The sequence below is a fragment of the Miscanthus floridulus genome, chromosome 10, assembly GCF_019320115.1.
Source record: "Miscanthus floridulus cultivar M001 chromosome 10, ASM1932011v1, whole genome shotgun sequence".
Classification (NCBI taxonomy): Eukaryota; Viridiplantae; Streptophyta; class Magnoliopsida; order Poales; family Poaceae; genus Miscanthus; species Miscanthus floridulus.
In genome coordinates, this window is record NC_089589.1 from 36,611,486 (window position 1) to 36,683,574 (window position 72,089).

Sequence of the window (72,089 nt, forward strand, 5' to 3'; positions counted from 1 at the left end):
AAAAAAAAAAAAAAAAAAAAACCGTCCCTGTCGGCATCGTAGCCACCGTAGGCGACAGAGCATCTGCAAAAAAAAAAAAAAAAAAAAAAAAAAAAAAAAAAAAAAAAAAGAGTAAGATACCGCTGTGTCTGTGTGTGCAACCAGTGCGACTCCAGGGTGCGTTTGTACTGATGATACTTTTTTTTTTTGAGACATAACTGATGATACTGACCTTTGTTGAAGTTATAATCGACACAGCCACCTTGGACGTCGGGTTGACCGTAAGTTCCTTGCGGGCACCAGCAATAGTATGACCCGATCGTGTTGGTGCATACACCGAAGCACACTCTGTCTTCACCAAGTAACTTGCACTCGTCGACATCTAGAGCCAGTTAACCCACCAATTCACACACGGTGGAAATAAATAAGACTAATAATCCATCTTCTTGCTTTTGCAAGGACCCGTAATATTAAGCGATATAAATGTTAAATGCACTAGTCCATCAACATGTGCTCTCACACGTGTTAAAATCTTATGATATATAATCGTTAGGTATTACTATATTCAATCATTCCTATCACTAATATAAATTACTTATATTAATTTTTAGGCTTTGTCTCCATGCTACTTTGTGTAGTCACAGTTCAGTTGCGATCTTACACTACTATAGAACTTGTTGCCGGACTATCACTGTCGGTTGCATTAGAGGCGGCAGTGAAAAGGTTTATCATTGTGGGTTTGTGGCTTCAACCATGAGTGATAGTATAACCGCTAGTGATACATGTATTATCACTGTCGGTTCGTGGTTTTAACTGGCAATGATAGAAATGGTAATCACTGCCGGTTGAAGAGTGATAGACATGGTAATCACTGTAGGTTGAAGTCACGATCCGACTGTAATAGTCCACCTATCATAGCCGGTTCGTGGCTTGAATTAGCAGTGATAGCTATTTTGCACAAAAAAATCATAACTTTTTCATATGAGATCGAATTAAGATAAACTTTTATATCAAAATTGTAGAGATTAAGGAGATCTAAAACTTTGTAGTTGAAACTTTTAAATTTGAGATGATTTACGAGACCAAATATGAGATCATACTTGACATGATTAGCAATGTCAAATGTAGACAAAGTTAACATCGAAATTGTCATACTCGACGAGATCTACAACTTCATAATTAACAACTTTTTTCATTTGAGATTATTTTGAGTGTCCAGTATATAATATAAGATTAAAAATGTGTAGTTAAAACAATAGTTTTAGCTATATAGTCATATGTGTCATGTAGCTTAGCTAGTACATGTGCTTGAGGAAACATGAACGTTGAGGTTTCGAGTTAGAATCCTAAAAAACACATATTTTTCTATTTTGGGTAGTGTTATAGACTACTAGACTACTAATCTATATATTTTGACATCTATCCATATGTTTTTCTTTGCAAGGCGTCTCCATGTCTGGTTAATATATAGCCAAAACCTTAACTTAAACTATATTTTATGATGCCATGGATCTAGATTTAAATTTTAAAATTTGAGTCTTATTACTATAGATTTTTTATCCGAAAGAGTTGATAAAACTTTTGTACTTACTGTATAATTTACTAAATCTTCTTTTTTGTATTATTGACAATAAAGATTTTATGCCATAAATTATAGTACTAAAATTGCATACTAGTTAATTAAAACATGCGCCATATCGCTTAAGATTAGCGGTCAAGCTTGAAGTGAGATATAAGATAAGATAGCAATGATAACATCAGGAGGATGGTATTATTTATTGGAAATAAATCTCAAATACAAGCTATTGCAAGCACCTTTAGTGTATATTAACCTCCACAACTTTTCATGATGTTTGAATTTTCTTATTACAAAATTATATGCATAATAATGTTTCTTTATTATTAAAAGAGTTCTTATGATTACACTTATCAATATAGATGTGTAAAATATTTTAGTTAAATGTATACACAAATACAAAATATGTTTTTTATAAATTATATGTCACAATTATTAATATAATTTTAAATGATTTGTTAGTATCATTAGTAAATGAGTTGAAGTATGTTTCATGAAGCTAAAACATAACATGTATATTCAACGCTCATGCATGCGTGTGTATTTGATCTGCATTTTGGCACATGTAAATATATTAATATTAATATAGAAGTGGGTGATATAGAAACACTGTGGTTACTTAAACATTTTTGGTAATAAAAGATGTTGGTAATTTCTATGTAGATTTGAGAGGATATTTTAGTTTTTTAATAATGAAATAAATTGTAATTAAGATGCAAATTTAAGAGGTTAAGTAGATTATCTATCAATGGCAGGCTGGTAATTATAGGAAAATTTAGGGTTACCTTAAATCATATTTTATAATGGCATAGGTGGGTAATTTACATACATATTCAAAGATTACTTTGTCTTTTTTTTGCAATTATTAATGTGAGTAATTATTTAGGAAAAACAGATCCAACGGTTATTATTATCAATGATGATTAGAGTCTACAAATTGATGTCCATATGATTGTGGTTTTGATGAGAATTTATAAGATTTATATTTGTCTAGCATTTCTTGAGATCACAATTTAATAAGTGATTGGCAAAAATAAACAGTTCTCGACTTTCATATAAACACGAAAGCATATGCTTCCTCTATTTTTTATATCATATTAAGCTCGTTCTAAGTTAAACATTTTTAACTTTGACCATTAATTTTTTTAAAAAAAATACGTGTAGTTAACAACATGTGAACTATATATTATAAACGCATTTCTTATATTGAATTTAAAAGTATAAATCTTACGTTGTTAACTTATAAATTATTTAAATTAGTATTAAAAATAAAAATATTTGACTTAGAATAAAAACTACTCCTAATATGCAGGCTGTGTGGATGGACGACAGGGCGGGCGACAGTAGGGTCTTGGAATTTTTGGAGCGCTAAATTTGTGTAGCCCATCAGTATAGTCCAGAAATCGCTGTGGTGCTGCGGCGGTGTATTCGTTCCTGTTTGGCTGCCCCGTGTGTTCGACTCCACAAGCCTATAGGCCCCATCAAACTCGTCGCCTCGTCGTCCCTGGGAACCGGAAGTTCCCATGTTGCACTTTCTGGGTTAAGGTTCCGGGAACGTTCCGTTTCCGCATTATAAAATGATACCCTAATTCCATGGAACGAGAACATGGCTGCTGCTCTCCGTGAATCATTGAATCCTCGATCAAACTCCAACCGTGTAGTAAATCTCCACTATTCCACACCACCACAATTCGCAGTTCCGTCGGACTAGCATCTCCTGATCAGGCTAGGCCAGCCTGGCGAGGAAATCTCGAGTATACATTCTGCTAGTTTGCGAACTGGTGAACTGCCATAGAGGGCTGCGCCGTCCGCGCAGTGTCCCAAAATGTTTGGAAATGCTGTTGTAATTATTTATTTTGGTTATTAATTGCTTATGAAATGCTAAACTTTGGCCAGTTCCTGTAGAACTTCAGCGCTGAATTATTTCTTAAGATTAATTGCTTACTAAATCCAACAAGACAATTTGTTTTTCTTTATTCACAATTATGTTAAATAAATCACATGAGCTAGGACTAGTACAGAACTCAAAATCACTGTCGGTTCAAAATGGCCATCAGTGCCGGTTTTTTAACCAGCACTGATCAGGAGGCTCATTAGTGCCGGTTTTAAAAAAAACCGGTAGTGATGGGGTTTCTAGAAAACCCAAAAAATTGGCTGAAAAATATGAATATTTTTTTATACTAGGAGAGACCCTACTGGGTAGCCACACAATCGAACCCTAGACCTCCTACTTCGCGTGTTCGTCCCCTAACCACTCCACCTATAAGACGCTTGTGTCCATTTGGGATATTTGTTCTCCCCATTTTATATCACTCTGGTTTTAAAATCAATATTTGGGATCCTAAATGAATTCAAATGAAAAAGTTATCAACCACAAAGTTTTATAACTTTTTGAGATCTACAACTTTGGTTTTCATTTCTTCATCCGAGGTCATTTGAAGAATTTGAATTTCAAATTTGAGAAAATTTGACCGTAATTTTTTTTGGATAGATGAATTCAAATGAAAAAGTTATCAACTACCAAAGTTGCACAACTTTTCGAGATCTACAACTTTTGATTGGTCATTTTTTCATCCAAGATCGTTTGAAAATTTTGAATTTTAAATTTGAGAAATCAAATGTAATTTTCGTTAGATAGATGATTTCAAATGAAAAGGTTATCAACTACAAAGTTGCATAGCTTTTTAAGATCTACAACTTTTGTTTTGATCGCTTCTCCATCTCCATCCGAGATTCTTAAATATCACTACACATTCACTTATGACTATGGAACATACAGCTTTAGTTGGTATTAACTATATGAAATCATGCCAATCAAATAGAGGGACATCATAATGAATTTAAATAAGAAACTTGTGAACTACAAAGTTACATAACTTTTCGAGATCTATACTTTTTTTGGTCGCTTCTCCATTCGAGATTCTTAACCACCACTACACACTCACTTGTGACTGTAAAACATATGGACTCCCTTTGGTATTAACTCTATAAAATCTTGTGCTGTATATTTTGACATCCAAATGATGTCAAATCAAAAATGTTTTAAGTACAAAGTTGCAGATCTCGTCGAGTACTACAACTTTGGTACAAAGCTCGTCTTCATCAAACATCATATGAGAAGTTTATAAAGTTTTTGGTGCAGCATATGTCACTGCCGATTCGTGTCTTGAACCGACAGTGATGAAAATATTATTGTCGGTTCTTAGCTAAAACCAGCAGTGATAAGAAATGACACCCGAATATCAGTGTTGATTGGTCCTATCACTGTCGGTTTTAGCCACTATCACTACCGGTTTTTAAGAAAAATGATAGCGATGGTGCCGGCAGTGAATGTCAAATCTGTAGTAATGTTGAACCACCAGTGTACTAGCTTGTTCATTCTCTATCGTTTTAATTTTATTCATTTTGCCTTCTGTATATATGTGCATGAATTGGTGTAGAAGATTAATTACGAATATATCCTTGACTTTTAAAGAGCACTAAGAGAATGATGTTCTTCAAGTATAAAGATTATGTAACAAAAGTTAAATTGGTACGGTTCTTGGTTTATGTCATTGCGAGATATATATATATATATATATATATATATATATATATATATATATATATATATATATATATATATATATGCTTAAAAAGGTACATTTTAGCATATACGTGCATTATTTTCATTCTATTTTCTAGAGTTTGTAACAAGGCTCCCCCATTTTTCGGGTACTAATATGCCAGTTAAAAAACAGCAGGAGTATAATAATATTTTTGTACTTCCAATTGGGCCAGACTTTTGGAACAAAGTATTGGAGAGGTACTAACAGTATGCAATATGGTAACTAACCTTGGCACCCGCCGACGAGGTAAGGGTTGCCGTCGTAACCCTCGTCGCAGCTGCATGTGTAGCCTTGGTCCATGGCATGGCAAGAGCTGTGTTCACTCTTGCAGACCATGCGGTGTACGTCTTGTGGGCAATCAACGCTGCTGCGGTTTTCTGGCAAGTTCTGCTTGACCCCAAAATCGAGGAGAAGGGGGACCTCCTTGAATCCGTCCAACCAGTGTGCCGAGTCGTCGATCCACCCCCGCGGCGTGACGAGCACGGTTACAGGCTCAATAGTCTGCTCCAAGGTGTGGTTGCCACTGTAGAGCCACCTGGCCTGTACTCCATTGGGCACGGGCACGCCGCTGGAAATGAGGGGCGCCCGGCAGCAGCCCGACGTGCCGGTGCAGAACTTGTCTGCGACCTCGAAGTTGTTCTCTATGAAGGGGTCGCCGCGGTCGCTGAAGAGGCAGAAGGAGGCACAGCCGCTGACGATCTTGGTGGTTTCTTCCCCAACGATGTCCGCGGAAAGCGTCGCCATCACGTTGCATCCGAAGACGACGAGCTCGTTTTCGGCCGACAGCAGGTAGCCGTGCTCCCTGAAGTCGCGGCCGAAATCGAGCGAGGCGTTCCAGCCGTCAGAGGTGAATAAGTCGCCTCTTGTTTTTATGATGATGGGGTCTGTGCGGACCACGCGCACCGTGCTGTTGCCGAGGAATATGGCGGTGACCCGGGTGCCGTCGCCGAGCAGCAGCCGCGGGGGGTGGTGGCTGGTGTCGCAGGTGAGGTTGAGCCCCGGCCAGTAGCAGCGGGAGGGCCCATAGCCGAACGGGTACGGCACGCTCACGTCGCCGCAGGTGGTGTTGCAGCCGGGCTGCCCGATCGGCGCCGTGGCTGCTGCGGCCGACAGTTGTAACGCCATCGCCATCAGCGCCACCGCCGCAGCTGGTAATACCACAGCTGCAGAGGCCAGCGCCATTATGGGCAACTTGTACACTGCTTGTTCTTACTATACTTATAGCTACTACGTCGTTTTTCTACGGCGGCAGCAAGACACGCGCGGCTGGTGATGAACTGCAGCGTGCTGTGCCTACCCAGCGATGCAATCTAATTACTGCTGCTGTGCTGCCATTGTGCTACAATAGAGATCTTTGCATAGAGAGCTTAGGCCGCGTTTAGTTCATCAGCCGATTCGGCGCCGCCCAAAACACAGGTGCACTGTTGCTACCGTACCATTTTGTTTTTATTTGGTAATAATTGTCCAATCGTTAACTAATTAGGCTCAAAACGTTCGTCTCGCAGAGTACAACCAAACTGTGTAATTAGTTTTTGATTTCGTCAACATTTAGTACTCTATGCATGTACCGCAAGTTTGATGTGACGGGGAATCTTCTTTTTGCATAGTGCCAAATTCTGGAAATGGGGGAACTAAACATGGCCTTAGGGCCGGAGGACCTAGTTATATACCTCGCGGGTTCCCGGAAATGGGCGAACGTGTGTTCGCATCGATCGAGGATAGATCTGTCACCGACCACGCTCGCGTGAAGCACGCGGCTAGCTGCCTCTGTCCTGCATCGCCATTTGAGCTTAGGGCATGTTTAGTTGCATCTAAATTCCAGAATTTGGCACTATGCAAAAAGAAGATTCTCCGTCACATTAAACTTGCGGTACATGCATAGAGTACTAAATATTGACGAAATTAAAAACTAATTGCACAGTTTGGTTGTACTTTACGAGATGAACGTTTTGAGCCTAATTAGTCAACGATGGGACAATTATTACCAAATAAAAACAAAACGTTACTGTAGCCTACAGTGTTGGTACAGGAATTCGGACGGCGCTGAATCGGTGAAACTAAACGAGGCCTTAACTATTTACTGCTCGGGTGTCCTGACTACTCCATTGGCACACCCTGACGACGCTGGTATATTATTGGCTGGGCATGCCATCTGCGGTGATTACATTCCCGGATAATACAAGGGAACAGTCCAGAACATTAGCGCGTTAGGCATGCATGTGAAGGTGACCACGAGAAGACCTCGGTTGGAGGCACTGCCGTCTGGTCGTCCTAATTAATTAACCTAGACATCCTCGCACCCTCTACCGTGATACGTCCCTCCATATAACAAGCCGCATGTCATTTCGTTAGCCAAGAGGCCATTCTATTTATTATACTCCCCTTGGTCCCTAAATAAATCGATTTCTGGACTGGGTGGGCACAATTATGCAGTGTGTAACTACGGTCACAAACTGAGTTAAAGTAAATGGAATATGATAGGCTTTGTTGCAGTACACCTAAATAACTGTGAGCCATTAATTGGTTTCGATCGGATGGTTACGATCATCTATTACCTTTTAGGAGGTAATATATTTATTGAATTTTTCATTTTATAAAAAAAAACTAAATAAGGAATATTTGGTAACATAGTCACTTTACATGCTCAATATATGTAACAGCTATATAGTTTATTAGAAAGGTACTCGATTATGGCCCTGTTCGGCTTGCTGAATTGTGACTAAAACTGGCTGAAAACACTGTTTTGGATGAATTTTTTTGAGAGAAAAACATTGTTCCGGCTGAAAAAACAAGCTAAATAGTACCGTTTTCTGGGTAAGCCGAATGGGGCCTATGTAATATAGTTTCAATCGTGTTTGTATTTTGTAACATATTTTTTAGACGCTAAAGTTCACGGATCAATTAATATATATTTTGGTTATTGATTTATTTCATACATGTATCTTATTTTATACACTAAATATGTAACGTATTTTTCATGCAAAGGGGCAAAGGGAACGATGCCCACAGAAAAGGAAGGGACCGTGTGCAAAGGGGACCCTTTATGGCCGTACTTGTTTTTTATCTGCACGGAAGGATTCATGGCCTTGATACACAGAGCAGAGTAGTAGGGCAAGATAGGAGAAATAGGGTGTGTATGGTTCATGTTTAAGAGCTAGCCTTGCTAGCCAACTAAACCTGGGCAACTAAAGCGTGGCTTGGATAATGCAACATACGTTTGTTTGGTTGCAATGGCTAGCTTAGCCTGACTTTTCCTGGGATGTGTTTGGTTGGGTATTTTGTTAGGCTGTGTTTAGTTGGGTAAAATTTAGGAATTTGGCTACTGTAGCACTTTCGTTTTTATTTGGCAATTAGTATTCAATCATGGACTAATTAGGCTCAAAACGTTCGTCTCGCGATTTCCAACCAAACCGTGCAATTAGTTTTTTCCGTCTACATTTAATGCCTCATGCACATATCGTAAGATTCGATGTGATAAATACTGTAGCACTTTTTAGGAAAACTTTTTGGAACTAAACAAGGCCAGCTCGCTATGCAAAGATCTCTATTGTAGCTCGCTGGGTAAACTTTTTGGAACTAAACTGTTTGGTTGGGTATTTTTTGGAAAACTTTTTAGGAAAATTTCTGGGTGTCGCATCGAATTTGGAAGGATGTCGGAAGGTGTTTTTAGATACTAATAAAAAAAACAAATTACAGAACCCATCAGGAAACTGCGAGACGAATCTAATGATACTAATTAATCGATCAATAGCACATGTAGGTACTGTAGCACTTAAGGTTTTTCATGGACTGATTAAGCTTAAAAGATTTATCTCACGATTTCACCGAGAACTGTGCAATTAGTTTTTTTTCGTCTACATTGAGTACTCCATGTATATGTCCAAACATGCTCTTTTACTGTAGGAAGAAAAAAAAATTTGAAACTAAATAGGGCCTTATCCATACGAAATGGGCCTGTGCAAGCCTGGCTAGCAGGCCTTACAGGGAACTAAACAGGTCCAAATTGTATTATGTAAGTCTGGTTAGAGGCTAAGTCAGGAACCAAACACAATAATAAATGTCTAATGTATAAAAAGTTCTTTGAAAGATTTATATACAGTTGGAGAATAAAAGTTAACCTGTATCAAGAGGGAGGAAAGAAGATGACTCATCCGGATTTTTTTTTGAATGCTCTCATCCACGTTCCTGAGATACAGTGCATCGGTTGGCGCTGGCGCTTGGCGGGCTTGCGGAGTGGTCCGGTGGATCCCATTAACGAAGGAGAGAGGAGTGATGGGACCGAGAGTGATGATTGAGTGCCTCTCCAAACGTCAACTCTGCAGAGCTGCAACTCGGCCAGGCCATCGTGCCGGCCGGTGTGGACATGGCCACGGCGTTCTACAGTACGCAGCAGGGCGGGAGGAGCAGGGGCGCGTCTGCGGCAAGACTGGAGGCAGGCACGCGCTTGGCGTCCACGGCGACTTTGACTGGGGCACAAGGTCGCGCAGGGGTGCACGCAGCGTGGTGCAGGGGCGGAGCTGGGGCCGGGGCGGCCGTGTCGCACGCGGCCACTGCGGCAGGGCGACAAGCGCGGTATGTCGCCACCGCGGCGGGCAGCGCTTGACAAATGCCGCAGTGCGATGCGATGCGGAGGGGATGGTGGAGCAGGCAGACGTCCTTCGCGCAAGCAGCCGAGGGAAGTCAGCGGATTAGTGCCGTGCGTGGCCGCTGGTGACGTGAACGCGGGACCCAGTGCGCCTACGGCCAAAGTGAGGCAGGACAAGGCTCGGTGGAGCATGGTCGGCGGCCTGGGCGCAGCGCATCAGCCGACGAGGTGACCCGCGTGCCAGCGTGTGCAGTAGGCGGCCAAGGCAGCAGCGCAGGACCCGCATCGCGTCGCAACATGGCGGCATGAGCAGCAACTGAGGCCTTGGCCAGCAGCGGAGCAGCGGAGGCAGACGAGCAGCGATGGTGACCACAGTTAGCGCGGTGGCGGGCGGTCATGACCCGCAGCGCACGGTCGGCGAGTGCGCACACGTGTAGGCGCGGCAGCGAGACGCGACCGGCGCGACAGGGGGCGAGGCTCGCGCGGCAGTGGGCGCTGGCAAGCTAGCAGCGGTGGTGACCCCACCCAGGGCGATGGCCTGTGTCATGCACGCTTTTTAAAGTGGCCCGAAAACTCATACTCAAAGCTCCGAACACCAAACTAATTGCTCGACGCGTAAGAGGGTACATCTAGCTATCTACCATAGTTGAGACATCGCGCTGCCTCCTAAACCAATCGCTCCACACAGCTTGCCAAAAGTGGCTTCGTCGATCACTTCCGAAACTTACGCGAACGACGTCGAATCGAACGATTCCGCGTCGAAATCCAATTCCGACCTACGGGATGTACTAACTAGCCACCCACGTCCTCGACCTCATATATGTCATCGCCATTCACAACAACGTTCTATAACATCTTCGTTCGACAAAAATTCGGCTAAGTGACCCGGAACGTAACATTGATTCCTGTTTCATATAAATGTTTCAAGGACCGAACATTGCTTTATCATTCATGTTATACACATATGCACAAAACCATGATGCTCATGCAATGTTTAGCAAAACAGTGCAATGCAACAACGAGGGTGTTACATGTCCACCTGTGTTGGTCCCTCCTCAGCAAGGTAAGCCGTTTAAGTTGTACATATCGGCTGATGACAAGACAGTTGGATCGGCCTTGGTGCAAGAATTTGAAGGAAAAGAGAGAGTTGTTTTCTATCTGAATAGAAGACTACTAGATCCAGCGACGATATATTCTCCCACCGAAAAGTTATGCTTGTGCTTATATTTCTCTTGCACTAAATTACGACACTACTTATTATCGGCCGAGTGTACAGTTGTTTCCAAGGCTGATGCGGTTAAACACATGTTATCAATGCCAATACTGAATGGAAGAGTGGGAAAATAGATTCTTGCGTTATCAGAATTTGACTTGAAGTATGAATCGGCTAAAGCAGTCAAAGGACAGGTAATGGCTGATTTTGTCACCCAGCATCATAAGCTAAGCATTGGTTATGTAGAACCGATACCTTGGACGTTATTCTTTGATGGGTCATCATGCAAGCAGGGTGGTGGCATTGGTATTGTTATTATTTCGCCTCAGAGGTAAGTTTTGAGTTTGCTTTTTCAACTGAGCCAATGATTATTAACAATCAGGCGGAGTACGAAGCTATTCTCAAAAGGCTTCAACTTCTTCATGAAGTAAAGGCCGAAGCAATTGAAGTGTTTGGAGATTCACAGTTAATTATTAATCAGTTGATCAGCCTATATGAGTGCAAAGAAGAGACTTTAAAATGATACTATGATGAGTGCCAAAAGTTGCTCAAGGAGTTTCTTCATATCTCTTTCCACCATATTCTAAGAGCACAAAACCAAGAGGCTAATCGTCTAGCTCAAAGTGCATCAGGATATCGAATGTTTCAAGAAGTCTTGAGTAGTGAAACCTCAAGTGATGATTGGAGAGTTGAAATAGCCGATTACCTTAGAGATTCGTCTCAGAAAGTTACCAAAAAGCTAAGGTATAAATCGGCTAAGTATGTTTTGTTAGATGATCAGTTATATTATAAAACAGTCGATGAGGTGTTCCTCAAATGCTTGAACCAAGAAAAAGCTAAGGTGTTGATGGGTGAGGTGCATGAAGGGATATGTGGAGCGCATCAATTGACTTATAAGATGAAATGGATTATTCGTAGAACTGAATATTTCTGACCAACGATACTGGAAGATTGTTTTGAATATTACAAGGGGTGCCAGGACTGTCAACATTTTGGTAATGTCCAGAGATCGCCTGCATCGGCCAAGAATCCAATAATCAAACCATGGCTATTTCGAGGTTAGAAAATTGATTTAATTGGTCAGATTTTTCCGCCATCAAGTAAAGGACATAAGTTCATATTGGTAGCAACAGATTACTTCACTAAATGGGTCGAGGCAATTCGTTTAAAGACGGTAACCTCAAAGAACATGATTGATTTTGTCAGGGAACACATTGTGTATCGTTTTGGCAATCCTCAAACTATAACTACCGATTAAGGGACAATGTTCACATCAGAAGAGTTCGGGGATTTCGTTGCCAGTATGGGAATCAAGCTATTGAGTTCCTCTCCTTACTATGCTCAGGCTAATGGCCAGGCGGAGGCATCTAACCAGATTATGATTAAGCTGGTCAAGAAAAAGATTGAGGAACAGCCAAGGAAGTGGCATTCGACGCTAAATGAGGCACTGTGAGACTATAGGATGGTCTATCATGGATCAATTAAAACGTCGCCATATGAACTTGTGTATGGCCATAATGCAGTTCTCCCTTGGGAATTTTGGACTGGATCGAGGCATGTTACAATGCAGAATGATTTGTCAGCCAATGTATACAAGAATCTTATGATTGACAATTTGGAGGACTTGAGTTGCCTTCGGCTGCGTGGTCTTGAAAATATCGAGGCCAATAAACTAAGGGTTGCAAAATGTTACAATAAAAAGGTCGAGATTAAGTAATTCCCTGAAGGAGACTTGGTCTAGAAAGTGAAATTGCCGATCGGGTCGAAGGACAATAAATTCAGAAAATGATCACCTAACTGGGAAGGACCTTATCGGATCAAACGTTGTGCCCCTAGTAATGCTTATATATTGGAAACACTAAACGGAGAGGAAGAATTTGGTCGAGCAATCAATGGGAAATCTGAAGAAATATTACCCCAGCATTTGGATTAATACTTAATAACCAAGGAAGTAAACACGGACGAAGTAATGTGTATGAAGTACGAGACAAAGGAAAATCACCCAAGACAAAAACTTGTTTGCTAAGTATCGCCTATTACAACCTACAGACCAGAAAACACTTTGCCTACTATATCATTGGCCAGGGTGTTGAAAGCTACAGAGTTGGCGGCACTCATGAAATCTTCAACCAAGCGCTCATGCTCCCCTAGGTATGATGCGTCCGGAAAACCATGGGGAAGAAGCCAATGATTATGGCCAGAACGGGCTTATGCAGCGCTAACGCCATGGCGGCCCCATGACAAACGCCATGAAGGGCGACCTACCTAACACGATTTGGGATGTCATGCAAACAAACCACCAAAACGGCACCCCTAGCATTGACAAATCCTGCCGCATGTCCGTAGCTGATCGAAGACTCTCCAACTGAGCAGTTAGATCTAAAATATTCAAGGAAAGACTGATCAGAAATCTTGAGGGCAAAATTAAGAAAGTAGAGAAATAATGGAAGACATCTCACCTATGATTCTAGCTTCAGCCCTGGCCAACCTTTCTCTCACCAGGCCAACCTCAGGGGGTGATCGGCCTTCAATCATGGCCAAAGCCGATTCCGCTAGGGAGAGGCAGTTGGCTAGATGCTGGTCGGTCCGATCGATGAAGGCCAGCAGATCATCATTATCGATCTGTCGCCTTGAGTGACGAGGAAGCTGGCGGTGAATTGGTGCCAAAGATGACCTTGAAGGCTAAGCGGAGTCAGCCCTCTGATCCGATGCGATGGGAGTACCCCAAGATGCGTCCTCTTGGTGACGAAGGTGTTGGCGTGATGATGTAGATCCATTGAGGGCTTCTTCAGCAGACCTCTTGTTGTTCTCCATGACCTCGAACCTACGGAAAGGCAAGAAATATACTAAAGATGAAGAAGGATTGAAACGAAGCGGGTTGTTTTTTGATCCACAGTCGTAGCCCGTATTTATAGCCTGGGAAAGCGAGAAGGAAGTTTCGATGGGGGTGTGAAATTGAAATCAGAAACGGAAACAGATCAACACTCTAGAAATTCAGGGGACAGATAACGAAGAGATAACAGACTCAAATTTATTACTTCCCCAGATTAAACAATATCGTGGGATGGATGCAGTGACCAGAGATTAACCCACCAGGACTTCTTTGGAATGAAGGGAGTCTGGATCACCACAAGGCCGAAACTCATCGTGAACCGTGTTAATCGGCCTGTTGATAGAATTGTGCCAGAGAAGAGGAAAGGTCGCCCGCCTAACATATGCTCAGCAGATTTTTTAGTAAATTGAGGAACTATGAGAAAGAAGCCTAAGTCTTTTCCGGTGGATGTTTGGAGGAGCAAACAAGGGGAAGGTGTCCACATATTGTAGCCCTCGCAAGCACTAGAACAACTTTGTAAGCATGGAGAGAAGACTCAGGTGATATCACAAGAATTCTTCTAATCGCAATGGCTGGTCTTCTTGCTCAATGAGGCGCTAGATTGAGCAACACAATCACCCTATGCACAAGAATTCTTCTAACCGCTTGAGGTCTTCATAGCAAAAAGATAGACCATGGAGGGTCCAGCGGAGGCAGGAGCACTCGAGGAGGCAGATAGAAGAGAAATATGGCTGAATTGTTGAGTTACTCTCGCTAGGGTCAGATAGGCATTTTATAGCCGGGCCGAAAAGATGAGTCCAAGTGCCCGTGAAGTAATGATGTTCTCGTAAAAGTTTTGAAGCATGGGCTCATGAGCAGACATAGACGAGGACAAATAGTAGACCCAGATCGAGATTCTTTACCCGTGACTGCGGACCTATCGGGGGCACTGACGTGATAATTTTGGAATAAAATTACTTTTATCCCAAAATTAGGGGACATGTGTTTACACCAAAATTTGGAAGAAGAGTCATAGGGACTTGAAACCTCCCATGATCATGTCAGCAGGGAATCAATTACGTGCGGATCGGGATCAGCTGATTCAAATGCAGCACCAGAATCGGCTTTCTTCAGGCAGCGCCGACAGATAATGACAAAGGCTATGATTGGCGTCAGGACGAAACATGATGGACTCTATAAAAGGGGAAAGATTAGAGTACAAGTTATCTTAAATTAGGAATATTTTCTCTAGGGTCAAAAATTATGATGAGTCGTGCTTAGACAGGAGTCATGCACATGTCCTAGGTATAAATATCAAAGCCCGGCTATTGTAAGAGACACAATCAATCCAATATACAAGTTATTTACTTTTTCGGCTCTGGCCACCCCTTAGGAGTAGGAGTAGAGTAGATCTTGGTGAGTTCTTCAGCAAGTACGGCTGCATCGATCTGGTCGACCTCCACTGTGACTCTGGAATAAGTTAGTTATCGATTCTTGCCTAGTTCAAGTATGGCTGTATCGATCCGGTCGACCCCCACTGCATGAACTAGATCAAGGTCCAGTTATCGGCTCTACCTTAGATTTATAGTCTTTGGTAGATTCATTAAGATACTGATATTACTTATTGCTTTTATTATTTATCTAAATTACAGTAATATCACTCTACCCGATTGGGATTGATCTAGATTGGCCTTATATCTTGTTTAGCACATCGTTTGTTAATCTGAAACTGATCTAATCTACACATTAAACGATGAGTTACGTTTTATTGGCTGTTTTACATCAATCTTGATCGCGCATAGCGTGCGGTTAAAGCATGTTGCGTCTTGAGTAGATTTATTGGTTAGCGAAAACCGTTCCATGGCCCGTTATCACGGCCTGTGTGATTCTGCCTCACACCCCACTGTTAGCACCGTGGAGTAGAGATCGTTATTTGGTAGATCTATTCCTGATAAGGCATGACTTTAACTGTGCGCTATGCCTGAATCGGTTGTTTTAGCCGATATCGAGTGCTTTCATGAACAGTTCGCATCAAAAGACCGTTGAAGTAAAGATACGTTGAAAGATGTGTTAGCCCCATGATCTTATTAATGTATTACAGCCTGTATGATTCTGCCTCATGTCCCACTGATATTAGTAATGAGTTAGGGTCGTCGAGTCTATTGTTATTTCTACAGCCTACATGATTCTACATCATACCCCACTGGTCATAGCGATAGATGAGATCTAACATATTTATTAGATTTATCTTTATTAAACGGTTAAATAGTGTTGAATTGTTTCTTTACATAAAATGAGGTTCGATTACTTATAATCATTGACTTAGCATAAACCAATCATTGTTAACTTCTTATTGTCATTGATTAATATTTGTTCAAATAACGACATTTATCTTAAATGATAACAAATTCTTCTTATACAACTCAATGAGCTTTAACTGAATTATTCTCACGAATATGCTAGAATTGACTGTTTAGTCGATCTCCTTTCATATCGGCTCTCAGAGCCGCACATTCGGAACTGTGTGGCAACACCGGCACGTTCCGCCCTTAATTACTGATAAACTTTCTCTCCTTGTAAATTACAGGGTTAAATTGACTGACACGTCTCGGAAGGAGTGCGCAGGATCGACCATTCCTGCGCTGAAGCTAGGCGGATCTATAGCTCCATCGAGCAGACCCTTACGGCTTGCTACGTGTGTCCTCGGCACGGGACGAAAATTTTGTGTCGACACACGTTTCTGGCTCGCTCGGTGGGATCCCACAATCGTCATAGCGGTTCACAACAACAATGACATCCTTATGCTACATTATGAAGATCTACCTGATGGGGATAAGGGTATCATCAGCAAAATAATAGAAGAGTTTCAGAACAAGTGTTTGTTGTCCTACACCAAAACACGTGACAACACAATTGTTCAGAAATTTCCACTACCAATAGTTCTACTACACGGGCAGACGGACACAACTGAAGATGAAGACATGCGTTACTTTAAGGAAGTTGTAGACAAATATGTTCGTGATGCCATATTAAGCCATAACGAAGCTTTCGTGGACATATTCCACAACGCCATAAGAGAGACGATTCATGGGTTTCCAGTTTGGTCAAGATGGACCGACTTATTACAATATTTCAGATCTGTCGATACACTTGAATTTTATGAAATTCTAATGTATAAAAAGTTCTTTGAAAGATTTATATTACAGTTTGAAAATAAAAGTTAACCTGTATAAAGAGGGAGGAAAGAAGATGACTCATCCGGTTTTTTTTTTTTTTTAATGCTCTCATCCACGTTCCTGAGATACAGTGCACCGGTTGGCGCTGGCGCTTGGCGGGCTTGCGGAGTGGTCCGGTGGATCCCATTAACGAAGGAGAGAGGAGTGATGGGACCGAGAGTGATGATTGAGTGCCTCTCCAAACGTCAACTCTGCAGAGCTGCAGGCCATCGTGCCGGCCCGGTGTGGACATGGCCACGGCGTTCTACAGTACGCAGCAGGGCGGGTGTAAAGGAAGGAGCAGGGGCGCGTCTACGGCAAGACTGGAGGCAGGCACGCACTTGGCGTCCACGGCGACTTTGACTGGGGCACAAGGTCGCGCAGGGGTGCACGCAGCGTGGTGCAGGGGCGGAGCTGGGGCCGGGGCGGCCGTGTCGCACGCGGCGCTGCTGCTAGCTTGGCACGGAGAAAGAGGAGCGGCGGACTCCGACGCTGGGCGCAGCGGCATCCGAGGCCGCGCGTTCGCGCATCAGCGCGCGCGCTCACACGAGCGGCAGCGGCGGCTGCTACCGTGCTCGACGAGAGGAAGAGGAAAGAGATGTGGGTTGACGGGTGGGCTCCACGCGCAAGAGAGAGAGAGAGATGAGGAGGAGGCGCTACCCTGCGATCAGTGTTGGAACGTGCCCCCTATGAAATACACGAGCATAAAGGCTTATTTAGACGAGGTAACCTTTATATTTTTAATAAATGCTTATATATACACGCATGCATCATCACGAAGCCTGTATGCATCTTTCTTACTCCTAATTAGGAAAGCATCATCACGAAGGCTTATTTAGACGAGGTGGCCACGTTCGCTTTTCCTATGAGCCATACTATTTCAATGAACGGAAAGTATTTTTCTCTCACAATAAATCAACGAACAACACTTTCAGCCATGACTTTTCAGCCCAGCTCCGGCTGTGCCTCTCATGCATGTCTTCTGCTCATGCCCTTCACGTGCATGTCTAATTAAAGAGCTAGTTTTCTTGTTATCCGCCCTGTTTGTTTGAGCTGGTTTGGCTTATAAGCTATAACTAAAAGTACGGTTAACTGATTTGATGTGAGAGAAAAATATTATTCATTGGCTGATAAGTCATGGCTTATAAGCTAAATACGACCGAGCGCCCCGGAAAGGATTAACCGAATGCACGCGGCATGCCATTGCCAATAACCTGTGAAATCGGTACATAAAGCTGGTGGATTGTGCTGACTGTCGATTGAGTAGGACACTCGATCAGTTTAGCCAAAATGCGCTTCTAGCGGCCACCAAATAAACTAACCTAAGCGCAGCTGGCAGTACAGGTTAGTAGAGGCAACGAGAGATCTGTCCTCGGGACACGCACTATTATAAAAATAATTTTATGAGACAGGTCTCATAAATAATAAAGTCGAGTATTTTTAAGAGTCACCTAATGATCATGTGAGTCTCTATTAATCATTTATAGAGTCGGATATCCTATGGAGACGGTCGCCTTATTAATTATTACATATTTACCAACCTTTTTCACCAACTAATATATGGAAAACATATGCTCCAAGGTGACTTGCCATACTAACTACATAAGGAACATGTCTGGAACATATATACATATTATGAAAACCTGGCTTTGTTTACACCAAAATTTAGAAGAAGGGTCATAGGGACTCGAAAGCTCCCAAGATCATATTAGTAGAGAATCAATTGCGTGCGGATCGGGATCAACTGATTCGAATGCAGCACTGGAATCGGCTTTCTTCAAGCAGCGCCGGCAGATAATGACAAAGGCTACGATCGGCGCTAGGACGAAACATGATAGACTCTACAAAAAAGGGAAAGATTAGAGTCCAAGTTATCTTAAATTAGAAATGTTTTCTCTAGGGTCAAAAATTGTGATAAGTCGTGCTTAGACAGGAGTCATGCACATGTCCCGGGTATAAATATCAAATCCCGGCTATTGTAAGAGACACAATCAATCCAATATACAAGTTATTTTACTTTTTCGGCTCCGGCCACCCCTTAGGAGTAGGAGTAGAGTAGATCTCAGCGAGTTCTTCAGCAAGTACGGCTGCATCGATCCGGTCGACCTTCACTGCTTGTTGTAAATACTTTCATGGCTTATACCTCTGTTCGTACGGCTGCATCGATCCGGCCGACCTCAAGTGTGACTCTGGTATAAATTAGTTATCGAGTCTTGCCTAGTTCAAGTATGGCTGCATCGATCCGGTCGACCCCCACTGCATGAACTAGATCAAGGTCAAGTTATCGGCTCTACCTTAGAATGACAGTCTTTGATAGATTCATTAAGTTACCGATATTACTTATTGCTTTTATTATTTATCTAAATTACAACAATATCACTCTGCCGATTGGGATTGATCTAGATCGGCCTTATATCTTGTTTAGCCCATCGTTTGTTAATCTGAAACTGATCTAATCTATACATTAAACGATGAGTTACGTTTTATCGGCTGTTTTATATCAATCTTGACCGTGTATAGCGTGCGGTTAAAGCATGTTGCGTCTTGAGTAGATTTATTGGCTAGCGAAAACCGTTCCATGGCCCGTTATCACAGTTTGTGTGATTCTGTCTCACACCCCACTGTTAGCACCGTGGAGTGGGGATCGTTATTTGGTAGATCTATTCCTGATAAGGCATGACTTTAACTGTGCGCTATGCCTGAATCGGCTGTTTTAGCCGATATCAAGTGCTTTCACGAACAGTTCGCATCACGAGACTATTGAAGTAAAGATAGGTTGAAAGATGTGTTAGCCCCATGATCTTATTATTGTATTACGGCCTGCATGATTCTGCCTCATGCCCCACTGATATTAGTAATGAGTTAGAGTCGTCGAGCCTATTGTTATTTCTACGGCCTGCATGATTCTGCCTCATGCTCCACTGGTCATAGCGATAGATGAGATCTAATATGTTCATTAGATTTATCTTTATTAAACGGTTAAATGGTGTTGAATTGTTTCTTTACATAAATAGGGGTTCGATTACTTGTAATCATTGGTTTAGCATAAATCAATCATTGTTGATATCTTATTGCCATTGATTAATATTTATTTAAATAACGACATTTATCTTGAATGATAACCGATTCTTCTTATACAACCCAATGAGCTTTAACCGATTTATTCTCACGAATATGCTGGAATCGACTGTTTAGTCGATCTCCTTTCATATCGGCTCTTAGAGCCGCACATTCGGGACTGTCTTGCAACACCGGCATGTTTCGCCCTTAATTACTGATAAACTTTCTCTCATTGTCAATTACAGGGTCAAATTGACTGACACGTCTCGGGAGGAGTGCGTAGGATCGACCATCCCTGCGCTGAAGCTAGGCGGATCTACAGCTCCATCGAGCAGACCCTTCCGGCTTGCTACGTGTGTCCTCGGCACGAGACGAAAATTCTGTGTCGACACACGTTTCTGTCACGCTCGGTGGGAGCCCACAATCGTCATTGCGGTTCACAACAACAATGACATCCTTATGCTGCATTATGAAGATCTACCCGATGGGATAAGGGTATCATCAGCAAAGCTATAGAAGAGTTTTAGAACAAGTATTTGTTGTCCTATACCAAAACACGTGACAACACAATTGTTTAGAAATTGCCACTACCAAGAGTTCTACTACACGGACAGACGGATACAACTGAAGATGAAGACAGTCGTTTCTTTAAGGAAGCTGTAGACAAATCTGTTTCGTGATGCCATATCAAGCCATAACGAAGCTTTCGTGGACATATTCCACAACGCCACGAGAGAGGCGATTCATGGGTTCCAGTTGGTCAAGGTGGGCCGACTTATTACAATATTCCAGATCCGTCGACCCAAGGGACTAATCAAGTCAGTACCAGCTATCAAGAAGCAGCACCAGCTGGTAATGGTGATGTTCAGGTAGTTCAGGGTTCATCTGAACAAACTCAAGGGACTACTAGAAATCAGATACAGTACAATCCTACATCGTCAGTACAGCATGTGCAACAGCCGGTGGGGCAAAGTCAGAACCAGGTGATCAATTTTGGCATATCAGGCCACATACCGTCGTTGGCTCAAAAAAATAACACCATCAATTGAAAGGATCCGTAGAGATATAGATCCTTATGTCTACAATCAGAGATGTCAAGCAGCAAGCCAGCAAAGGACCCAGCAGATTGAGATTCCACAAGGATATCACTATGGCATGGATTATAACATCCTTCACATGGTGCCAAATTTAGGATATCAAGGCACACGGGATTTCAATCCACAGATGGGTCAGCAGGTGCAAAGAAATCCAAATCCGCAAGTTGATGAATTACTGCTGAGGGTGACCGAGATGATGAAGAATCACTTCGGTCTGAAGCCAAAAGGGCTAACCTTTTCGTACAAACGCCCATATCCAGAATGGTATGATTTGGTCGCTTTTCTCATAAATTACAGGCTCCTAGAATTCGCTAAGTTCACTGACCAAAACAGTACAAGCACGATAGAATATATCAGTCGATATCTTACACAATTGGACGAAGCATCAGTTGAGGATGCCCATCGAGTTCGTTTCTTCTCCTTGTCCTTATCAGGGTCAGCCTTCACTTGGTTTTCATCATTGCCAGTCAGTTCCATTGCCAATTGGGCTGACCTGAAGAAGAAGTTTCATACATATTTTTACAATGGGACTGGAGAAAATATCGTCGTGTTTCTTTCCCTCTTTACTTTGAGCATTTACATTTGAGCAATTCATTTCATGTCTTTATATTCCTAGAATTGCCATGCTAGAGTAGGATTGGAACTTAGGGTGTAAAACTTTTGTGCGGTAGAACAATAGAAACACATTCTAGGCACAATATATGAAGTGGGCTAAATATAGGGCTTAATTATTATAAAAAAAGAATTAGTCCAATTCACCTTCTTCTTGAACATCTTGATCCTTTCAATAAGCTCAAGCGAATAGATTATTGTCAATCTATTTTTCTAGATTGGTAGGGCCCATTTCAAAGTTTGCAACAGGCCTGCTTTGGATTTTTTCCGGTGCTCATATGCATGGCATGTCAAAAAAACAACAGGAGTGCAATATTTTTGTACTTCCAAATGGACCGGCAGTGGCGAAGCTAGAGCAAAATAGAGGGTGGTGCAACTATAAATAAGTGACAAAGAGGTTTACCAAAATAAGTACCATTAGGACGGCAAAAAACGAAGTCAACATAGGCAAATTACATCGTTTAACTTCAACTCCTCAACATCCTCGACAAATTGACGGCCTAAAAAAAAGGAAAACGAGTGACTTGTGATTCAACTTTCATTTTTTCAACCAAAAAATGAACAAATGAAAATAAATATAATGAATTACCTTTAATTTTCATCTTGAAATCTATGTCCTTGTATTTTCATGAAGTGACCAACCACGGCGTTGTTCATGACTTTCATCATCTCTTCTTTCTCCACATAGCAAATAAGGCAATTATTCATAAATTCATCACCAATGCGATTAGGATGATAATCATCAATTTGTTTCCTTAATCCTAGATCATATTTAATCTCCTCCTCCGGTCCTCCCAATTGATATCATCCAAACAAGAATTCCGAGGATTATTGGCATCATTAGGCTTTGGTGCTTTCCTTTTAAAATACCATCAAGTAGGCTGCAATTAGCACATAACAAAGGAATATAAATATGTACTGCAACCCAAATAGCCTAAACTGTGACACAGTTGTAAAGTAAAACAATAACCTATTGTGGTTTTAGTTGAGAATTGAGAAATCAGATTAATTCAGAAAGAAAAAGAGAAGAAGAACGGAGCATCTAATATTTACCTTAAATCCTTGATTTCTGTTGGGTGACGGGCTAATCACTGAATTGCCTGCAGCCTGCACGATGCACCTATTAGAATCGGCAACCCAGCCGGCTGGCCGTGCGACTGTGACCACTGACCAGGCAGCCTGCAGGAGTGCAGCTTAGCCGTCCGCGCTCCTCTGGGCTTCCGTCCTCCAGGGTCTCCAGGGTCTCCAGGGCTCCAGGCTCTCTACTGCTATCTGCCTATCTCGCTGCCTGCTGGTGACTGGTGAGTGACCGAGCGAGAGAAAGCTAGACAGCTAGAGGCGAGAGCCTTTGCCGAGTGCCAAGCCCCAAAAACACTCGGCAACGACACTTGGCGTAGGTTTTAACGGCAAAGAGCTGTTTGCCGAGAGTCAATCGTCGGGCACTCGATAAAGACTTTGCCGAGTGCCAAAAAACACTCGACAAATATTTTTCTAAAAAAAACAAAAAAAAAACAGCAAGGTCAGAGACGCCGGATCCACTACACCCACGCCGGAGACGTCAGATCCGCTGCGTCCACGTCGGAGCAGCTGGAGCCCGACGGGAGGCCGCGCCACCGAGCCCTGCCATCGAGATTCAACGGGAGGCCGCGTCACCGAGCCCGGATCTGGCGTCGAGAGGGGAGGAGTGGGGGCACCACCGGGATGGGGAGGGGAGGCCGCGCCACCGAGCCACCGGAGCCCGACGGGAGGCCGTGCCTCTGAGATCCGACGGGAGGCCGCGCCACCAAGCCCCGCCACCGCACCACCGAGATTCAACGGGAGGCCGAGCCAACGAGCCCGGATCTGGCGCCGAGAGGGGAGGAGAGGGGGCACCACCGGGATGGGGAGGGGAGGCCGCGCCACCGAGCCGCCGGAGCCCGACGGGAGGCCGTGCCTCTGAGATCCAACGGGAGGCCGCGCCACTGAGCCCCGCCACCGAGCGCCGCAACCGCGCCACCGAGATTCAACGGGAGGCCGCGCCACCGAGCCTGAATCTGGCGCCGAGAGGGGAGGAGAGGGGGCACCGCTGGGATGGGGAGGGGAGGCCGCGCCACTGAGCCGCCGGAGCCCGACGGGAGGCCGCGCCACCGAGCCCGGATCTGGCACCGGGAGGGGAGGGGTGCCGTCGGCATCAGGAGGGTAAGGGGCGCCGCCGGGATGGGGAGGGGTGGCCGCGCCACCGAGCCACCGAGATGGAGGGGATGGGAGAGCAGCGGGAGAGGAGGGGAGAGGGGCGTCGGGAGGGGAGAGCAGCGGGGAGGGGACGGGTGAGCAGCGGGGAATTAAGTAGAATTTTTTTTGCTTTGCCGAGTGTCCTAGATCTGAGCACTCGGCAAAGTTTTTTTTTCATTTTTTTTCTTCCCCTTCTTTCCCAGAAAAAAAATTATTTCTTTACCGAGTGCAAAAAAGAAAACACTCGACAAACCCCTCTTTGCCGAGTGTTTTTTTTTACACTCGACAAACCTCCTCTTTGCCGAGTGTTTTTAGCGCAAAGAACATGTTCGCCGAGTGCACGAGAAAATACACTCGGCAAACATAAAAATACTCGGCAAATTTGACGTTTCTGGCAGTGAGCACCGTGGCACAACTGCGAAAACAAAACGTTGCTGCGTCGGGAACTCTGATCGAGGGAAAGACGGAGCGGCGCGGAGTCGAGACACAGTTCGTTGATTGGCCTTCCTGCTAAGCTAGCTTCTTTGATCGTCTGGGTTGTGGGTGGTGTAGCTTATTGGGCTTTGGGTGGTGCATATAAGGCCAATTCTTAGGTGCTATAAGGTGAAAGGAAAAATGAGGGTGGTGCATCTGCAACCTTGGCACCCGCCGGCGAGGTAAGTGTTGCCTCCGTAACCAGGGTCGCAGTGGCACGTGTAGCCTTGGGCCACGTCACGGCAAGTGCTGTGTTCACTCTTGCAGACCCTGCGGCGGTGTACGTCTTCTGGGCAATAAACGGTGCTGTCCTCCCGTTGCACTGGTGGCAAGCCATGCTTCACCCCGAAATCCAGGAGAAGGGGGGACCTCCTCGAATCCGCGCTCCTGCTGTTGCTTGTCGGCCCACCCCTGCTCCGCGACGAACACGGTTACAGGCACAAGAGTCTGCTCCACGGTGTGGTTCCCACTGTTGAGCCACCTGGCCTGTACTCCATTGGGCACGGGCACGGGCACGCCGCTGGAAGCGAGGGGCCCCAGGCAGCAGCTCGATCCGCCATTGCAGCCCGATGCCCAGTCACTTATGAAGCCGTCCTCGTGGTCGCTCTTGGTGCAGAAGGAGGCACAGCCGCTGACGATCTTGGTGGTTTCTTCCCAGACGATGTCCGCGGAAAGCGTCGCCATCACATTGCATTCGGAGACGACGAGCTCGTTTTTGTGCGACAGCAGGTAGCCGTGCTCCCTGAAGCCGCGGCCGAACTCGAGCTAGGCGTTCCAGCCGTCAGAGGTGAACAAGTTGCCCGTCGTGTTTATGATGGCGCCCGTGCGCATGACGCGCACGGTTTCATGCGACAGAGAGATCTTAGCGACCCAGAGGCTGCCGTCGCCGAGCAGCAGCCGCGGGGGGTTGGGCTGTCGCTGGTGTCGCAGGTGAGGTTGAGCCCCGACCAGTATATCACCGGAATCGGTTGATAGTGGTAGTGGAGATGTATCTTAGAACAGTATCGGTCGTCGGCAACGAGCCAGACGCCGCCATCGCCCAGGCCGCCGGCCGGGTTCTCTATTACAAGATCAAACTCTGACTTTTGCTTCGTTCTCACTCTCCCTTTTACAGGATGCAGCGCACCCGCCCGTTACATGGGCCAGCTCCTACTCGGCCCACTCCGGCCCAACGTAGCGCAAATTTGGTTTAGTTGCTCGTTTACTCATCCTTGGCCTAGCATCAGACGCTGCCTCCCTTTCATTGTCTTCTTCTTCAGGAGTGTGATCCCCAGCACCGGTGACAATCTCCTCCCCTTCAGAAACGGCTTGTCCCCAAGCCGGAGCCCTTGGAAACTCTTGGCGAAGAGAAGCTTCATCTTCCCAGGTCGACAGTTGAGGTGGAAGATTCAACCATTGAATCAGTACTTGAGGTATCACTTCATCTAAATTTCGATGCAGCCTACGGTCCAGAATACGGAGAGGAACCTGTAACTGAATGGAGGGGTCAGGTAAGTCAAGTGATACCTGATGAGTTGGTGAGATAGCCTTCTTCAATTGGGAAACATGAAAGACCGGGTGAATGGAGCTTGTGTCAGGCAGGGCCAATCTGTAAGCAACTGAACCAATTCTCTCCACAATGGTGAATGATCCAAAGTAGCGAAAGCTCAGTTTGTTGGAAGACCGATTAGCCAACGAAGTTTGGATATAAGGCTGAAGTTTCAGATATACAGAGTCTCCAACTGCAAACTGACGAAATGAACGCTTGGCATCAGCAAAGTGCTTCATCTTAATCTGAGCTCTGTTAAGATGCTGTTGGGCAAGCTGCATCATAAGATCTCGCTCCTTCATCCAAGTATCAAGATCAACTTTTTGACAGGCTTCAACAATATCAATGCCAAGTCGGTTTGGATCATGTCCATACAGTATTCTGAATGGTGTATATCCCAGTGAAGAATGGTAGGAAGTATTATACCATATTTCAGCCAATAGTAACCAAGAAGCCCATTTGTTAGGTGTGGCATGCACAAAGCACCTCAAATATGTTTCCAGACATTGGTTTACTCTCTCAGTCTGACCATCTGTCTGTGGATGGTTTGCAGTGTTCATGTGTAAATTGACTTTGAGTAATTTGAATAATTCCTTCCAAACTTGGCTAGTGAATATCCTGTCTCTGTCTGAAATCAACACCTTAGGCAGACCAAGCAGCTTATAAACTTAGAGTCATATAGACTAGGGCCACTTGAAAAGTTGTAAATGGGTGAGACAAGGGTAAGAAGTGGGCATACTTAGAAAATTTATCCACAACCACAAGAATGCAATTGAATTTCTCAGATTTAGGTAGACGCTCAATGAAATCCAGATATACTGTTTGCCAGGCTCCAGTTGGTACAGGAAGTGGTGCTAAGAGTCCAGGGTATGCCACCTTCTCATTTTTAGCTTGGTGACAAATAGAACACTGAGAGACAAATTGTTGAACAGTTTTCTTGAGATGAGGCCAAGCAAAGAGCTTCTTAATCCTGTGATAAGTTGCCTCAACTCCTGAATGACCTCCCACAGGACTAGAATGAAGAGCCTCCAATATATTGTGCTGGACAGGCAAATTTTCTCCATCCCAAATTCTGGACTTGAAATATATGATACCATTCACCAAAGAAAAATGACCAGATGGTGAGTGAATTGAAAGCTCTTGCATGAGTTGAGCTGATTTAGGATCACTGATTAAGCTGACTGAATATCTTAAAGCCAGGTAGACTGAACAGACACAATGGTTGCCAAATCATGAATGTCACCATGTGTAGTTCTGGACAATGCATCAGCTACTTTGTTGTCCTTGCCTTGCCTATAAACCAGCTTATAGTTGAGTCCCAATAATTTGGTCAAAGCCTTGTGCTGCCAGGGTGTAGTGAGCCTCTAATCATCCAAATGGATCAAACTTTTCTGGTCAGTTTGAATAATAAATTCAGCCTGTAGTAGATAGGGCCTCCAATAATCTACTGCCAACAAGATTGCCATACTTTTTTATTCATAGGTGGATAGTCCTTGGGCCTTAACACCCAAAGCTTTGCTAACATAAGCAATAGGGTGGCCACCTTGTTGCAACACAGCTCCAATTCCTTTATCAGATGCATCTGTCTCAATGACAAAAGTCTTGGAAAAATCAGGGAGAGCTAGGACAGGAGCAGTCATCAATGCTTGTTGAAGGGCTTGGAATGAAGCTGAATGTTCAGATGTCTACACATACTGTACACCTTTCTTGAGTAAGTTAGTGAGTGGCTTTGCTATGGCTCCAAAATTTCTGACAAACTTCCTATAATACCCTGCCATACCCAGAAAACTCCTGAGTTCCTTTACTGAAGTAAGCACTGGCCAACTAGCAATGATTTGCAACTTGCTAGGATCAGTAGCAACACCCTATGCACTAATCACATATCCCAAATAATTGAGTTGTTGTCTTGCAAAGGAACACTTAGACAGTTTAACATAGAATTGATGTACGTTCCAGAAAGAGTTGGAAGACGGGCAATATGGGACAAATGCTCTTCCCAATTCCTACTGTAAATGAGAACATCATCAATGAACACCACTACACATTTCCTGAGTAAGGGAGCCAAAACCTCATTCATTACACCTAGAAATGTACCTGGCCCTCCAGTGACTCCATAAGGCATGACCTTATATTCATAGTGCCCACGGTGAGTTTGAAATGCAGTTTTGAACTCTTCACCAGGTGCCATCCTAATTTGATGAAATCCAGAGCACAAGTCTAAGGAAGTGAACCATTGAGCCCCTGATAACTCAATGTTCTTTTGACTTGTGCAGGCTTAAAACTAAGCATGTTGTTCTTGCATGCATAACCCTTCTTTAACAGAGTAGTTGAATATTTTGAGATTGGTAATCTTTTTAAGTAAGATTGTAGTCTGTTTAGGCTGTAGTCCTGGCGAGTCTTTTTTTGAAAGGTGAGTAAGACTGATAGCCATGCGGAAAGAAAATCAACGTAGTCGCTATGATTAGAATCATGTCGGACCCAATTGTTGATGCTAAGTGCTCAGAGTCACTTGTTCAAGTTAACCCGTGTAATGATTGTTTGTTGTTAGGATCTCGTCCGTAGCCAACGAATCAGGTTACTTGCTTCTGGGATTCACCCTACCCAGGACGAGATGTAATAGCTAGACTAAATGTCGGAAAGTGGCTCCCGGCCAAGGAGACGTAAGCCTTCCGGGTGGGAGATGTATCTCGTTAATCATAGCATAGTACTCGGTATACAGATGAAAATTGTGTTCGAGTGGGATAATCGTTCAACGAGATGTGTAGCCGCGAGAGTAGTCGATTGTGTATCTCGTTTGTTACTTTAATAGAGAAAGACAACTAAAATGTTGTGTAGGTTGTGAAGAGTAAAATGACGGATGAATCTAGTAAAAGACATTGACCCTGTATTAATAATTTAGAATCTTGGGTACAGATACTAGGACTCTGACATTACTTGAACAAGAACTACTTAGTAATACTAAGCATAAAATCTTCGTAGTTGGTAGATATTCCAAGAGTTAGGCACTGGGTCGCCGTCTTTCGTGACTAACTTGAAGGAACCTGGACGGGTAACTTTAGAGACGATAAAAGGATCTTCCTAGGGACTGAGTAGCTTATGGCGTCATGTTGTGTTTTGAATACGTCTGAGGACTAGATCTCCGACTTGAAACGTACGAGGGTGTACATTTTTTGTCGTAGTGACATCGTAAGCATTGCAGGTACCTGGCGGATTGGAATTGTGCATTAATCTTGACTTCTTCGGCACAGTCGATCTCTAGCCGCCGGGTTTCATTTGCTTCGCCTCCGTTGTACTTTTCGACCTTGGGAGAGTTCCATATCAAGTCTGCTGGTAAGATGGCCTCCGAGCCATAAATCAGGAAAAAGGGGGAGTACCCTGCTGCTCTGCTTTGCTGAGTGCGCAATCCCCAGACTACCTTGGGTAACTCGTATAACCACTTGTTGCCGAAGTCTTTGAGCTCGTCGTGTAATCTAGGCTTGAGTCCGGCTAGGAGTAGCCCGTTGGCCCGCTCTACTTGGCCGTTTGCCTAAGGGTGAGCTACAGAGGTGTAATCGACGCTGATGCCGCAATCTTGAGCCCAACTTCTGAATTCGATAGCCTTAAAGGGTGAGCCAAGATCTGTAATGATCCAATTGGGCATACCGAATCAGTACATGATGTCTTGCATGAACTCGACAGCCCCAATCTTTGTTTACCTGGTTGATGACGACTGAGGAGTCACCATAGACAAGTAAGCGCTTGATGCCAAGTGAAACTACTACTCGGAGACCGTGAAAGAGGGCCTCATACTCTGCTTCGTTGTTGGTAGCAGGCCAAAATATTTGTAGCACATACTTAAGCTGCTTTCCTTCTAGAAATATGAAAAGAACACTAGCGCCTGCACCTCCTAGTTTGAGAGAATCGTCGAAGTATATCTTCCAATGGTCGAGTATAACTGCTATAGTAGGCTGCTGGGCTTCGGTCCACTCGGCTATGAAATCAGTCAGGACTTGTGATTTGATAGCCTTGCGGGAAACGGACTCAATGTTCTGAGCTCCAAATTCGACTGACCACTTGGATATGCGTCATGTTGCATCCCGGTTGTGTAAGACATCATCAAGTGGGAAGTCGGATACCACTATTACTTTGTGTTCATCAAAGTAGTGGCGTAGCTTGCGTGAAGTGATCAAGAGGGCATAGAGAAGTTTTTGCACATGCGGGTAATTGACCTTGGATTCTGATAGCACCTCGCTGATATAGTAGACAGGTCATTGTACCTTGTACACATGGCCTTCTTTAGCCCACTCGACAACTATTGCCGTGCTGACTACTGCAGTAGTGGTGGCGATGTAGAGTAGTAGTGGCTCCTGTTTCTCAGGTGGAGTAAGGATTGGTGAAGTGGACAGGTACTCCTTGAGTTTTTGGAAGGCTTCATCTGCTTTGGTTGTCCACTCGAACTTGCATGTCTTCTTCAGTGTCTTAAAAAAGGGCAATCCTTTCTCCCTGAGCCGTGAGATAAAGCGATTAAGGGTAGCCATGCACCCTATCAATTTCTAGACATCTTTGACATAGTGGGGTCAAGTCATCTGGGTGATTGCTCGAATCTGCTTCGTGCTAGCTTCAATGCCCCGGTGACTCACCAGGAAACCCAATAGTTGTTCGGAGGGTACTCCAAACACGCATTTGGTTGGGTTAAGCTTCCACTTGTATGCATGAAGGTTGTCAAAGGTTTGTTTTAGTTCCTCGATCAGAGTAGAGGGATCCTTGGTCTTGACGATGACATCGTCCACATAGGCTTCCACATTATGACCAATCTGTTCACTTAGGCACACTTGGATAGCCCGTTGATAGGTTGCACCGGCATTCTTTAGCCCAAATGACATGGTCGTGTAATAGTAGGCACCAAACAGGGTGATGAAGGATGTCTTGCTTTGATCTTCTTTGCGGAGGGCAATTTGATGATAGCAAAAGTAGCAATCAAGAAAGGACAGTAAAGCTGACCCGACCATAGAGTCTACTATCTGATCAATGCAAGGCAGGACGAAGGGGTCCTTCGGGCAATCCTTGTTGAGATCTGTGTAGTCGACGCACATGCGCCACTCTTTCGAGTTCTTTTTCTGGACGAGTACTGGGTTGGCTAGCCAGTCAGGGTGAAGAATTTCCCTAACGAAGCCGACTGCCAATAGCTTGGTAATTTCCTTCTTGATTGCCGCTTTCTTATCTGGTGAGAATCATCGTAAGCGTTGCTTCATTGGCTTTAAGCCAGGATTTAAATCCAGTTTGTGCTCAGCCAACTCTCTCGGGACACCTGGCATATCAGCCGATTTCCATGTGAAGATATCTCTATTTTCTCTAAGAAAGTTAGTGAGCGCGAGTTCCTATTCCTTAGAGAGGTGGGCACTAATGATACCGTCTTGGAGGGATCACCGATACCTAGATCAATCTCAATGGTATCTGTTTTGGAGGGGGAGCAATAATTCCTGCCTTGTTTGTTGGAATCTCTGTGTCTTCCGGGTTAGTCTGCTATGCGAGGTTGGTGATCTCCCGCGCTTCATAGACTTGCTAGGTTCTAGCTACGATATGGATGGCTTCCGTGTCACAGTCGTACGAACGCTTGAGGTCGCCTCGGAAGGAGAGTACGCCATTAGGACCCAGCATCTTGAGCAAGAGGTAAGGGTAGTGCGGTACGGCCATGAATTTGGCCAGAGTAGGTCGATCGAAGATAGCATGATATGATGATTCGAAATCAGTAACCTCAAACTGGATGAACTCTATTCAGAAATTATTTGGGTGCCAAACATTATAGGGAGCGTGATCCATCCGAGTGGCATAGCAGCTTTGCCGGGTACTATCCCGTAGAATGGGACGTTAGTGGGAGTGAGTAGGCTTGTGAAATCCATGCCTATCTTCCTTAATGTGTCCGCAAATATAATATTTAAACATGCACCCCCATCAGTCGGGACCTTGGGAACTGTCATGCCGTCTATTGTAGGACCCAGGACGAGTGGGTAGTGGCCGGCATTAGTCACGCTAGTCCATTGATCCTTTCTGGAAAACTGGATCGGGTACTCAGACCAATTAAGGTACTTTGGCGTCGTGGGTTCTCCTGCCATGATGTCCCAAAGGGCCAGCTTCCCTGAGTTGAAGAGATGGTAACCCGACAAAGATTACTGCAATTTGGCCCTTAGGCTGTTGAAATCCTGGGTCAGCATTGTCGTCTTCGTCTTTGTTGTTATCATCTTTGTCGTTGCCCTGATTACTTTTGGCGTATAAACCTAGTTCTTGGAGTTATCTGCACTCGGCTGCCGTGTGCTAGGCATTTTTGTGGAAAGGGCAGGGTAAATTCTTGAGGTCTTCAAACTTTTTGTTGTTCTTGTTCGACTTCTTGGACCTATCTGCGGAGGCAACGGTGTTGTCGGGTCCTCTCTTCCTAGCAGATGGACCACCCTGATTGCCCCTGGAGTCATAACCTTTGTCTTGAGGGCCACGTGGGAATCATTCGCGAGTACGTTCTTTAGATGCAATCATATTTTGTACTGTGCGCTTGAATTCTTCTGCGGTTTCTGGGTTGTCATCACAGAATTTTTCAAATTGCCACTTGTATTTGATCCTGTTAGTGAAGTGATCTATCACCTCCCTGTCCGTGATGTAAAAAACTTGGGCTCTGGATTCTGCAAAGCGGTGATAGTACTCCTGAAAGGATTCGTTTGGCTTCTGTTTGCACGATCTGAGTTCGTTCCGGGTACTTGGAGTGGTGAGTACTCCGCAAAAATTTTCGCAAAATTTTCGCTGAAGCTGTCCCCAAGTATCAATAGAGTGGGCTCATAGTCTGTCAAACCAAGCCAGGGGCACAGTGTCGAGTGCCATGGGGAAATATAAAACATTGATGTCGTCGTCGCCACCCGCCAATTCTATGGACTGGAAGTAGATACGCAACCATTGGTTGGGTTCTATTTTCCCGTCGTACTTGGTATGGTTGGATGGCTTGTGAAAGGATCAAGATGCCCAAGAGGGGGGTGAATTAGGCTAATTCTAAAATTCTTTGCAATAATTAATCCCTATACTTAGCCCACTTCACCCCTTGTGCCTAGAATGTGATTCTATTGTTCTACCGCACAAAAGTTTAGCACCCTAAGTTCCAATCCTACTCTAGCATGGCAATTCTAGGAATGTAAAGACAAGAAATGAATTGCTCAAATATAAATGCTTAAAGTAAAGAGAGGGAAAGAAACGCGGCAATGTTTTGCCGAGGTATCGAAGAGTCGCCACTCCCCACTAGTCCTTGTTGGAGCACCCGCGCAAGGGTGTAGCTCCCCCTTGATCCGTGCAAGGATCAAGTGCTCTCTACGGGCTGATTCTTTGATACTCCGTCGCGGTGAATCACCCACAACCGCTCGCAACTTGAGTTGGGTCATCCACAAACTCCGTCGGATGATCACCAAACTCCCGATCACCACCGAGCCATCTAGGTGATGGCGATCACCAAGAGTAACAAGCACAAACTCTCACTTGACCACGACAAGCCTAATGAGAAGGGTGGATGCACACTTGCTACTCTCCTTGCACTAATGAGGCCTTAATCTTGGATTCTCAAATCTCAATCACCTCACTAGGCTCTTGCTCTTCTTTGCACTCTCAAGGGTGTTTCTCAGCTGAATAAATGGGCAAGAGGCCTCCCTTAGACGAATAGAGGAAGTATTTGTACCCCCTCATTCAAAACAAACCATTGGGAGGCTGAGTCGGCACTCTGCGGGGTGACCGGACGCTCTAGTCATGGTGACCGGATGCTCCGGTCAGTTATCCCCGCCAAAGAGCCGTTCAGTTGTGACCGGACTCTGACCTGCGTCCGGTCAGCACTGACCGGACGCGTCCAGTCACGAAAAATGCTCTCTGGAACCTTACTGATGTTGACCGGACGCTGGAACCTAGAGTCCGGTCACTTCAAAGTGAAGAGTAGAACTCACGGACCCATGATGGAACATAGCGGCCAGTCTGTCCAAGAAGGTCTGTCAACCATGGCAGATATGATAGATAGAGACGAATCTGCTCGCCTGCAGCTGCAACAAGTGACTCAATGGAGCAAACTCCCTGAGATCTGAATTCAACTCCACTGTTCAAATAAGCATTATAGAAATCCTCCTGCAGTGGTGTATAGAAGTGCTCTAAAGCACGGTCATCCCACCTCGGCAGAAACCAGTCCTCAAACTGCACGAAATGGAGCTACTGCACCTGCTTGGTTGTGGCTGCCCTCAGGTCATGGTGAGTAACCGAAGGCAGACACTGTGGTCTGGGAGGCGGACGACAACCATGCAAGGCCATGTCGTGCACTTGGAGAAGTATCCTAAAAGGTGTGGAGCTGTCAGTAGCCAAGCTGATCGAGCGCCTGAAGCTTCGTCTAAAGATGGCGAGAACGGAAGAGCTCGCGGTGCTTCGGCACGCCAGGCCCAAGAAGTAGAACTCAAATGTATACGGCCCACTCTGGAGCAATGAGTTGTGTCATTGTGTGTCGAAGCGCTAGAAGCCAAACAGCTGCCTGCCTGCGGAAAAAAAAGGGTAGCGATGCCCGTGTAATAGGATCATCGATTGTTTGAATGAAACTGAACTCGAACTATCCAATCTTGTCCTCTGTTCTTCTTCTTCCCCACGTGCCAGGCGTTGCTAACATTTCCACCGTAGAGCCACATGGCCTTGGACTCCATTAGGCACGGGCACGCCGTTGGAAGTGAGGGGCGCCAGGCAGCAGCCCGACGTGCCGCTGCACTACTTGTCTGTGGCCTAGCGGTGGTCGTTTGTGAAGCCGGCACGGCAGTCGCTCCTGGTACAGGAGCCACATCCGCCAGGATCTTGGTCAATTCTTCGTTCTTCCCCAATGATGTCCGTGGAAATCGTCGTCGTGACGTTGCATCTGGCGGAGACGACGAGCTCGTTCCGGGCCGACAGCAGGTAGCCGTGCTCCCTGAAGCCGCGGCAGAATTCGAGCAAGGCGTTACAACTGAGTGAGGTTAGGTCGCCGAGCAACGGCCGCGGGGGCTGGTGGCGCGTGTCGCAGGTGACGTTGAGCCCCAACCAGCAGCAACGGGAGGGCCTGAAGCTGAACGGGTACGGCACGCTCACGTTTTTGAAAAGAATCCGATACAAGTATTTGAAGTTGGCGCCTTTCCCAAATTGATATGTCTACGTACGAGGCGCAAACACACAGCGGTGGACCGTGTGCGCCTCATGTGTTCGTCAGAATAACATGCGCTGAACGTGTACATACAGGGAAAATAGGGACATAAAAAGGAGGCCGACCTGTACTCCGGCCAAGCACGCGGGCGATCTCGACCCCCGAGCCAGATGCTCTGTTTTGACAACCCGCAGTTTATGCCAAGGCACCAGGGACATCCAGTTGGCACAGGGCACGCATCGTCGTCACAAAACAAATGACTTCCTTCTTGTATTATTCCAGGAGAAGCCGTACGAATTAACTGGTAAATAGGACGAGTCAGACAAGAAAAATTTAATTAAAAGCAATTAAATAACTGTATCTCATCTGGATTGCACTTTTATTAAAGGTGGAGAGCGAATACACTGGAATCGTGCTACCGAAACAAAAGCGACGGTGAGTGCATTGAGTTCAACCATCATGCACATGTGTAGTTACTCCTAGTAGAAGTTAACGAGTCCTTTATGCTAATGCGCAAAAAGAGCACTGCTACCTAGGGTAGCTTGCCATCTCTTGCTCCAAACTATATCTTCTGCTACATGGGTTCTCACATCTTTGCCCTTGTCCACTCAGTGATGGATTGTCCGTCATAAGCCCATGTAGTGTATGTTCTACCTGTCGCATCGTTGGCCTTTCCTCACCTCTTAAATTTATACACAATGCTGCAAGTGTAGCAACTTCTTGGACTTCTGTGCCTCCCTCCTCCATAACTTGTGGATCTATTATTTGACTAAGATTTCCCTCAGAAAGTAGGTTAACAAAATGGGAAGCAAGACCATCGCCTTCAGAGGACAAATACAAAAATGGTTTCTTCCTAGTGAGCAACTCCACAAGAATTACACCAAAACTGTAGACATCACTTTTTTCGGTGAGGCGGTTGGTGTAAAAGTACATAGGATCCAAGTATCCTATTGTTCCCTGAACCCTTGTTGTTAACCCAGTTTTGTCAACCGGGATGTACCTTGAAGCTCCAAAGTCCGATATCTTTGATGTCATTGTATCATCAAGAAGTATGTTACTGGACTTAATGTCTCTATGGATTATTGGGATTGAATCTGATGAGTGAAGATAGGCAAGAGCAGCAGCTATCTCGGTTGCAATCCTCAACCTACTGCCCCATGATAGGGACCTCGGTTCTTCAACATGGAGATGGTGATAAAGTGTTCCATTGGAGATAAACTCATAAACCAACAATGGCACCTCGGTCTCTAGGCAACATCCAAAGAGTTTAACCACATTCTTATGGTTGATCTGTGAGAGGATTGCTACCTCATTTATGAACTCGTCTATTTCTTTCTGGACTGTAATCTTTGACTTCTTGATGGCTACAACATGTAGGTCCGATAAGATTCCTTTGTAAACGGTACCATGCCCTCCGCCACCAAGCTCACGAGCTTTGTCAAAGTTGTTTGTGGCCTTTGCAAGCTCATCCAATGGTATTATCATCTTTTCTGCAATGTCTGCCTTTTGGAACAATAGCTGTTGCAACAGTAGTCCGCGATTTTGCTTGAAGTATTTTTGTTTCAGTAGTTTTGTTCTGCGCTGTTTTAACTTGCGGAGTAGGAACAATATACCCATAACCAACAGAAGGAGCGCCGGACCACTTGCAACTGACAAACCAATGATTAAACCTGAAAATGTACATACGCATACACTATATGTTATGATCATTTTCGCAAGCTATGCAATACATATGGTACAATGTCAACCAAAGCTTCATCGAGACATGAGAATCTATCACACACCTGTTGGGGACCTGATGACGCAGCCTTGGGGCTCAGAAGCGTTGCCGTGGGTTCCTCGCGGACACCGACACTCATAGTGCCCAGGCAAATTGTTGCAGTAGCCGCCCAAGCACGATTGGCGTAGCGCCGGGATGTTACAATCGTCAATATCTGCAGCCAATGAGAATGAACAACAAACAACAATGGAAGCCTCCCAAAGAATAACAAACATTGAGAAACATGCATATATATACTAGTGAATAGATATGCATGAGGAGGAATTAGAAGTGACCTTGGCATCCATCGGCGACGTAAGGGTTGCCATCGTAGCCCTTGGAGCAGTGGCACGTAAAGCCTCCATTCTCTTGCCGGCAGTCGCTGTGCTCACTCATGCAAAGGCGGCTGGCCACGTCCCCTGCGCACTTCCTTGAGTTGTCAGCAGCAGGCACTGACAAGCCTTGCTTAACGGCCCATTGTAGAACAATGGGAGATGACATGTTACCGATGGTCTCAGAACCCATGTTGAAGATCTTGTGCCACTGATCAGTCAACCCCATCTCCGAGATGAACGCCAATGCGTCGTACCACGGCCAACTACCATAATGATGATAGTTGCCATTATTCCCGTTTAGCGCTTTGAATTCCACTCTCTTGGGCGTGCTGCCTGCAGGGATGGGCGCGTGGCAGCAGCCATCGTGGCCAGTACAGTACCCATCAGCGCCACGATCTCCGACTGGGCTGCAGACAGCTCGGCTGATGATACTGTCGTCGCCAATGTTGCTATTGCTGTTGCTGCTGCTGCCATTTCTGTACTGCCCGTAGAGGGTAGCACGCACGCCCGACCCAGACAGGACGATGAACTCGTTCCTAGTCGACAGAGCATAGGGCTCGCCGATATATGGGAGAGGAAAGTCAACCAGCCGGTAGAAGAACAAGGGGTCCATCACGCCGATGCTGCCGTGATGGACGACGTGCACTGTGGAATTGCGCAAGGAGATGTGGACGACCTGGAGGGTGCCGTGGAGACGTGCACTGTGAAACATGCATATATATACTAGTGAATAGATATGCATGAGGAGGAATTAGTAGTGACCTTGGCATCCATCGGCGACGTAAGGGTTGCCATCGTAGCCCTTGGAGCAGTGGCACGTAAAGCCTCCATTCTCTTGTCGGCAGTCGCTGTGCTCACTCTTGCAAAGGTTGCTGAGCACGTCCCCCGGGCACGTCCCTGAGTTGTTGGCAGCAGACGCTGACAAACCTTGCTTAACGGCCCATTGTAGAACAATGGGAGATGACATTTTGTAACTGTCACCAGTAAAAAAAGGGCTTCTATTCCCGGCTGCCAACCCCCTTTATTCCCGGTTACGCAGCCGGGAATAGGAGTTTGAGAATAAAGGGTTAGTAGCCGGGAATAAAAGTGGACCTTTAGTCCCGGTTGGTGATACCAATCGGGACTAAAAAGGTAGCCACGCCAGTGCCTGGGCTGACCCCTTTATTCTCGGTTGGTATTAGCAACCGGGACTAAAGGGTCTTTTTTTTTCTTTTCCTGCTTATTTCAATTGATGATTCTTTTTTGTTTTAATTTGGTTTTCGAATACGCATTATTCGCTGCAAAGTAATATACGTATACGCGCGCATACTATAAAGTTTTCGCTCGATCAATGCACGCAAGCAACACAAGTAAAAGTAAACTAAAACATAATATTACATTTCATCGTCACATGTAAAGTTTGCATTAATTGTACATTTCATCATTACATGTTCTTTGGATCAATATGAAATTTGGCTTTCATCATCACATATTTGGGTCATAGTAAAACTCGCCGCCGGGAGTTAAGACCTGATCATTCAGAAATCCACCTATTGTCTCTTGGATTGCTTTGAGATGGTGTGTGTCCAGTGTTTTTTCTTTCAACCAACGAGTCTTCAATTTGAGATATGAGATAAAGAAAAAGTATATTAGTATATATATATATATATATATATATATATATATATATATATATATATATATATATATATATATATATATATATGTGTGTGTGTGTGTGTGTATCAAGAATAATGATAAATAAATTGTATCTATCACGAATATATATATATATATATATATATAAATATATGTTTGAAGAATATATATATATATATATATATATATATATATATATATATATATATGTGTGTGTGTGTGTGTGTGTACACTTACCTTTTTTTCTAGACTAGTTCTTTTTTAGCACACTCTCATGAACTCGCAAACATAGTATCCACAGAGATTGGTCCCCTGGGGCTGCAGCAGAACCCACTTTACGAGAAAAAGATTCGTCATCATCCGAGCATAGGGAAATTGAACTAAGGTAGGTATATAGTACTTACTTTGTATAGCACTACTTTCAGTGGCACTTTGCGTTTCATATGGTGTTCCTGACAGACCTTTTCCCAACAACTACCAAATAACATAAAAAATATTTGGACCATTAATTTGCATGCAGAGAGACTGGAATAGTTTTGCTAGTGAGACTGCAATTACCTCTGAATAATATCTATCATCTCTTGGAACTCTTTTTGCTCTTTTCTCATCGAGTCCATGATGCCTAGAAGACCTTTCTCAAGATCGAGTTGCATCAATATCCAGTGTTCACTGCCATGTCCATTAACACTCATTAATTAGCTAACAGGTTATATATATATATAGATATGTGTGTGTGTGTGTGTGTACACTTACCTTTTTTTTCTAGACTAGTTCTTTTTTAGCACACTCTCATGAACTCGCAAACATAGTATCCACAGAGATTGGTCCCCTGGGGCTGCAGCAGAACCCACTTTACGAGAAAAAGATTCGTCATCATCCGAGCATAGGGAAATTGAACTAAGGTAGGTATATAGTACTTACTTTGTATAGCACTACTTTCAGTGGCACTTTGCGTTTCATATGGTGTTCCTGACAGACCTTTTCCCAACAACTACCAAATAACATAAAAAATATTTGGACCATTAATTTGCATGCAGAGAGACTGGAATAGTTTTGCTAGTGAGACTGCAATTACCTCTGAATAATATCTATCATCTCTTGGAACTCTTTTTGCTCTTTTCTCATCGAGTCCATGATGCCTAGAAGACCTTTCTCAAGATCGAGTTGCATCAATATCCAGTGTTCACTGCCATGTCCATTAACACTCATTAATTAGCTAACAGGTACAGGTACAGGCAAAGTCAACCACCGAGCTGAACAAGAAGTCCATCACGCTGATGCTGCCGTGATGGACGACGTGCACTGTGGAATTGCGCAAGGAGATGTGGACGACCTGGAGGCTGTCGTCGGTGCTGTTGTCGTGGAGAAGCAGCCGCGGGGGATTGTGGCTTGTGTCGCAGGTGAGGTTGAACCTGGGCCAGTAGCAGCGGGAGGGCCCAAAGCCGAAGGGGTACGGCACGTGCACGTCGCCGCAGGTGGTGTTGCAGCCGGGCGTCCCTGTCGGCACCGTAGCCACCGTAGGCGACAGAGCATCTGCAAAAAAAAAAAAAAAAAGTAAGATACCGCTGTGTCTTTGTTTGCAACCAGTGCGACTCCAGGGTGCGTTTGTACTGATGATACTTTTTTTTTTTGAAACATAACTGATGATACTGACCTTTGTTGAAGTTATAATCGACACAGCCACCTTGGACGTCGGGTTTACCGTAAGTTCCTTGTGGGCACCAGCAATAGTATGACCCGATCGTGTTGGTGCATACACCGAAGCACACTCTGTCTTCACCAAGTAACTTGCACTCGTCGACATCTAGAGCCAGTTAACCCACCAATTCACACACGGTGGAAATAAATAAGACTAATAATCCATCTTCCTGCTTTTGCAAGGACCCGTAATATTAAGCGATATAAATGTTAGATTCACTAGTCCATCAACATGTGCTCTCACACGTGTTTAAATCTTATGATATATAAGCGTTAGGTATTACTATATTCAATCATTCCTATCACTAATATAAATTACTTATATTAATTTTTAGGCTTTGTCTCCATGCTACTTTGTGTAGTCACAGTTCAGTTGTGATCTTACACTACTATAGAACTTGTTGCCGGACTATCACTGCTGGTTGCATTAGAAGCGGCAGTGAAAAAGTTTATCATTGTGGGTTTGTGGCTTCAACCGTGAGTGATAGTATAATCGCCAGTGATACATGTATTACCACTGTCGGTTTGTGGTTTTAACCGGCAATGATAGAAATGGTAATCACCGCCGGTTGAAGAGTGATAGACATGGTAATCACTGTAGGTTGAAGTCACAATCCGACAGTAATAGTCCACCTATCACAGCCAGTTCGTGGCTTGAATTAGCAGTGATAGCTATTTTGCACAAAAAAAATCATAGCTTTTTCATATGAGATCGATTTAAGATAAACTTTTATATCAAAATTGTAGAGATTAAGGATATCTAAAACTTCGTAGTTGATAACTTTTAAATTTGAGATGGTTTACGAGACCAAATATGAGATCATACTTGACATGATTAGCATTGTCAAATGTAGACAAAGTTAACATCAAAATTGTCATACTCGACGAGATCTACAACTTCGTAATTAACAACTTTTTCATTTGAGATTATTTTGAGTGTCCAGTGTATAATATAAGATTAAAAATGTGTAGTCAAAACAATAGTTTTAGCTATATAGTCATGTGTCATGTAGCTTAGCTAGTACATGTGCTTGAGGAAACATGAACGTTGAGGTTTCGAGTTAGAATCCTAAAAAACACATATTTTTCTAGTTTGTGTAGTGGTATAGACTACTAGACTACTAATCTATATATTTTGACATCTATCCATATGTTTTTCTTTGCAAGGCGTCTCCATGTCTAGTTAATATATAGCCAAAACCTTAACTTAAACTATATTTTATGATGCCATGGATCTAGATTTAAATTTTAAAATTTGAGTCTTATTACTATAGATTTTTTATCCGAAAGAGTTGAGCTAAAACTTTTGTACTTACTGTATAATTTATTAAATCTTCTTTTTTGTATTATTGACAATAAAGATTTTATGCCATAAATTATAGTACTAAAATTGCATACTAGTTAATTAAAACTGCGCCATATCGCTTAAGATTAGCGGTCGAGCTTGAAGTGAGATATAAGATAAGATAGCAATGATAACATCAGGAGGATGGTATTATTTATTGGAAATAAATCTCAAATACAAGCTATTGCAAGCACCTTTAGTGTATATTAACCTCCACAACTTTTCATGATGTTTGAATTTTTTTATTACAAAATTATATGCATAATAATGTTTCTTTAATATTAAAAGAGTTCTTAAGATTACACTTATCAATATAGATGTGTAAAATATTTTAGTTAAATGTATACACAAATACAAAATATGTTTTTATATAAATTATATGTCACAATTATTAATATAATTTTAAATGATTTGTTGGTATCATTAGTAAATGAGTTGAAGTATTTTTCATGAAGCTAAAACATAACATGTATATTCAACGCTCATGCATGCGTGTGTATTTGATCTGCATTTTGGCACATGTAAATATATTAATATTAATATAGAAGTGGGTGATATAGGAACACTGTGGTTACTTAAACATTTTTGGTAATAAAAGATGTTGGTAATTTCTATGTAGATTTGAGAGGATATTTTAGTTTTTTAATAATGAAATAAATTGTAATTAAGATGCAAATTTAAGAGGTTAAGTAGATTATCTATCAATGGTAGGTTGGTAATTATAGGAAAATTTAGGGTTACCTTAAATCATATTTTATAATGGCATAGATGGGTAATTTACATACATATTCAAAGATTACTTTGTCTCTTTTTTTCCAATTATTAATGTGAGCAATTATTTAGGAAAAACAGATCCAGCGGTTATTATTATCAATGATGATTAGAGTCTACAAATTGATGTCCATATGATTGTGGTTTTGATGAGAATTTATAAGATTTATATTTGTCTAGCATTTCTTGAGATCACAATTTAATAAGTGATTGGCAAAAATAAACAGTGTTCGACTTTCATATAAACACGAAAGCATATGCTTCCTCTATTTTTTATACCATATTAAGCTCGTTCTAAGTTAAACATTCTTAACTTTGACCATTAATTTTTTTTAAAAAAAATTACGTGTAGTTAACAACATGTGAACTATATATTATAAACACATTTCTTATATTGAATTTAAAAGTATAAATCTTACGTTGTTAACTTATAAATTATTTAAATTAGTATTAAAAATAAAAATATTTGACTTAGAATAAAAACTACTCCTAATATGCAGGCTGTGTGGATGGACGACAGGCCGGGCGACAGTAGGGTCTTGGAATTTTTGGAGCGCTAAATTTGTGTAGCCCATCAGTATAATAGTCCAGAAATCGCTGTGGTGCTGCGGCGGTGTATTCGTTCCTGTTTGGCTGCCCCGTGTGTTGCACTTTCTGGGTTAAGGTTCCGGGAACCGAAACGTTCCGTTTCCGCATTATAAAATGATACCCTGATTCATGGAACGAGAACATGGCTGCTACTCTCCGTGAATCATTGAATCCTCGATCAAACTCCAACCGTGTAGTAAATCTCCACTGTTCCACACTACCACAATTCGCAGTTCCGTCGGACTAGCATCTCCTGATCAGGCTAGGCCAGCCTGGCGAGGAAATCTCTGAGTATACATTCTGCTAGTTTGCGAACTGGTGAACTGCCATAGAGGGCTGCGCCGTCCGCAGTGTCCCAAAATGTTTGGAAATGCTGTTGTAATTATTTATTTTGGTTATTAATTGCTTATGAAATGCTAAACTTTGGCCAGTTCCTGTAGAACTTCAGCGCTGAATTATTTCTTAAGATTAATTGCTTACTAAATCCAACAAGGCAATTTGTTTTTCTTTATTCTCAATTATGTTAAATAAATCATATGAGCTAGCACTAGTACAGAACTCAAAATCACTGCCGGTTCAAAATGGCCATCAGTGCCGGTTTTTGAACTGACACAACCATACCGGCACTGATCAGGAGGCTCATTAGTGCCGGTTTTAAAAAACCAGCAGTGATGGGGTTTCTAGAAAACCTAAAAAATTTGCTGAAAAATATGAATATTTTTTTATACTAGGAGAGACCCCACTGGGTAGCCACACAATCGAACCCTAGACCTTATACTAGGTGCGACAGGGGACGCTTGTGTCCATTTGGGATATTTGTTCTCCCCATTTTATATCACTCTGGTTTTGAAATCAATATTTGGGATTCTAAATGAATTCAAATGAAAAAGTTATCAACTACAAAGTTTTGTAACTTTTTTAGATCTATAACTTTGGTTTTCATTTCTTCATATGAGGTCATTTGAAGAATTTGAATTTCAAATTTGAGAAAATTTGACCGTAATTTTTTTTTGGATAGATGAATTCAAATGAGAAAGTTATTAACTACCAAAGTTGCACAACTTTTCGAGATCTACAACTTTTGATTGGGCATTTTTTCATCCGAGATCGTTTGAAAATTTTGAATTTTAAATTTAAGAAATCAAATGTAATTTTTGTTAGATAGATGATTTCAAATGAAAAAGTTATCAACTACAAAGTTGCATAGCTTTTTAAGATCTACAACTTTTGTTTTGATCGCTTCTCCATCCGAGATTCTTAAATATCACTACACATTCACTTATGACTATGGAACATATGGCTTTAGTTGGTATTAACTCTATGAAATCATGCGAATCAAATAGAGGGACATCATAATGAATTTGAATAAAATATTGTGAACTACAAAGTTACATGACTTTTCGAGATCTACACCTTTTTTGGTCGCTTCTCCATTCGAGATTCTTAACCACCACTACACACTCACTTATGACCGTAAAGCATATGGACTCCCTTTAGTATTAACTCTATAAAATCTTGTGCTGTATATTTTGACATCAAAACGATCTCAAATGAAAAACGTTTTAAGTATAAAGTTGAAGATCTCGTCGAGTACTATAACTTTGGTACAAAACTCGTCTTCATCAGACATCATATGAGAAATTTATGAAGTTTTTGGTACAGCATGTCACTATCGATTCGTGTCTTGAACCGACAGTGATGAAAATATCATTCTCGGTTCTTAGCTAAAACCGGCAATGATAAGAACTGACATCCGAATATCAGTGTTGGTTGGTCCTATCACTGTCGGTTTTAGCCACTATCACTGCCGGTTTTTTAAGAAAACGACCGTGATGGTGCCGGCAGTGAATGTCAAATCTGTAGTAGTGTAGAACCACCAGTGTACTAGCTTGTTCGTTCTCTATCGTTTTAATTTTATTCATTTTGTCTTCTGTATATATGTGCATGAATTGGTGTAGAAGATTAATTACGAATATATCCTTGACTTTTAAAGAGCACTAAGAGAATGATGTTCTTCAAGTATAAAGATTATGTAACAAAAGTTAAATTGGTACGGTTCTTGGTTTTTGTCATTGCGATATATACATATAAATGTTTAAAAAGGTACATTTTAGCATGTACGTACATTATTGTCATTCTATTTTCTAGAGTTTGTAACAAGGCTCCCCATTTTTCCGGTACTAATATGCCAGGTAAAAAACAGCAGGAGTATAATAATATTTTTGTACTTCCAATTGGCCCAGACTTTTGGAACAAAGTATTGGAGCTACTAACAGTATGCAATATGCATGGTAACTAACCTTGGCACCCGCCGACGAGGTAAGGATTGCCGTCGTAACCATCGTCGCAGCTACATGTGTAGCCTTGGTCCATGGCACTGCAAGAGCTGTGTTCACTCTTGCAGACCATGCGGTGTACGTCTTGTGGGCAATCGTAGTCAACAACGCTGCTGCGTTTTTCTGGCAAGTCCTGCTTGACCCCAAAATCGAGGAAAAGGGAGACCTCCTTGAATCCGTCCACCCACTGTGCCCAGTCGTCGATCCACCCCCGCGGCGTGACGAGCACGGTTACAGGCTCAAGAGTCTGCTCCAAGGTGTGGTTGCCACTGTAGAGCCACCTGGCCTGAACTGCTTTGGGCACGCCGCCAGAAGTGAGGCTCGCCACGCAGCATGGTCTCAATGTACCGGTGCAGTACCTTTCGATATCCATATCGTAAACATTCGGCCTGTTCACTGGTTGGTTTCTGGGCTGGTTTAGACTGGCTGGTGCTGATTTGTTCTGAGAGAAAAACACTATTGGTTGGCTGGTTTGGGCTGGTTGAAACCAACAAGCGAACAGAGTGATTATCTATGATGTGGTCGTCGCGGTCACTCTTGGTGCAGGAGGCACAGCCGCTGACGATCTTGGTGGTTTCTTCCCCAACGATGTCCGCGGAAAGCGTCGCCACCACGTTGCATCCGAAGACGACGAGCTCGTTTTCGGCCGACAGCAGGTAGCCGTGCTCCCTGAAGTCGCGGCCGAAATCGAGCGAGGCGTTCCAGCCGTCAGAGGTGAATAAGTTGCCCGTCGTGTTTATGATGATGGGGTCCGTGCGGACCACGCGCACCGTGCTGTTGCCGAGGAATATGGCGGTGACCCGGGTGCCGTCGCCGAGCAGCAGCCGCGGGGATTGGTGGCTGGTGTCGCAGGTGAGGTTGAGCCCCGGCCAGTAGCAGCGGGAGGGCCCATAGCCGAACGGGTACGGCACGCTCACGTCGCCGCAGGTGGTGTTGCAGCCGGGCTGCCCGATCGGCGCCGTGGCTGCTGCGGCCGACAGTTGTAACGCCATCGCCATCAGCGCCACCGCCGCAGCAGCAAAGGCCAGCGCCATTATGGGCAACTTGTACACTGCTTGTTCTTACTATACTTGTAGCTACTACGTCGTTTTTCTACGGCGGCAGCAAGACACGCGCGGCTGGTGATGAACTGCAGCGTGCTGTGCCTACCCAGCGATGCAATCTAATTACTGCTGCTGTGCTGCCATTGTGCTACAATAGAGATCTTTGCATAGTGAGCTTAGGGCCGGAGGACCTAGTTATATACCTCGCGGGTTCCCGGAAATGGGCGAACGTGTGTTCGCATCGATCGAGGATAGATCTGTCACCGACCACGCTCGCCTCTGTCCTGCATCGCCATTTGAGCTTAACTATTTACTGCTCGGGTGTTCTGACTACTCCATTGGCACACCCTGACGACGCTGGTATATTATTGGCTGGGCATGCTATCTGCGGTGATTACTTTCCCGGATAATACAAGGGAACAGTCAAGAACATTAGCGCGTTAGACATGCATGTGAAGGTGACCACGAGAAGACCTCGGTCGGAAGCACTGCCGCCTGGTCGTCCTAATTAATTAACCTAGACATCCTCACACCCTCTACCGTGATACGTCCCTCCATATAACAAGCCGCATGTCATTTCGTTAGCCAAGAGGCCATTCTATTTATTATACTCCCCCTGGTCCCTAAATAAATCGATTTCTGGACTGGGTGGGCACAATTATGCAGTGTCAGTCACAAACAGAGTTAAAGTAAATGGAATATGATAGTCTTTGTTGCAGTACACCCAAATGACTGTGAGCCGTTAATTCGTTTCGATCGAATGGTTACGATCATCTATTACCTTTTAACAGGTAATATATTTATTGAATTTTTCATTTTATTAAAAAAAGCTAAATAAGGAATATTTGGTAACAGTCACTTTACATGCTCAATATATGTAACAGCTATATAGTTTATTAGAGAGCTACTCGATTATGTAATATAGTTTCAATCGTGTTTGTATTTTGTAACATATTTTTTAGACGTTAAAGTTCACGGATCAATTAATATATATTTTGGTTATTGATTTATTTCATACATGTATCTTATTTTATACACTAAATATGTAACGTATTTTTCATGCAAAGGGGCAAAGGGAACGATGCCCACAGAAAAGGAAGGGACCGTGTGCAAGGGGACCCTTTATCGCCGTACTTGTTTTTTATCTGCACGGAAGGATTCATGGCCTTGATACACAAAGCAGAGTAGGGGAGGGCAAGATAGAAGCAATAGGGTGTGTATGGTTCATGTTTAAGAGCTAGCCTGGCTAGCCAACTAAACCTGGGCAACTAAAGCCTGGCTTGGATAATGCAACATACGTTTGTTTGGTTGCAATGGCTAGCTTAGCCTGGCTTTTCCTAGGATGTGTTTGGTTGGGTACTTTGTTAGATAGAACCACCACATCTATGAACCGGTAAGTTCAACCTGTTGAAACATTTCGTCGAACAGCTGCTGAGCAAGGATGCCCGCCGTCGCCATGGGAGGCACTCATCTCTCCCTCAAGCACCTACTCTTCCTCTCTCCCTCCTCCGCCTGCTCTTGCTCGACGCTGTGCACAGCCACGGCGGAATTGTTTCCGCCCGTGGTCCAGAATCGTTGCCTGCACTGCCATGGCGGAGTCTGCGGCGAGATCCGGAATCGCGGAGGTCTGGTGGTCCTCACGCGCCCCCTGTCGCACGAGCCCGAGCACGAGCATGGAGCCATGGCGCGTCTCCTGTCGGGTGACCTTGCTGTAGCACGAGCCCACGGAGCCTCGCCAGCGGCGATTCTGGTGGTGGAAGTGCACGAATCGACGCCGGCGCCTTCCACAACGATGCAGGAGTCCCGGCGCAAGCGTGGAGGAGATGGAGGAGGGCCGACGTGCGAGCATGGAGGTGGGGGTGAACGCTGGGAAGCCGGCGAGCTCCACGTTGGGGCGGCCTGAACTAGGCAGCGCAACGCGAGGATCTCCCGACTGCGAGAGAGATGCACACCGGGGGTTGAGACGAGAGCGGGCGCAAGCCTGGCTCCCCGCGAGAACGGACGATGTGAGCGTTTCTAGCAAGCCAACTTATCCATGCGAAATGGGCTTGTGCAAGCTGGCTTACAGGGAACTAAACAGGTCGGTTAGAGGAGTCAGAAACCAAACACAACAATAAATGTCTGTCAGAGAGTTCCAAGCTTCTCTCAGCCGTTGTTTTGGCGATGACTCATGAATTTTGATTCATGTAATTAGGGAGGATGCCACGCATTTGCAAGGTATACTAGACCTCTGTGGCCTTGTTCGTTTCTCTTATAAATCGTACTTTTTAGCTTGTTTTTTTAGTCGGAAGAGTATTTTTCTCTCTCAATAAATCAGTCGGAACAATGTTTCGACTTGTTTTTTCAGCGAAGCGAACCGAGCCTACGAAAAGTGCTCTGGACATGTCATCCATAAAGAAAAGTCTGTCGTGATATTAGGCAGAAACACCGAGAGTGAGAAGAAAGCAGCTGTCATGCAAGCTCTGAACTTAACCTAGGAAATTAACCTTTAATGACAAGTATTTGGGTTTACCCGTACATGTTGGGCAATCGAGAACAAAACCCTTTGAATATTAATGTTGGTCACGAGAAGCGCACTACTTAGTCGTCAGTCTAGCAGGCACAATAATCCGTATCAGCTTAGCTTAGAGCAAGTATAATAGCAAGCTGTAAGCCGACTAAATACTGAGGTGGAGGAGAGAGAGGAGAAGAGAGAGAAGAAGCGGGCTGTAAGCTTACAGCCGGCTTGGACACAAAAACCAAAAAAGTCTGTGAGAAAGACAAGTGTGCTATGTATTAACTGTAAAGAGCTAACTACTATATGAGTGAGCTAAAAAAAAGCTATAAAGAACCTTACAACCAACAAATCAACTATATTATCAGCCTTGCTCTTATACTCGCTAAGATAGCATAGCAAAGTCTGAGGTGGAAGAGTGAGAAACCATGAGAAAGAAGAGACAATTCCCTCAATGCCATTGAAATTTATAGTGCTTCCCTCAAAGCCATCAAAATTTTCAACTTTCCCTCACTGCCACCAAATGAAAATTCTGTTTCCCTCGCTGCCATTCCGTCGGTTCTCAGTTATGTCTATGTCACTGACGAGTCTGGACCCACACAAGGTCCGTCAACATAGCCCTTAGTGGCTGACATTTAGGCCCACCCAATTGAGTTATCTCCTGTCTGATTTTTCCCTGACTCTCTTGAATCGAGCGCGGGCGTGGAACCCTACCTACCGCACGGGCGCGACTTGGAGGCGGCAGCTGGAGTGGCGGCAGGCCGGCAGCGATCCCGACTGAGAGCGGAGGACCTGGGTCGCGCGAGCCCTGTGGCTAGAAGGGGGCGCGGCGGGCCAGCCGAGCGCCGTGCCTGGGAGGCTGCGGGGCGGCAGCGCGCCGGATCCACGCGGCTGGGAGGCAGAGCACCGGGGTCGGGAGAGCAGGGCGGCAGCTCGCCACATCCGCGCGGCTAGAAGGCAGCGGGGCGGGGCCAGCTGAGCGCCGCGCCTGGGAGGCGGTGGCTCGGGGCTTGCCTAGCTGCGGCTGGAAGGCCGCGGGCCGGCGGCTCCTAAGCAAGGCGTCTGTGAGGCGATGGGCCGGGGCTCCCGAGCGTCGTGGCCTGCGTCCCGAGCGCCGTGGCGTGCCTAACTGCACCTGTAAGACAGACACAGGTCTGATGGCAGCTAAAGATCGACAGCAACCTTGGCTTCTTCTAGGGTATGAGTTATACTCCCATTTGTTCTTAATTCTGAATACTACCTGAATGTGTGATTAGCAGTACAGATTGTAGTGACTCCTCTAGCTTTTGATGCCATCTTTAACAGGATGGACCCGAAATCGAGTTTTTTTTTGTTGAAAATAAGGCTTGTGGGGAACTCTAAAAGTAGGCAGGATGTTTCTTGCTTTCATATCAGCATGGTTGTTGACTCTGACACATGCAATTTCAAAGACTGTAATGCATGGTTGGTGGACCATATGATGTGATGATGATGTCCAAAACTGTAATGCAATGTAATATGTGTCATATTGAAACCTGAACCACTGTTATGCTTAAAATATGTGCCATTAAATGGCTGCCTTGTCTATGTAATATGGTGTATCGAATGTCCAATTAAATGGCTGCCTTGTCTATGTAATAATAAATGTGTTATAAATGTATTTTTATTCACTCTTTTCTTGTCAAATATATGTGTACACCCGCTGTTAGATTTGGATGCATGAAAATATGGTGCAATGGCATCTAGGAAAATATAGCAAAATTGTATTGTGACTTAAAGGGCAAAATTGTCATTTCTGTATGGAACCTAACAGCAACCTAACTGAGAACTGACAGAATGGCAACCAGGGAAGTGAAATTTTCTTTTGATGGCAGTGAAGGGTGACGGAAAATTTTGATGGCTTTGAGGGAAATCCTATAAATTTCAATGGCATTGAGGGAATTGTTTCGAGAAAGAATGGGTTAGTCGATGCATGCGCCGACCGGCTGCTCACGTTCTCCAAAGTGCACGTGGGGCCCGGTGTCTTAACTCTTCGAGAGAAATAGCAGGAGGCAAGCCTGCGGACAACTAGCAAGGGAGAGAGAGTATACAAATGAGGTAGTGGCGGGTCCCACGTGATTAAAAAAATATTTTTATAGTTTGTGAACATACATGCTTATTGTATGAATTGGATATAAGAATAGTCTACGTATGACATGGTTTGGCTATTAGATAAGTTTTGTCGTTGTTTCGTACGAGCACCGACAAGTAGATTTATAGTAATATGTGTTAGGCTTGGATGGTGCATTAAAGGACACAAGATTTATACTGGTTCAGGCTGAATGTCCCTACGTCTAGTTTGTTGCTGCTCGTGTTATTAGCACCGAAAACGGTTCGTAGTAGGGGGTACAAACGATCGAGAGAGGGACTTGTCTCAATTCTCTAATAGAAGGGTCGAAAGGAGGCCAAGAGCTTGGTAGCAGCTTGACTGTGTGTGTTGTGTGTTGTCCCGTCCAAAGTCCGTCCCTCTGTTGCAGGAAGCGCATCTCTTTTTATAGATGAAGGGGGCGGCTTTACAAGGGTCAGGGCTTAGGATGCTGCTGTACCTAGCCTTGTGGCTCACGTCTACCCAGCCTGGTTTTCCATTCTGATGGGTGCGAAAGGATGATAAGCGCCTACAATACTGTCGATGCCTCTGTAGAATGTTAGGTTGGTTACAGAATACTGCCCTGCGTAGGGTATGGGCTGTAGTACAGGTTTTGACTTATGAGCCTCCCCCAGCCTTGCTCCGCACGTCTTCTGGTTCCTATGAGTCTCTGTTGGAAGGACGCGGGGTCGGGGTCCGAAGTAGCGTCGTGGGCAAGGTCTTCTGATTTGGTGGACCCGAGGGGTCGGGAAGCGGGCGCCGCTCCCTTGGGTCCATAACGTGGTGACGGTATATCCGTCATTCGTGGAGATCGCAAATCCCTTTCTGGAGCGTAGTGGTTGTCGTATATCTGCATCGGGTTCTGTGTCTCAGAGCTGAAGGCGGCGCCTACAACTCTACAGGGCGAGGAGCACGCACCTGCAATACTTTTCAGGCTCTGCGACGCCCAGAAGGGTCTAAAGCACCCGTCCCGTCGTTCCCTGGCAGTACCTTTCCTGCCGGGGCGCAGGGTATGGTCCTTGAAGCCATGGTTGACCCGGACGTCTTGTCTTGCCCTTTACCCATCAACATGAGGTAACGGGGAGACGTTGTCAAGTAAGACGAAACCAGTCTTTAGATATCGAGCGGGAGGTTCGTCCTCGGTCGTCGGGCGAGGCAGAGACCAGTCCTTATCCCTTAGGCGAGACCGAGCCCGCCCCTCGGGGGTTGGGCGAGGCGGAGACTAGCCCTTAGTCCTCGGGCGAGGCGGAGCTGTCCCAAAGGCGTCGGGTGAGGCGGAGACTAGCCCTTAGCCCTCAGGCAAGGCAAGGCCAGCCCAAAGGCGTCGGGTGAGACGGAGACTAGCCCTTAGCCCTCGGGCGAGGCGGAGACTAGCCCTTAGTCCTCGGGCGAGGCGGAGCTGTCCCAAAGGCGTCGGACGAGGCGAAGACTAGCCCTTAGCCCTCGGGCGAGGCGAGGATGGCCCAAAGGCGTCGGGTGAGACGGAGACTAGCCCTTAGCCCTCGGACGAGGCAGAGCTGTCCCAAAGGCGTCGGGCGAGGCGGAACCAAACTCCCGTCATTCAGGCAAGGAACGTAGCGGTGCCCTTATCCGTCCAGAAGTTTTTAATGTTCGATGGTTATTGGTTCCACCTTCTGGGATACCCCGGTATTAGGTCCCCGACAGTAGCTCCCGAGCCTCCGGGTGATTCAGATAGAATCGCCTGGGGGTGTTTTTGATTCCGTCGGAGTTACTTTGCCAGAGGGTGCGCGCGAGCGCACCCGATGGGTGTAGCCCCCGAGCCCCCGGGGGATTCAAGTAGAGTCGCCCGGGGATAGTATCGGACCCTTGGTGGGTGATGCTGAAAGGCTTGGTTTTTCGTCAACTGGATATTTTTAAGGGAATCGTGGTATTCCGTTTGCGGGAATTTTATCCAGTGTCGACCCGGCTATGACCCGACTGCGGATCGAGGCCCTGGTGATTTGTGGGCCTATCCCTCGTTGGGATGGCCCTTTGGCTCTAGGACCCTAGGTGGGCCGACCTCCGGTCGTTATGGGCCCAGACGAGTTTAGTGAAGAGATTTTTCTGGCCCAGGTCCCCTCTGTGGGAAAAGAGTCTGGTCGCTTCGGGAAAGCGAATCGCCCGGCGTGATTTTGGTGGGAGAGGATAGGGATCGTGGGCGCGTGTCCCGCGACGCGACGCGACGGTGTGCGTGGCCGGCCCGAAGATCGAGGCGGACGGTTGCCTTTCTCGCATCCGTCGCCACTATAAAACCACGGGGTTCGCCCCCAGGGTTCCGTACTTCGCTTCCTCGCCTTTGCATCCGCAGCTTTCACTACCAATCGCCTTAGCTTCCCATGCCAAGACTGTTGCCGCCGTTAGGTTTGCATCTACGTTTACCGCCGCCGTCGAGCTCGCATCCGCGTCGCCGCCCTTGTTGAGCTCGTACCCACCTTCCCCCGACATTTCGATGGAGCTGTGGGGTAGATCCGTCATTACTTCTCGGCGTTTGGAGGGCCTCATCCGCTGTGGCCTTCTCCGCCCACTGTCTGCCGTCGGGGAGTGGCTACTGCCCGGTGATGAGGATGAGCCAGCGCCGCCCGAAGGGTATGTCATGTCTTTTGCCATCTTTCATGAGCGGGGATTTGCCGTACCTACGCATAGATTTCTTCAGGGGTTGTTGGATTATTACCAAGTGGAGTTGCAGCATCTTACCCTCAATGGTGTCCAACACATGGCGGCGTTTGTTGCCCTGTGTGAGGGTTTCCTAGGAATCGATCCCCACTTCGATTTGTGGTGACACTTTTTCACCATCAGTTTGTCGAAGAGGAAGATTGGGGGGAACGATGTGAGCGTGCCGATGGGATGTGCCAGCATTCATCTACGCCACACCCGGTCAAGGGACTACCCACTGATGCGTCTATCATCCTCAAATAAGGGGTGGCACTCACAGTGGTTTTATATCAGGGACGACTTGAGCGCCACATTGCCGAAGTACTCTGGGCGTCTCATCGATGAGGCTCCAGAGTCGTGGCAGTGGGGCTGTCCGAATTCGGAGAAGAAACACCTTGCCGACCTTCTTGCCGCCATTCATGCTCTGAAGGCCCAGGGCGTGAAGGGGTCGGGGATCATTGGTGCCTACCATGCGAGGAGGGTGGCGCCACTAATGGCGCGTGTGCTTCCCTTGTACCGGATGGTTCCTGGAGAGTCATTCGAAGGAATGGTGCTCGTTGATGAGGCGCTTGCTCCTTCTGAAGTGGCGTAGCGTATCAGGGAGGCGATGGAGCCTACGAAGGACACCTCTAGCTCTGCCCTCAAACCTGTGTATCCGGTGCCAGGGCATCCCCCGATGCGACCGAAACCCGGGTTCTTTGAATTTGTAAGCTTTCCTTCCCTGCAACCTCCTTTTCGATTGAATTTCTGATCTTTTAATACCAACCTTAGGATTGTAGGACCAGCCGAGGAGGCTATACTTCAAGGACTGCCCAGTCTCGCTGCCGAAAGATCGGGTCGTGGCGGCGGCGAATCATGTCACGGCCGAGTGGGAAAAGAGGACAAGGGAGCAAAAGAAAGCTGAGGAGCGGCGGAAGCAGGAGGCACGGGATCGAGGAGAGGAAGTAAGCAGTGATGACGATGATGACGACGATGATGACGACGATGATGATGTTAATGAGGTTACTGCCGGTGTGGATTGGGGCATCCTGGAGGACGAGGGCATGCTGACCAATGCCCCTCCGTCTATGCAGGAACCCCCATTGTTCCGCGTGGAGGGAAGTGAGTCCGCAAGGTTGGCGGAGGTTGGAGCCGAAGAGTCCGCCGCTTCGCACGGGGTACCGGCAGAGGATCGGTGGGTGGCTGGATCCGAGGAGGCGCCTAAGGTGCTGATGGAGGAGGGGGTTCTGTTGCCGTGCCTCACGAGAGGACGGTGGTAAGTGGGTCTGCCACCCAGCCTGAGGTGTGGACCAAGAGGGGTGGCTCCGCTGCCGCGCCCACAGAGACGAGCTCCCTGGCCCAAGAGCAGGGGGCAGGTTCGAAGCGGTCCTGTCTCGATGAGTTGGGGCAGGGGTCTGGGGGTTCGTCCCCAAAGCGCTCCCGCCGGCCAAAGGCGTCGGGGTAAGCCACTGACTCCCCTGTCTCTCTTCTATTTCGTTTCTTTTTGTTTTGACTTTATGCCTTTTTCCCTTGTGTAGACTTTTGCGGATGGGCCGCCCTCTGGTGACGGCGCCTAAGAAGAGCCTTGCCCATCAGGCAGGATGGGGGGCGTCGCTCGACGCTGCACCAGTTTCGGGCAGGAGTGGCGACGAGGCTACGACCGCGTTGGTTGACTCGACGGCGGCCGTGGCGGTACCCGCGCCCTTGGTGGCCGCCGAGCAGGCAGGATCTTTCGTAGTGGGTGTGGCACCACCGGTCGAGGGTCGTGTATCGCTGGTGGAGGTGGTCGTGACCGCGCCAAGCCATGATTAGCCGGGCGTAGCCACGGTGGTGCTCGAGGGCGTAGTGCAGTCCGCGCCACCGGGGGCCCAGGTGGATCCGCTTGTAGCGCTCGAAGCGGCCCAGATGGAGGAGGATTCGGTCAGAGGGTCCTCAGGCATCATGGCGGTGGTGCGGAGGACCAGGAGGGAGTCACCTCTAGCCCCTTTGTCGAGAGGCAGCCGCTCCCCTACGCGGGGCGAGCCACCGCTTCAGTGGATGGCCGCTCAGGACCCAACGTCGGCTCTTTTCACACTCGACGACCATGCCGAGAGCATGGAGCAGGAGAGTTTCGACTTTAGGATTTCGACTATGATGAATGCCCTGAACCAGGTCAGAGGGGCCCTATGTGATATTGTCGTTCCTACTAGCCAGGTATCTGCTCGTTCTTCCTTGTTTTCCTCCTTCTTCAAGTATTTTTGTGTTTTCGTATTTTTGATACCGGTCTTCTTTTTAGGTCATTGTTGCTCGCAGTCGGAGCAAATCCTAGTTCCTCCATGAACAGAAGGTGAAATGGGATCGCCTTGCTAAGGAGGCCCGGCTGTGAGGAGATGTGGGCGCGCAGCTTGCTGCCGCCCAGCAGCGAGAGGCCCAGGCGCGTCAGGACGCGGAGGAGGCCCATGGGATGTTTGAGGACTTGTCGGTGAGGACAAAGCTAGATGAGGAGGAGATCGCCAGGCTTCGAAAGGAGCGAGACGAGCTACTGCAGAAGAATGCCGCAGCTAGTGAGAAAGCCGACGAGCTCCTAGCGGAGCTACAGACAGAGCGGGACCTCAAGCTGAAGGCTGAGGAGAGGTCCGCGACGTTGTAGGAGAAGGTGAACCAGGATGCCGCGGTGATTGATCGGACGACCCGAGAGCGTGACGAAGCGCGTCGGGAGGCCAAGGCACGCCAGGCGGATCTTGGAGTCAAGGTGACCCAACGGCTGGATGCCGGGGAAGTTTTTGCCGGTTTGCGCACCGATCTTGCCGAGGTGCGGGGGCTTCTTCAAGCTGAAAGTGATGAGTATGATCGCCTGTCCCTTACCGTTCTGGCGGTCTACGACAACCTGTAGGTGGCACAAGAGGAGGGGACCAGCTCGCTTGCGACTCGTGCTGCTAGTATCACGGCTCGGGTGGGCCAGCTTGAGGAGAGTGCTTTTCACGCCGGGATCACCCAGACCTTCACCATCGCCCATGCTCATTACGAGAAGGAGATCAACCTGGAGGTGATGAGCAAAGGTTTCCCGCCTACTTATGAGGATGATGAGCTGGACGCGATTGAGAAGGTGGTGGCTCCTCTTGTGAAGATCCTGGCGGATAATCTGAAAGAAATGGTTCTCCTTTTGCGGAAGTAGTTAGTCGAATAAATTTGAACAACACTTATATGTAATATGTGAACAAGTTTCGGTACTTTCGAGTTTGGAAGTAGTTTCATGATTTTGCTTCGTAATTTTGTTTTGTTTGATTTCACCTTCTTTCCTTTTTGCAATAAAAAAGAGTGTTTATTCGATCCGACCTTTCCCTTTGTCTAAGGCCGCAGGACTGGTGGTGCTTTCAGGGGAAAAAATTTGGGTTGTGCTACTTGAGCAAAACATACCGTAGCCGTCTGGTCGTTTGGTTTTTTGCGGTCTTACCAATCTGTTCCCCTGAATCTTGCCGCTGGTCTTGATGCGAGAAAGGAGTCTGATGTAATGATTGTTTCGAAAAAAGGAAAGGAGGTAGCCGTACCTTTACCAGCCCCCGAGTGATATCCGATCCCTTGCGTTCGCTGGATTCGGGTGTTATTGGAGACCAGAGCGTTCAGATGGAATCCCATTCCGTGGTTTTTGTGACTCGGATGGCGTTCCACTATTCCCCGTCCCGTCTTCCAACAGAATTCCCCAAATGGGGACTTTATGGGCTCGGCAAGGGGGGGCCTTCGAGCCGTTGTCCCTGTATCGAGCGGCTCGAGCCCCCGGGCCTTGTCAGGGTCCGATTGGGGTCGGGCGTAATTCGCGTGTTACCCCGTCCTCGACTTTCGTAATCAGAGGGGCCGAGTAGACAACACTTGCCTCGATGGCTCGAGTGTTGTACTCAATGAGCTCGCTAACAGGTACGTTCATGTGGAATTCGGGTCCATCATTTGCTGATGGGGTCGGAAGAGCCCTCTAGTGGCATTCCACAACTTCTTAACCCGCCTTCCGGCAGATGCCCGAGCCGTTCGATAGGCTCAGGTGGCCTGATGGCCTCTCCTCGATGGAGATTCTGTGGGTTTGGCTCGGGGTTAGAATCGAACGAGAAAAGGTTGAGACGTCCCTGTCTGCTTCTGAGCAGGGTCGAGCAGGGTCGCTGGGGCTCGTCTTAGTTATTTCTCCCTAGCTCTATTCGGTGCGAGGCGGCCTCGAGCCCTTCGTGGGCCGGCCTTCCAACCTCGGCTTGCTGCCACCCATATCGAATGAGGCGATTGTCGTTTCGTGACGCGACACGAAGTGTTGGGATGCAATATTTTGCATATGCAATGTTTGAATGTAAAATTTAATCAAAATAAAGGCGGGGTCGGTAACGTTACCTTGGTAGCACGAATAATGGAAAGCTCCTACTAGATGTGTTCGTGCTAGGTTTTGGGTCCGGTGTTTCTGACGAGGCCGGTCGTAAACTGTATAAGTATTGCTATTTTTGTTTTTGTGATTGATTCTTAAGTGATCTGCTAGCTTCCCCCCTGAAGGGTGACTCTGCAGGTGGACCCCTCCAAAGTCCTTTCGAGAAGGTGGGAGCTATGGCTAGCAGTGCGAGGAACTATGAACGCGATCATGCTGGTGAACCAAAAAGACTCCATAGCCGACGGAGCGTAGGGTCTGGTGGTTCGTCTAGTTGTACTCATCGTTGTATTCCCACACGCCGTGCTTTTGGTTTCCCAAACGTAAGGAGGGATCGGGCTAAGAGGGTGTTTAAACAAACATGCGCCCTCGACAGCCCCCGAGCGATGTCCGTGTCCCTGCCGTTGCTGGGGTCGAAAGCTCGGCAAAGAAATCAACACTCAAAGTAAATAAACAGGGATGCTTATCTTACACTTGGTCATTCGCTTGTTATTTTGCCTGGGCCGACCGATCGACCCAGGGGCCAGTTGGGCTCCCCCTCGAAGGAGGTTCCATTATTGGGTCGTCCTTGGTCCTACCAGGCAGTGTCCCATCGACTTAGAGCGCGTCCTGTCGTTTCCGGCGCGTCACCTCAGATTTCTGTCAGCATTGATTTCGCATTTGTATTGAATAAGGGAAGGCAGAGGGTTTTTCGTCCGAACCTTTCACCTTTCCTTAGCTGCCAGGCCCCCTCTTTAAATAGGGGGGGAAGAGTTCTTCACCGCACCTCCTTGCCAGCCTTCGAGCCGCCACTTCTTCTTCTTCCTTTCCACCGAATGTATCGGTTCCTAAGTAAGAGAGGGTAATGCCAGGGAGAGATAAACTCACAGGTCCGCCCGTGATTTTGGAGCATGATGTCGAGCTAGAGGTTATCCAAAGTAGATGAGATGGCATAGTTCGTCTGTGCTGAGGAGAGGCTATCGGAGGAGAAGAGGCGCCGGAGGGCGATGAGCGTTGTTGATTTCGCCGTCGCTGGTCGCGGCCTTCCTTCAGTGGGAGGCGCTTTCTGCCCCAACGCCGTTGTCGGGGTTGGGGCTGATGATGATGGCGTAGTCCCTAAAGGTCCTGGCGGAGGGGCGCCGTATTTGCCGGCGCGGTGCTCGACGTTGTAGATGACGGTGCCTTCGAAGATCCCACGACGTAGTGGGATGTTGCCGATGGAGGGCGTGGTGTGGCGGCCGTAGTAGATGAACTGGCCCGTGTACATGCCCGGTCGTTGCCGATGGAGAGCTTGGTGCGGCGGCCACAGTAGACGAACTGGTCCGTGTACATGCCCTGACGTTGCCGATGGAGAGCTCGGCACGGCGGCCGCAGTAGACGAACTGGCCCGTGTACATGCCCGGACGTTGCCAATGGAGAGCTCGGTGCGGCGGCCATAGCAGTACTCGTAGTAAAGCTTAGCAGAGAATGTAATTGAATAAGTTTGGGGGAGCCCTCGAGTGAACATTCCTTTGGATTTTTAGGAGTACACTAGTCTTTTGCGTGATGAAATCATTTTGTAAGTGGTTAATTTGTGCAAAAATGAACAGATTTTCATCTTTTGTTAGGGCAAACAACTTTTCAGTTATCTCTTCTTATAGAAGAGGTTTCGGTGCCTTCCCATGGCCCAAGTCGTAAAAAACTTAGGAATGCGGGTGAATTAATTCTGATCACGCTGGTGAGCAAAGAGGTTGTAGCCGCTAGGGCGTGGGTCTCCCGCAGTCCTACCAGTTGTAATCGGAATTTCTTCCCAAAATCTTTGTCCTTAGAACTTGTTTACGAGAAGATCGGAAAACTTAGATAAAGTTTTCAAAGATAATGGGGGAAGTGTTTGCAAGATAAACGTACTTGTACTTGTATTCAGCCCTCGAGTGAGGTCTGGCCCCTCACAATTTGCAGGGGTCGGATGTCACTAAAGATCGGGGTTTTGTAAAGACAAAGACTGATAAGAAGAAACATGTGTTCATTTAAGGGTAAAAACGACATAGCTGCTCAATGTTTCAGGTGTTGGTGAAGACCTCACCGTTGATGGTTTTCAATTTGTAGGCACCCGGGCGAAGTACTTCCACGACGACGTAGGGCCCCTCCTAGGGCGGGGAGAGTTTGTGGCAGTCCTTGTTGCTCTGCACAAGGCAGAGGACGAGATCTCCGACATTGAAGGCTCGACACCGCACCCATCGGCTGTGGTACCATCGCAACACCTGCTGGTACTTAGCTGAACGGAGGAGGGTGATGTCGCGGGCTTCATCTAGCTGGTCCATGGCATCTTCGTGGGATGCCTCGGCCCCCTGTTCGTCGTATGCCCTGGTCCTTGGTGCTCCATAGTCAAGGTCCGTTGGGAGAATGGCCTCAGAGCCGTAGACCATGAAGAAGGGTGTGTAGCCGGTGGCCCAGCTAGGAGTTGTCCTTAGGCTCCAGAGCACAGCCGGAAGCTCAGCGAGCCAGCGCGTGCCGAACTTGTTCAACCGGTTGAAAATTCTGGGTTTAAGGCCTTGCAGGAGCATGCCGTTTGCATGCTCGACCTGCCCGTTCGTCCGGGGGTGCGTGACAGCTGCCCAATCGATCCGGATGTGTTGTTGATCGCAGAATCGAATGAATTTCCTATTAGTGAACTATGTGCTGTTGTCTGTGATGATGGAGTTCGGTACTCCGAAGCGATGGATGATATCGAGGAAAAATAGTACAGCTTGCTTGGACTGGATCGTGGAGATCGGTCGAGCTTCAATCTATTTTGTAAACTTGTCTATGGTGACAAGCAGGTGGGTGAAGCCTCCGGGCGCTTTTTTGAGTGGCCCAACCAGGTCGAGCCCCTAGACCATGAAGGACCACGTGACGGGGATCATCTAGAGTGCCTAGGCCAGAAGGTGAATCTACCAAGCGTAGTACTGACACCCTTCGTAGGTGCATACAATTTGCTCGGCGTCGGCTACTACAGTGGGCCAGTAGAAGCCTTGTCGGAACGCGTTCCCTACCAAGGTCCTTGGTGCGGCATGGTGACCGCAGACTCCACCGTGGATATTGCTTAGCAGAAGTTTTCCCTGTTCGCTAGGGATACAAAGCTGTAGGATCCCCGTATGGCTCTGTTTGTAGAGTTTGCCTTCTACAAGAACGAAGGACTTGGCGCGACGTTCAAGCCATCGGGCTTCCGTCTTGTCTGTTGGTAGTGTGTCGCGGAGGAGGTAGTCGAGGTAAAGCGTTCTCTAGTTGTCGGGAGGGTCGAACTCTGCTGTTGAGCCCTCTTCAAGCTCCATGACCTCGGGGTCGAGTGAAGCAGTTGGTGGATCGGCCCCTGGGGTCGGACTAGATGGGCCATCGTCGGCCTGTTCCGACCCTACGTAGCGTACCGAAGGTTTATGTTGATCGCTGGCGAAGACACCTGCCGGGACTGGCTCTCGGCCGGATGCTGCTTTTATGAGCGTGTCGGCTGCTTCATTGAGACATCTTGGGATGTGGTTGAGTTCGAGGCCATCGAATCTATCCTCTAGCCATCGGACCTCTTGGCAGTATGCCTCCATCTTGGTGTTGTGGCAGCATGACTCCTTCATGACTTGGTTGACGACCAGCTAGGAGTCGCCCCTGACGTCGAGGCGTCGGATGCCTAGCTCGATGGCAATTCGTAGGCCATTGATGAGCTCTTCGTATTCTGCGATATTGTTTGATGAGGGGAAATGGAGCCAAACCATGTACCTCATGCAGACCCCGAGGGGGGATACAAAGACTAGTCCCATGCCAGCGCCCTTCTTCATCAGCGATCTGTCGAAGTACATCGTCTAGTACTCTTGATCGACGATTACTGGTGGCATCTAGACCTCAGTCCACTCCACGATGAAGTTAGCCAGCACCTGGGATTTGATCGCTGTTCGGGAGGTATAAGTAATGCCCTGATCCATCAGCTTGAGTGCCCACTTTGCGGTTCTTCCTGTAGCGTCCTAGCTACGGATGACCTCGCCAAGGGGGAATGATGTCACGACTGTCACAAGGTGTGATTCGAAGTAGTGGCGTAGCTTCCTCTTGGTGATGAGGACGGTGTTGAGGAGTTTCTGGATTAGGGAGTAGCGGGTTTTGGAGTCAGATAACACCTTGCTGATGAAATATACAGGGCGCTGCACCTTGAAGGCGTGCCCCTCTTCTTCCCGCTCTACCACTAAGGCGGCGCTAACCACTTGCGTGGTGGCCGCTATGTACAAGAGGAGGGATTCTCCGTTGCTTGGAGGGACTAGGACCGGGGGTTTAGTTAGAAATTGCTTAACCATGTCAAGCGCTTCCTAGGCCTCAGCTGTCCACTCGAAGCGGTCGGACTTCTTCAGGAGTCGATAAAGGGGGAGTCCTCGTTCGCCGAGGCGTGAAATGAATCGGCTGAGGACGGCAAGGCACCCTGTGATCCACTGAACCCCCTTTAGGTTTTGGATCGGGCCCATCTTTGTGATGGCTGATATTTTCTCCGGGTTGGCTTCGATGCCGCGCTCGGAGACAATAAAGCCGAGCAGCATGCCCCTTGGAACCCGGAAAACACATTTTCGGGATTGAGTTTGATGTCGTTTGCCTGGAGTTTCGCAAAGGTTTGTTCAAGGTCGGTGACAAGGTGGTCAGCTCGCTTGGACTTGACTACGATGTCATCGACGTAGGCCTCAACGGTCTACCCGATGAGGTCCCCGAAGCAATTGAGCATACAGCGCTGGTAAGTTGCCCCAGCGTTCTTCAGACCGAACGGCATTGAAATGTAGCAGAACGATCTGAAGGGGGTGATAAAAGACGTCGCGAGCTGGTCGGACTCCTTCATCGCGATCTGGTGGTAGCCAGAGTATGTGTCAAGGAAGCAGAGGGTTTCGCACCCCGAGGTGGAATCGACTATTTGGTCTATTCGTGGCAAAGGGAACGGATCCTTTGGACACGCCTTGTTGAGGCCTGTATAATCGACACACATTCTCCATTTTCCGCTCTTCCTTGCTAACCACTCTAGGTGGTGTACTTCCCTGATGAACCCAGCAGCCAACAGTTTTGCTATCTCTTCACCGATGGCTCGACGTTTTTCCTCGTCGAAGCGGTGCAGGCGTTGCTTCACCGGCTTGGAGCCTAGGAGGATTTTTAGGGTATGCTTGGCGACCTCCCTCGGGATGCCTGGCATATCCGAGGGTTTCCACGTAAAGATGTCTTTGTTATCATGGAGGAAGTCGATGAGCGTGCTTTCCTATTCGGAGGAGAGCGCGGTCCCGATGCGGACTTTTTTGCCCTCGGAGTTGCTGGGGTCCAAGAGGACCTCCTTAGGCCCTTCCACCGATTCAAACAACCCGGACGACCTCTTCGCGTTGGGTGCTTCTTCAACGACCTCCTCCCTGAGGGTGGCGAGCTCTTCGGAGGCGACGACTGTTGTGGCGTGGCCGCAACATTCGACTTTGCACTTGTAAGCGTGACGGAAGGAGGTGCCAATGGTGATGACCCCACGGGGGCCCGGCATCTTTAGCTTATGGTATGTATAGTTGGGGACGGCCATGAACTTCGCGTAGCATGGACGTCCAAGGATGGTGTGGAAGGTTCCTAGGAACCCTACCACGTCGAAGGTAAGGGTCTCAGTCCTGTAATTGAACCAATCCCTGAAAGTGACGGGCAGATCGATCTACCCCAGTGGTACGGTGAAAGGACCTAGGATGCCACCTAGAGGGGGGGTGAATAGGCGTTTCTAAAAATTAACACCTTTAAATGCGGAAACAATTAGTAAAGGGAGTTTCCAAAATGGAAACTCCAAATAAAGAGTAGTAGCACCCCTCACAAGTTAGCCACAGAGTATATAAAAGATACTAAATGAATCTAGGAGCCAAACACCTGCAACCAAAGAGTTAGAACACAATGCAATTTAGTTTGGCGCAGGGGCTAATACCAGACGTGTCCGGTATGTATACCGGACGTGTCCGGTATTCACGACTTCAGTGGAACAGCCCCGAACTTGCTCCTTTTGATTTCTATCTTCAATCCAAACTGCAGGAAACTATTAGAGATAGTAATATACACAGAGAACCTACAGAATAGCTAGAGCAACACAAATATCAAATGAAATGCGAATTAAGACACGATATTTGTTTTACCGAAGTTCGGACTCGTTTGAGTCCTACTCTCTGTTGAGGGGGCTACGGGCGACCCAGCGAAGGTCAGCCCTAGAGGGTACCACGAAGGTCACTCTAGCCAGAGTCTTTTCCAACTCCTTTTCCTCCTTCCACTAAATGATTCCGAGGCGGCGGAATCGACCGTTACAAACTTTCTGAAGCAACAACAATCTCTCGGTTGCTCTCCGGCGATGCCTAGCCATCTAGGACCGAAGAGTCCAAGAGTAACAAATGCAAATCACGAGATTGACAATATGCATAAGTGCTCAAGTGGTGGCTTGCTCTCTTTTTCAAATTCTTTCTCAACCCATAAATTGATTTTGCAATTTGGATCACACACTCACTAAGAGAGGGTTTAGGAGAGTTGGCAAGGCTCAAAAACGTGTGTCTCTCTCAGCAGAATCAGCAGCCTCCAAAGGTGGAGGCTTGGGGGTATTTATAGCCCCCTTGAAAAACTAGCCGTTTTATAGCCGTTGCAATACCGGACACATCCGGTATGCATACCGGACATGTCCGGTATGACTCACACTGCGCCAACGGTAACTAAGTTACAGTGATGTTGTGAGGCGTCGGAACTCCCGAAGAATGCCGGGACTTCCGACCGTCGGAACCCCCGACCCTCAGCAATTTTGAAAAACATGTAACTGAGTTAAAGTTAGTGAGGTGTCGGAACTCCCGATGCATGTCGGAACTCCCGACCGTCGGAACTCCTGACTCACGTCGGAACTCCCGACCCTCACGGCTTTTGAAAACTAGCCGTTGGCTTCTGGTCATCCATACCGGAACAGTGAAACCTCCAAGTCTGTCGAAGTGCGAGACGTCGGAACTCCCGACCCATGCCGGGACTCCTGACCGTCAGAACTCCCGACCTACATCGGAACTCCCGACGAACCAACCCGAGAACAACAATTTTACAGCTGCTGGACAAATACCGGACACGTCCGGTATTGCCGGACCAGCAAGAAATCAGTTAGCACTTTTGTCGCTCAAATAATCAAACCTCACATGGGTTGGCTTGAGCACTTATGAAACATTATCTATCAACATGATGCATCCCTCTTAGTAGTACGGCATACCTATTAAACTCAAGATCAAAACAAAAATGAATTTATACCACTTGAGTTGATTTCTTTTTGAATTGATGCCGTCCCTTCCAATCTTCATCAAGTAAGGGTGCTTAACATGTTGATGTTGATCTTTTCACTTGAGCATAGCCATCTTGAGCATGTGACTTGATTCCATTCATCAAATTTGAATAATCCCAAATGTATCAAGTCACTTCCATCAAATACTTCATTATAGATTTGATTCTTCACATCAATATGACCATCTTTAGCTTGATTAGTACCTCAACTAAATGCAAGTACTTTCTTCTTCACCCTAGCTAGGTTCTTCGGCCGCCAAGCCATCGCTTGCCCTTCACCCTTGCTTAGTACCTCGAAGCCTTTCCTTGCTATCTTCACCATCTCAAGCCATCAAGTCACATCTTGTTGTTGAATCATCCATTCATATGTATTGTTATCTTTTTCATTTTAATTTAGCAAGCTTCAAATATGAGACCATTCCAAATGCAATCCCTCATGTCTCATTAACTAATAATCATGAGCTTGATTTCACATAGAACATGGAAATCCCACAAGAAATAAGCCTTCACATGAATTCCATTTGCATTGTTGTCTTGTGCTTGAACTAGATTGTTTATACAACAACACATCATTTTGGCTTTCATTAAGTACCTGTGAGATAACCTATTACCTGTTCACACTTAGCAAACGGGTTAGTCCTTTAATCACGTTGTCATTCAATCATCCAAAACCCACTAAAGGGGTAGATACACTTTCAATCTCCCCCTTTTTGGTGATTGATGATAACTTGATTAAAGCTTACAAAATGATATAAACATTTAAACTTTTGGGTTCAATGATTTATGAGAGGCTCCCCCTTAATATGTGCTTATGATTAGAATTCACAAAATGACCTCAAATGTCAATTGCACATACTAAAACAAATAGGAGACTCCCCCTTAAATCATTGCATCCATGGGGTGCATGTGTGTGTGACAAAGTGAAATAGTGATACATATGACAAGATATATCACACAAGAATAAATATAAAAGCATCACATCAAATATTTTCATTCTAGCATGCATAGTCCTTATGAAAATAAATATGACATATGTAATTCACACATAGCACTCATTACAAATCTTCTCAAGTCCAGAAACCACTGATATATAGATAAAGATCATGTCTCAAGAGATACATAGATAAAGCATAAGTAAGTCTCATCTCTCACATGATACAATCTATCTCAAATCCAAGATACATCAATGAAGCTCAAAAACAAACTACAGCCTACAGTACATATCTTCAGGTACAAAGATAAGCAAATGAAACTATCCTGAAGCTTTAATCAGTCTCTCTCCCCCTTTGTCATCTATCACCACAAAGGTCCAACAATGACATACTAAGGACAAAGGGGCTACAAGCTATCACGGAAAGCTGAGATCACTCATCATCATCATCTCGACCAGCATCCTCATCATCTGAGCGTGCAACACCGGCTGGACGAGAACCACCCACACCAGACGGGTCATAGCCACCAGACCCGTAGAAGCCACCACCACCTGTCAGGTCACTCCACCAATCTGTAGCATAGTCGTCTGTAGTGCTGGGACATGGCTGAGAGTGAGTAGGCACACGAGCCTGAAGTGGTAGAGTGTCAGGGTGCTCAGGTGCCTGCTGCTGCTGTCTCTAAAGGAACTCAGCATACTCTTTGTCATATCTGGCCTGCTGCTGCTCCTCAGTCTCCTGCTCACTAGCTGCCTCATCTGATAGTGGAGACCTAGGAGGATCAAGCTCAAGCCTAGAAGCAATTTGCTTCAAGGTTCGAGTATCCTTCCTCCTAGCCTCCCTCTCCTTCTGCTGCCTGGTCTGGATGTCTCGACACATCCCAAATATGGAGCTGAAAAGCCTGCGGATAGGCGAGGGAGGACTGCCACGGCGTGAAGTAGAATGTGAAGGAGCACGTGGTGAAGGTGAAGCTCCTACTGGTGCACCACTCCCAGGTGCATCTGCCTTTGGTGCTGCGGCTGCTCCTCCTGGTCCTGCTGGAGGTAACCCTGTCTTAGGCAGATCTGCAATAATCTTCAGGGCCTTGTGAATCTTATCATACTCGAATGTGTGCCCTGTCACCTGCTCAATCATATGCATGATATAAGGAGCAAAACCACAGCCCTTGAGGGGCCTCTCTCCAACACTCCTGATCTCGAACCAAATAAAGTCAAACACGTTGAAGGGCCAAGCATCAGGTGCCATCCTGTGGAGTAGGTTCTTGGAATAATCTGCAATGTTGCCCTTGTCTCCACCCTTGTAGTCAATAGTCTTCCTGAACATCCTGTCCAGGTATCTGTAGGTAGGGTGAAGACCTAGAACCTTCCCCATAGCTCCTCTCTCACCACCTGGAGGATACATGTAGGCGAGCTGCTTAGGAGGTAACACCTGCTCGGTGTGGATCCTATCTCTCTGGAGATCATCCTCTGAGAAGCCAAGATGGGCGGCAAAAATATCATAGTCAACACTGTACCACTGGCCCTCAAGCATCCAGTGCATCCGCCTCTCATCCTCCTCAACAAACAGAGTAGCATAGAACTGAGCTACTACCTCTGTGTTCCAGTCATGCTGGAACTCCATGATCTTATAAACCCCAGTGTGCTGGCAAATGGCAATGGCATGATCAACTGAGGCCTTCTGCAACTCTGTAACATACTGCCAGTCAATCCACTAAGACCTGGCAATCACAGGGTTCCTGGTGAGAATAACACTAGAGTAGAAATCCAAGTGAAAGGCTGTCTAGAAGCGGTGATCGTACTGAACCTTAGGTAAGCTCCTCGGATCAACCCTTCGCTCATCTCTAGCCTTCCTGGTCATACCCTTTCCCCTGTAGTCAACTCTGGGAACATAGGAGGGCACATTGGGTAGACGTATCTCAAGAAGACCATAATGCATCCCCTGACTAGGCTGGTGCTGAACTGGAGGAACTGACTCCTCCTCCTCAATCTCCTGCTCCTCATCTGCGCTGTCACCATCTGATCCTCTATCAGTGCTCTTCCTCTTTCTTTCATCTCTAGACTCCACTCTGAACTCATCAGTGTCTGTGTCAGAAGAAGAGCTCCCGAACCCCTCTGCATACTGAGCTGCTGCACTAGAGGCAGCCCTGGTGGACCTCCTGCTGGTTGGCTGAAATCCAGGATGCATATCCTGTCTCGCCTTCTTGTACTTCTCAAGTGCTGGATCATGCCTGTGCTTGGACCTCGGCTCCTGTCGTCCACTCATGGCTGCTGTCCTGTATCCAAAGATTTCCAAAGAATTTTAGATACATGCCCATAGCTTATTCTTGAATTGTAATTAGTCATAGATTCTTTTATCCAAGGTTTTACAATCACCTCGACACACCATTGTCACAAGGTTTGCAAAACATAGATACAGAAGAAACTGTGTCTAATATACAATTCTATGATGGCATTGAATCAAAGGAAGTAGAGAGCCTGCTCCGGTAGTATACCGGACACGTCCGGTAGTATACCGGACACGTCCGGTATGGGCCACCAGCAACCCTAACTAGGGTTTCCTGATTCAAACCAACACGGATTACAACCAAACTTTGGGCATTGCTTTTTCATCACCAATGCAGCACAATCACTGAAGGAATTTTAAAATCATGCATTGACCATGTAGATCGGACGAGGTCTGTGATTAGGGTACCTTGAGAGGAGAGAAGAGAGAGCGATGTGAAATCCAAATCCACGGGCCTTCAATCCTTGATCCAAGCCTTCTCCAATGCAATCTCCCTCTCTCCCTTTTCCTTGGTGAAATCCTTGGTCACCCTAGGTGAGAAGAAGGGCGTTGACTGGTTGGTTTGGAGGAGACAGACAAGTCTGGGCCGAAGGGGTACGTCTGGTTTTATAGTCCCGCTCATACCGGACACGTCCGGTATAATACCGGACACGTCCGGTCTACACGGGCTGGCCCATTTTATTCCAAAATGTGTTTTGTCTCTTCCAATCCCCTTTTCTGTTATATCTTAGTCCAAAAAGGCATATAATCTTGATCCAAACCGAGTATCATCACTTTCCTTATCCAATGCCATAAATTGATTTTCTATTTTCCAAATATTTGGCATATACAAGATTTGGCTTACTTGAGAGAGAGAGAGAGAGACATAGTAGATTATGGACTTAAGAAAGCCATGTCATGTGTGATTAGACAATCAAACAATCAAGGAGAGCTATAATCATCACATGGCAAGGCTAGGTCACAAAGACCAAGATTCAAATAGTTTTTCAAATTCACACTTCCTACACATGCTAGTTAGGGGTTTTGAAAAACATCTCTCCTATGTCACACAAATGCACATTCTAACATATAAAGGGCCTTAGATGCACTTACAATGTATGTATGTAAACACATACCTTTGCCTTGAGCCCACAAGAATACCACTAAGAAGACAAGCAGCATGATGATCTTTATGTTGACCTCAATTGCCAAATAATCATGCTAGATACATTTTCATCCAAAGAACTACAAAGAATGCTAGATAAATTTGTTAGTCCACAATGGTGCAAAATAGAAATTTAGCTCCCCTTAAATAAGTGCTCCAAGTAATTTAAATGACTTTCAACAAGCACAATGTTCTATTGAGAATTTGGGAGTCAATTTTCTATTTTGAACCACAACCAAATAATTTGCCATATTTAAATTTGAGTTGAAGAGATGCTCACAATCCACTAAGATTTGGTAAACCACAAACTTCTGAGTAAAATGAGTATATATGAAAATATATGAATCCAAAAACTTAGTTGCTTATTCAATTAGTGTTTTGGTTCCTACAATACCGGACACGTCCGGTAGGCATACCGGACACGTCCGGTAAGTGCAGGACAGACACAATTAATTCGCTGCTTGTGATTCTTTGTTTAGCTTTATTATTTATTGTATACTAGCATCTCAACAAATAAATTACTCCACTAGAGAGCGATCAAAAGCATCATATGGCAAACATGATAAATCTCAAGTGAAATTAATTAGCCACTACCATTATTTCACAAATGTACCTATTTGTGAACTATAGAACACGAAACGAACAAAGTGATATCCTAAAAGGTTTAGGTACTTGTTACCAATGGTGAGGATGAAATATATAAGATGTTCATTGAATTTTCTTTGGGTCAACCATATAAGGGATTATTATAAGAATTGGTTGATAGATTGAGTGAATATAGTCAAATTGCTTGCTCAACCACCCCGAAGATTTCATCTCATCACCAAGTACCTACATCATTAACCTAAGCACACTTTGGTACCCAACTCTTGTTGGGTCCTTTTAAGTTAGTCAACAAGTGCTTAGGCACCCAAATGGCTTTAGCATTAGTTTGTGGTGAACACATCACCTTACTAGTGCTAACTCCATTTGTGGTCTTCCTAAGCATATCATTATAAACAAATGTGTTTAGCTTAGGAGTATTACCATTTGGGCATTCATAGCTTAGATGCCCCTTTCTTCTACAAGCATAGCATATGCGGCCTTTGTGTGCTCTATGCTTGCTTTGCTTGTATGGACATCTATCAACCTTGTGGCCCATCTCATTGCACCCATAGCATCTTCTAGTTGCAACTTGGGCTTTCTTTCTTGCTTCTTTGTACATTGGGCATTTCTTGGTAGAAGCCTTTTGATTGGCGGCTTCAACCTTGTCGGCCCAACTCTTGTGTGGACACATAGCCCACTCATGTCCATACAATCCACAACCATAGCACATCCTTTTTCCATGTTTCTTGCTCTTGGTTGTGTTGGCCTTGCTTGAGATGTGATTCTTTTGTTGGGCTTTGGAGGAAGCAAGGTTTGAACCCTTCTCAAGCTTCTTCACCATGTTATCACGGTTATCTTGAGAAGGTTGTGCTTTCTCCTTACCCTTCAACCGAATCACATCTTTCTTTAATCTTTGCACTTCTTCTTTGAGCTCTATGTTTTCTATAAGATTTAGCTCAATCGAAGATTGGCTTGCTTGAGGAGCACACTCATTAGTACAAGAAATATTTAATTGAGATGGTGTACTAGTGAGCGGATGTGTGAGAGGTTGACAAGATTTTACCGATGTAATCACAACCTCATGAGCCACCTCAAGCATAATGCTTGATTCTACTACTTCCTCATGAGAGCACTTTAGATGAACATAATTTGCTTGTAGCACATTATACTTGCTTGATAGTTCATCTAGCCTTGCCTTGGGCTCGAAGTTTTCCTTCTCTAGTTGTGGAACACTAGAAGAGGATTTAGTAACTAAAGCATGCTCAATTGATAATTTTTCATACCTTTCACTTAGAGCCTTTAGTTCTTCCATCTTGGAGATGAGAAACTTTTCTTGATTTTGAAGCGATTGCTCTTGCTTCTCTATCTCTTCTTCAAGCTCATCATTCTTTTCAATTATCTTCATGATAATGAACTTGTCTTTATGGTTAAGATGATCAAGGTTGTAGTTGTCTTCAACTTCAACGTCACTCTTATCTTGATCATCTACTTGTGCTTTCTCCTTTTCTTGATCTTTCTTGTTATTCTTCTTGCTTTTCTTGGCCATGAGACACAAGTGATGAGTATCATGAGATATTGAGGTTGACTCATCACTTGTTCGCCACCGGGCTTGAGCATCGTTGCAAACAGCAGCTTGCTGGTCTGCTGCCTCGGCCA

The 72,089-nt window shown here is 45.8% G+C and overlaps 2 protein-coding genes and 1 pseudogene across 2 annotated transcripts in view; all 3 read right to left on the reverse strand.

Moving 5' to 3' along the window:
- Positions 1 to 6,345, reverse strand: part of LOC136490024 (wall-associated receptor kinase 2-like) — an 8,858-nt gene extending 2,513 nt beyond the window's left edge. Inside the window, exons 1-2 of the mRNA XM_066486527.1 lie at positions 5,391 to 6,345; positions 212 to 361 (exon numbers count right to left, since the gene is read on the reverse strand). Of these exons, the coding sequence (XP_066342624.1) occupies positions 212 to 361; positions 5,391 to 6,345 (1,105 nt within the window). The remainder of the gene's footprint in view (positions 1 to 211; positions 362 to 5,390) is intronic.
- An 18,219-nt stretch (positions 6,346 to 24,564) lies between these two features.
- Positions 24,565 to 35,206, reverse strand: LOC136488410 (wall-associated receptor kinase 4-like; annotated as a pseudogene).
- A 437-nt stretch (positions 35,207 to 35,643) lies between these two features.
- LOC136488411 (wall-associated receptor kinase 2-like) lies at positions 35,644 to 46,619 on the reverse strand. The gene is made up of 8 exons (XM_066485351.1): positions 46,078 to 46,619; positions 45,550 to 45,944; positions 40,502 to 40,651; positions 40,145 to 40,380; positions 37,171 to 37,885; positions 36,965 to 37,049; positions 36,900 to 36,910; positions 35,644 to 36,785 (listed from the first exon to the last, which is right to left on the reverse strand). The coding sequence occupies exons 1-8, from the start codon at positions 46,617 to 46,619 to the stop codon at positions 35,644 to 35,646; spliced, it is 3,276 nt and encodes a 1,091-aa protein (XP_066341448.1).
- Between the last annotated feature and the right edge of the window lie 25,470 nt (positions 46,620 to 72,089).

Excerpts from the sequence above, each read along its gene's own strand:
- LOC136488411 (XM_066485351.1), bottom strand. The coding sequence starts at position 46,619 with ATGGCGCTGGCCTTTGCTGCTGCGGCGGTGGCGCTGATGGCGATGGCG. Across the intron at positions 45,945-46,077 it reads GATAATCACTCTGTTCGCTT|GTACTGCACCGGTACATTGA; the intron begins GTTGGTTTCAAC and ends GGATATCGAAAG. Across the intron at positions 37,886-40,144 it reads TGCGCAATTCCACAGTGCAC|GTCGTCCACATCTCCTTGCG; the intron begins GTCGTCCATCAC and ends GGCACCCTCCAG.